The 66,753-nt window shown below is 42.1% G+C and overlaps 1 protein-coding gene across 1 annotated transcript; it reads left to right on the top strand.

Moving 5' to 3' along the window:
- Positions 1–10,652: 10,652 nt before the first annotated feature.
- On the top strand, positions 10,653–48,955 carry mtmr9 (myotubularin related protein 9). Its single transcript, XM_064925758.1, has 11 exons — positions 10,653–10,724; positions 12,199–12,383; positions 12,951–13,059; positions 13,687–13,812; positions 16,150–16,323; positions 16,976–17,193; positions 25,635–25,796; positions 25,892–26,033; positions 27,644–27,864; positions 39,771–39,922; positions 47,826–48,955. The coding sequence occupies exons 1-11, from the start codon at positions 10,653–10,655 to the stop codon at positions 47,987–47,989; spliced, it is 1,725 nt and encodes a 574-aa protein (XP_064781830.1). The 3' UTR covers positions 47,990–48,955.
- The last annotated feature ends 17,798 nt before the right edge of the window (positions 48,956–66,753 follow it).

Below are 66,753 nucleotides of genomic sequence, written 5' to 3'. Positions count from 1 at the left end.
CCGCTCAGTAAGGAAGAAGCCACTGCTCCAAAACCGCCATAAAAAAGCCAGACTACGGCTTGCAACTGCACATGGGGACAAAGATTGTACTTTTTGTAGAAATGTCCTCTGGTCAGATGAAACAAAAATAGAGCTGTTTAGCCATAATGACAATCGTTATGTTTGGAGGAAAAAGGGGGAGGCTTGCAAGCCAAAGAACACAATCCCAACTGTGAAGCACAGGGGTGGCAGCATCATGTTGTGGGGGTGCTTTACTGTAAGAGGGACTGGTGAACTTCATAAAATAGATGGCATCACGAGGATGGAAAATGATATAGATATCTTGAAGCAACATCTCAAGACATCAGTCAGGAAGTTAAAGCTTGGTCACAAATGGGTCTTCAAATGGACAATGACCCCAAGCATACTTCCAAAGTTGTGGCAAAATGGCTTAAGGACAACAAAGTCAAGGTGTTGGAGTGGCCATCACAAAGCCCTGACCTCAATCCTATAGAAATTTTTGGCAGAACTGAAAAAGCGTGGGCGAGCAAGGAGCCCTACAATCTGAGACTCAGTTACACCAGCTCTGTCAGGAGGAATGGGCCAAAATTCACCCAACTTATTGTGGGAAGTTTGTGGAGGGCGAACTGAAACATTTGACCCAAGTTAAACAATTTAAAGGCAATGCTACCAAATACTAATTGAGTGTATGTAAACTTCTGACTCACTGGGAATGTGATGAAAGAATGTGATGAAATAAATAAAAGCTGAAATAAATCATTCTCTCTACTATTATTCTGACATTTGACATTCTTTAAAATAAAGTGGTGATCCTAACTGACCTTAGACAGAGAATTTTTACTAGGATTAAATATCAGGAATTGTGAAAAACTGAGTTGAAATGTATTTGGCTAAGGTGTATGTAAACCTCTGATTACCACTGTATCTATCTATTGTAGGTCCTAAGATACAACAAGGAGTTATGTTGAACTAACAGATAGCATCAAGGGATACCTTACAATAATGAACACCTTGTGAAACAGCCGTGAAAACCAACCTGGTAATATTTAAGATTGTAATACATAAACAGTGATAGTCTTTTGGTACAGTTTTTTTGCACTTGCATGTCAATCATAGACATAAATACTGGATCCTGGTGTGTGGAATATAGAGAGAGGTGGTTGCTGTGTGGGTGGGAAGTTCTGCTTGTTCTCAACAGGCAGTCAGTCTCAGAAGGGGGACTTGAAGAGGGAGACGGCAAAGTCCAGGCACTGAGTGCTTGCAGTGCTAGTGTTTTTAGTTCATCTATGTGCCCAGTGTGATAGAGCAAGACCACTTTTCTCAGCAGATAATGACAACATAACAATAACAGTAGCTGTAGATGATGTAATGAAAAGTCGGGGGATGGTTTGTAATGGAGGACATTAGGAGGATCCAGGTCTGGGTGTTGTGCAGAACCACTAGGTCCTGGAGAACAGGTAATGGAGGACATTAGGAGGATCCAGGTCTGGGTGGTACAGTAGGTCCTGGAGCAGGTAAAACATCAGGTGGGTCTGGGTGTTGTGCAGAACCACTAGGTCCTGGAGAACAGGTAATGGAGGACATTAGGAGGATCCAGGTCTGGGTGTTGTGCAGAACCACTAGGTCCTGGAGAACAGGTAATGGAGGACATCAGGTGGGTCTGGGTGTTGGGCAGAACCACTAGGTCCTGGAGAACAGGTAATGGAGGACATTAGGAGGATCCAGGTCTGGGTGTTGTACAGAACCACTAGGTCCTGGAGAACAGGTAATGGAGGACATCAGGTGGGTCTGGGTGTTGTGCAGAACCACTAGGTCCTGGAGAACAGGTAATGGAGGACATTAGGAGGATCCAGGTCTGTGTGTTGGGCAGAACCACTAGGTCCTGGAGAACAGGTAATGGAGGACATTTCCAGGAGGATCCTGGAGAACAGGTAATGGAGGACATCAGGTGGGTGTGTTGTGCAGAACCACTAGGTCCTGGAGAACAGGTAATGGAGGACATTAGGAGGATCCAGGTCTGGGTGTTGTACAGAACCACTAGGTCCTGGAGAACAGGTAATGGAGGACATTAGGAGGATCCAGGTCTGGGTGTTGTACAGAACCACTAGGTCCTGGAGAACAGAAGCAGAGTTAAAGGGAACAGGGTAAGAGACAGAGACATAAACAAGCAAACACACAAGTTACACTGTACTGGGAGAAAATGTGATGGATTAGTCCAATGTTATCAATGGGAGATATGTACTTTTCAATAGTTTTGGAAGGTATAGCCTACCTCAAGCTGGTCCCCCTCATTCTGATCCAAACTCACTGGTTCTGGTGGACGGGATACCTCCTGGGACTGTCAATGGTACTAAAGGTCATTTGGAGAGGTACATTTTTATAAACTCAGCATAATAACCATTTCTTGTTTTGTCTTGTTTTGACACTGGCGAATCCGTTTGATTCGGACACAGGCGAATCCGTTTGATTCGGACACAGGCGAATCCGTTTGATTCGGACACTGGCGAATCCGTTTGATTCAGACACAGGCGAATCCGTTTGATTTGGCGAATCCGTTTTTAATTTGGACACAGGCGAATCCGTTTGATTCGGACACTGGCGAATCCGTTTGATTCGGACACTGGCGAATCCGTTTGATTCGGACACTGGCGAATCCGTTTGATTCGGACACTGGCGAATCCGTTTGATTCGGACACTGGCGAATCCGTTTGATTCGGACGGACACTGGCGAATCCGTTTTTGATTTGGACACTGGCGAATCCGTTTGATTCGGACAAATGTAGTTCTCTATTATGATTTTTAAAATAATATATTTCTTCAAATTTAACAAGGCAAGTCAGAACACATTTTTATTTACAATGACAGCCTACCCTGGCCAAACCCAGACGACACTGGCCCAATTGGGCTTCAACGAAGTGTAGGGCGTCAGAGCTTTCAGTGGTCAACCGTTCAACTGGAGAAGGTTGTTGGCTTCCACCGAGGTAACCCTAGGAAGAGAAAGAGAAAAATATCAGTGTTAGGGAAAACTAAAAACTAGCTTCAGGTTATTTCTTGTGGTTATTATCTGAGAGTTTTTATTTTCATCTTAATGGATGGTGACCCCAGCTGGGAGCGAAAGAGCAGTACGTTTTCCCAGGTCTCACCTTCCTTTTGTCAATCTTCCAAACCAAGTAATTAGCCCGGATGTCGTAGTACATGGTCCCCTTTCATGATTCTGCTCCAGTAGACTTTGATCTTTGATCTACTACAACACTATTGGACATACAACAACACTAATAGTTAAACAACAACAACAACACTAATAGACAACAACAACACTAATAGACAACAACAACACTAATAGACAAACAACAACACTAATAGACAACAACACTAATAGACAACAACATCACTAATAGACAAACTACAACACGAATAGACAACAACACTAATAGACAAACAACAACAACAACACTAATAGACAACAACACTAATAGACAACAACACTAATAGACAAACAACAACAACACTAATAGTTAAACAACAACAACAACACTAATAGACAACAACAACACTAATAGACAACAACAACACTAATAGACAAACAACAACACTAATAGACAACAACATCACTAATAGACAAACTACAACACGAATAGACAACAACACTAATAGACAAACAACAACAACAACACTAATAGACAAACAACAACACTAATAGACAACAACACTAATAGACAACAACACTAATAGACAAACTACAACACGAATAGACAAACAACAACACTAATAGACAACAACACTAATAGACAAACAACAACAACAACACTAATAGACAAACAACAACAACAACACTAATAGACAACAACACTAATAGACAAACAACAACAACAACACTAATAGACAACAACAACACTAATAGACAAACTACAACACGAATAGACAAACAACAACACTAATAGACAACAACAACACTAATAGACAACAACAACACTAATAGACAAACAACAACACTAATAGACAACAACACTAATAGACAAACAACAACAACAACAACACTAATAGACAACAACAACACTAATAAACAAACTACAACACTAATAGACAAACAACAACACTAATAGACAACAACAACACTAATAGACAACAACAACACTAACAGACAACAACAACACTAACAGACAAACTACAACACTAATAGACAACAACAACAACACTAATAAACAAACAACAATAACAACACTAATAGACAACAACAACACTAATAGACAAACTACAACACTAATAGACAACAACATCACTAATAAACAAACAACAATAACAACACTACTAGACACACTACAACATTCTTAGACAAACTACAACACTAATAGACAACAACAACACTAATAGACAAACAACACCAAGTCAACCACATATTTGAAAGACTACAGTATGTGTAATAGTTGTATATATAATTGCATTGTTTACCTCAGTGAACAGCTGCTGCTCCCATCCGTACTCAGAGGAGGCCTGGATGCTGCTGTTGTGTGCAAAGTGAATTACCTTCAGGTTGCTCTCCCACCATTCCTTATACCATCAAGAGACTTGACCATGGCAGTGTTAAGGTTCTGGTTGATTCGTTCATCCAAACCTGGAGGAGGGGTAGGAAAGGGATATCAATTGACAATGGTTGATATTGAAACATGTCTGATTTTGTACCATAGAAAAACCATAACAACGACTTGTCAATAAAAAAATAAAAACCTTGGTCACATCCTATAATATCCTTATCTTGTTCCGAAGTTCACGACCTCGGTCACTCAAAACGACCTCAGCAGAACCGTAGGTATTGAAGATGTCCAATATTGCCTTGGAGGTGGCCTTGCCAGTCTTGTCCTTGATGGGTATCATACAAAATAAAAAAAATACATTTTTGGTTCCAATGGGTAATAGGTAATGGGTTACACAAGGGGATTTAGAGTCCAGCACAATCTCTTCCTTTACTGACTTCAATGGGTATTGCCTCCATCCACTTGGTAAAGCGATCGGTCGTCATCAGACACCAGCTGTTGCCATTCCTGGATTATAGTGAAGAGTCCGATGAGTTCCACCACTAACATTTGAAGTGAGATTAGAAGATTACTTTATTGTTTCCCGTGTCTGTGTCATACAGTATGCATATTTTAATATTTGTAAGGATACTGACACCAACACACACACACACACACACACACACACACACACACACACACACACACACACACACACACACACACACACACACACACACACACACACACACACACACACACACACACACACACACACACACATACACATTCAATAATGTTTAACTCTGCTGTGGTCAAATAAAGCATCTTATCAGGGCAAAATGTGAATTTGTGGCAATTTACCGATCATGAGCCATGGTGAAACAACCGATGGGCTTCAACTCCACCACCAGTCTTCACCCTCTCAAACGTCTGGCAGACGAGACAGGTACTGACCTATAAGCACAAAGTGACACATTGAAACATTGTGTGCTCTCTGATATGACATTCATTGATATCATAATAATGTCAGATATAATAGAATGTTATTGATAAACAAAAAGGTAATTTCACTTGCCCAGCTGTCCTCATCCTTGACAATTCCACGCCAGAAGAAGTGTAGGTTGATTTTGGCAATCATGCTCTTCACTCCCGAAATGGCCAGCATGCATCTCGGTCAGCATGGCCTCCTCCTCCTCCTCAGTGAAAATCACCCTGCTGTGTGGCTGGCCATGCTTCCCCCGTAGGTAGATATGATTGATTAACAAGTTGGAGGACAAGAGTTGTTGAAATACTCTTGTCTAAGTGCATTGACACTGCTGTCTCTCTCTGTTTCTCTCTCTTCCCACCTCTCTCTCTTTCTGTTTCTCTCTCTTCCCACCTCTCTCACTTTCATCCTTTCTTTCTTTGTTTCTCTCTCTTCCCACCTCTCTCTCTTTCGTCCCTTTCTCTCTCTGTTTCTCTCTCTTCCCACCTCTCTCTCTGTTTCTCTCTCTTCCCACCTCTCTCTCTGTTTCTCTCTCTTTCCACCTCTCTCTCTTTCATCCTTTCTCTCTCTTCCCACCTCTCTCTCTTTCATCATTTCTTCCTCTGTTTCTCTCTCTTCCCACCTCTCTCTTTCATCCTTTCTTCCTCTGTTTCTCTCTCTACCCACCTCTCTCTCTCTGTTTCTTTCTCTTTCCACCTCTCTCTCTTTCATCCTTTCTCTCTCTTCCCACCTCTCTCTCTTTCATTCTTTCTCTCTCTTCCCACCCCTCTCTCTCTATTTCTCTCTCTTCCCACCTCTCTCTCTCTTTCATCCTTTCTCTCTCTTCCCACCTCTCTCTCTTTCATCCTTTCTTTCTCTGTTTCTCTCTTTTCCCACCTCTCTCTTTTATTTCTCTGTTTCTCTCTCTCTCTTTCATCCTTTCTTTCTCTGTCTGTCTAGCGAAGACACCTAGTAAAGGTAAAGTGGAACTACCATTACTGCTCCACAAATGTAATCCCATTTGTAGCCATTGTTCTCTCTCTTACGTTTTATCTTAAAAAGATATGATCACGGTTGTTTTTTACTGTTAACCTTGGTTTATTGGCCATGGGTTACTGCCAAACAGTAGCCTGTATTGAGTTTGGCTGATAACCCCCCCCCCCCCCCGACCGGCAGAGGAAGCCCAGCGACCGGCAGAGGAAGTCCAGTGACCGGCAGTGGGATAACGTTGAAGCAAGATGGTTTTTGGCTGATATTGTGCTCTTTTTTTCTCATTGACTAAATATTTGATCTCCTTACAGTTTTCATTTTCAAAAGCTATTAACTGTAGCAAACAGAGCGGACTACAAACTAACCACTTTCTAGATAGCTTAGCTAAGACATTGCCTGCACCAAGCTTCCACTTTCCAGCTAATTATTTCACATTTAACTGACCAGGTAATCCAATTCAATTTGTAATGTGTCTCCATGCAGCATTTCTTTGCACAGGGTTCCCAGAAGCAATTGTCGCTTTGGTCAAAAATGGGAGGGAACCCAGAGACAGCGAAAACGAGTGTTTCATCCACGCCGCAAAACTTTCTGCAGCCTTGCCGAAGCACATGGGCGTCAAGTACAGGGAAAGGTTTGACGAAAACAAAATATGGCAAAACGCATGCACATCTGGTGTATATATGGCATTGGGATGCTTTCATCAGTGAGATAAGTAGTTTCAGACACTTATTGAGGCTTGAAGGACAGCTGGTGTTTGGTTGCTGGAATAATTTTTAGTGTGAAGGTAGCCTACTTTTTGAAGGTGGTTTGACAATCAGATGAAAAACATAATTGTATTCATGGCACACAAATGCAACGGGGCGGCAGGGTAGCCTAGTGGTTAGAACATTGGACGAGTAACTGGAAGGTTACAAGTTCAAACCCCCGAGCTGACAAGGTACAAATCTGTTGTTCTGCCCCTGAACAGGCAGTTAACCCACTGTTCCTAGGCCATCATTGAAAATAAGAATTTGTTCTTAACTAACTTGCCTGGTAAAATAAACATTAAAAGGTAATAGTGTTTTCACAATTAAATTACACCTTTACTGTAAAACCCATTAAAACCAGTGGGGGGAGGGCGTGGGCCTCTGCCTGGGGCCTCCATATCACTATGTCCTGTCGCTAGCTTAAATAGACACATCTTGAATGGGATTTTTTTATTGTGCGAATTACATTTTTTAACGCAACATGTAAAGTGTTTGTCCCATGTTTCATGAGCTGAAATAAAAAGATCCCTGAAATGTTCCACATGCACCATAAAGCGTATTTCTCACAATTTTTGTGCACAATTGTGTTTATATCCCTGTTAGTGAGCATTTCTCCTTTGCCAAGATAATCCATCCCCCTGACTGGTGTGCCATATCAAGAAGCTGAATAAACAGCATGATCATTACACAGGTGCACTTTGTGCTGGGGACAATAAAAAGCCACTCTAAAATGTGCCGTTTTGTCACACAACACAATGCCACAGATGTCTCAAGTTTTGAGGGAACGTGCAATTGGCACGCTGACTGCAGGAATGTCCAATTAAACGTTAATTTCCCATAAGTCGCCTCCAACGTAATTTGAGAGAATTTGGCAGCACACCCAACCAGCCTCTCCACCGCAGATCACATGAAGCCAGCAAAGAACCTCAACATCCGTCTTCTTCACCTCCGGGATCGTCTGAGACCAGCCACCCAGACAGCTGATGAAACTGAGGAGTATTTCTGCCTGTAATAAAGCCCTTTTGTGGGGAAAAACTCATTCTGATTGGCTGGGCCTGGCTCCCAAGTGGGTGGGTCTATGCCCTCCCAGTCCCACCCATGGCTGTACCCCTTGCCAATCATGTGAAATCCATAGATTAGATACTAATTAATTAATTTCAATTGTCTGATTTCCTTATGAACTGTAACTCATTAAAATCGTTGAAATTGTTGCATGTTGTGTTTATATTTTAGTTTGGTGCTGCATCCATGGAAAAGTCTCACTGGCACCACCTGCTGGTTTCTCAAACTTCAGTTTTAGTAAAAAATAAAGTTAAAACCCTTGAATGAGTATGTGTGTCCAAACATTTGACTGGTACTATGTGTATCTAATCGGTCTCCACCGCTGACTATAATTCAAATAGTTAGATTAGATACACATAGTACCAGTCAAATGTCATTCAAGTGTTTTTTCTTTATTTTTTACTATTTTATACAATATAGAATAATAGTGAAGACATCAAAATTATCAAATAACACATATGGAATCATGTAGTAACCAAAAAAGTGTTAAAAAAAAATCAAGATGTATTTTATATTTCAGATTCTTCAAAAGTAGCCACCCTTTGCCTTGATGACAGTTTGCACATTCTTGGCATTCTCTCAACCAGCTTCATGAGATGAGAGTCACCTGGAATGCGTTTCAATTAAAAGGTGTACCTTGTTAAAAGTTCATTTGTGGAATTTCTTTCCTTCTTTATGTGTTTGAGCCAATCAGTTGTGTTGTGACAAGGTAGGGGTGGTATACAGAAGATAGCCCTCTTTGGTAAAATACCAAGTCAATATTACAGCTCAACTACTCAAAGAGAAAAGACAGTCCATCATCCCTTTAAGACATGAAGGTCAGTCAATCCGGAAAATAAAGTTTCTTTAAGGGCAGTCGCAAAAACCAACAAGTGCGATGAGGAAACTGTCTTTCATGAGGACCACCACAGGATATCATGTCCCAGAGTTACCTCTCCTGCAGATCATACTGTAATGACCCTGGGTTTATAAGCGCGGATATCGACTCTGCCACTCGAGCATGCTTTTGCGCGCTAGACTTCGGGCTAGCAGGTGGAGGGTTCGAGACCTGCTCCCTGCCTGTTTCATTACATTGGTGTCAGCGGTGATCGGACCTTGCATCCACGACAGTGCGTGTGCTTGGCCGGTGAGCACGTTCCTGTAAGACGTAGAGTAGCAAGCTAGCGCAAGGACGCACTCTTTGAAAGTAGGGAGTAGTGTTAACGATCCTACGTTTATAAGCGCGGATATCGACTCTGCCACTTGAGCATGCTTTTGGGGTGGAGTCAATAGTGCACTGGACTTCGGGCTAGAAGGTTGAGGGTTTGAGGCCTGCTCGCTGCCTGTTTCATTACAATATGTTAATCAGAGTTAACTGCATCTCAGATTGCAGCCCAAATAAATGCTTCAGAGTTCAAGTAACAGACACATCTCAACATCAACTGTTCAGAGGACACTGTGTCAGGCCTTCATTGTTGAATTTCTCCAAAAAAACACTACTAAAGGACACCAATTAGAAGAAGAGACATGCTTGGGCCAGGAAACACAAGCATTGGACATTAGACCGGTAGAAATCTGTCCTTTGGTCTGATGAGTCTAAATTTGAGATTTTTGGTTCCAACCACCGTGTCTTTGTGAGACGCAGAGTAGGTGAACGGATGATCTCCGCATGTGTGGTTTCCACCGTGAAGCATGGAGGAGGTGTGGGGATTATTTGCTGGTGACACTGTCTGTGATATATTTAGAATTCAAGGAACACTTAACTGGTATGGCTTCCCCAGCATTCTGCAGCGATACGCCATCCCATCTGGTTGCACTTAGTGGTAATATAATTTATTTTTCAACAGGACAATGACCCAAAACACACCTCCAGGCTGTGCAAGGGCTATTTGACCAATTAGAAGAGTGATGGATTGCTGCATCAGATGACCTGGAAACGACAATCCCTCGACCTCAACCTAATTGAGATGGTTAGGGATGAGTTGGACCACAGAGTAAAGGAAAAGCAGTCAAAAAAGTGCTCAGCATATGTGGGAACTCCTTTAAGACTGTAGAAAAAGCATTCCTCATGAAGCTGGTTGAGAGAATGCCAAGAATGTGCAAAGCTGTCTGTCATCAAGGCAAAGGGTGGCTACTTTTGAAGAACCTCAAATCTCAAATATAGTTTTGGTTACTACATGATTCCATATGTTATTTGATCGTTTTGATGTCTTCACAATTATTCTACAATGTAGAAAATAGTAAAAAATAGCAGAAAACCCTTGAATGAGTAGGTGTGTCCGAACTGTTGACTGGTACTGTATATGTAGCATCTATAGTGTCGTTGTGAATTAGAAATAGTTTTCCATTGATTGGCATCGGAACCGTAATGTCAGATGTCCTCTTGTTCCAGTCGGCATGTTTTTGTGTTCCCACTTCATTCTCACTCAACCAGTAACATTTTTGGTCAAACATCAGCAGAGGTGCCAGGTAGGATACTAGTGTTTACACTAGTTACATTTAAAATCTAAATGGTTGTTGTTGGACGTGTTGATTAACCAATGTATCGGACAAATATATCATTATCAGCTTTGCTACACTTTCAGGCTGCAGTGTCTACGCAGTTAGCTAGTTAACCTTAGATAGGAAGTTAGCTCGTTAGCTAAATCTGTCATTTGTTGATAAAACTCAACTATGGTCTCCAACCGCTCGCTACTTTATTCCGTTACCTGTATAAAGCCGTCTGTCAGGAACCAAAGATACATGTTTTGTATGAACTTAAAATGATCTAATATCAGCCTACTAGCTTGCGTACGTCGTTAGTTAGCTAGCTAGATGCCTAGCCGGTAGCTAATGTTAGTGGAGCTAGCTAAGAGACGTGGCTTTCTAAACAACTGGCTACTCGGGAAATCAATTCAATTATTGGCACATGTTAAATATATAGAAGTGAAATAAACAAAAATATACAGTAAACATTACACTGCATAGAAGTTCCAAAATAAAAAGAGGATTAAACATGTAATTAAAACAATATATCCAACGGGGACAAATCGATTTGAACTGTCAACCAACTCGGGAACTCGGGTCTCTTTCTTGAACTCCGACCCGAAGATCACCGATGTCTTGATTTGACCTCGTATTTTTCCGAGTTCGCATTTGTTTTGAACGCGGCATGAGGGCTGTCACTCCTACCTCGGAGTTGGTGAGTTATCTTATGTTGCTTTCAATACAACTAATGCCGCGTTCAATACAACTGCGAACTCGGAAATCGCCGATTTCTGAACGTTCAATCTACATGGGAACTCGGGGCGGAAACGAGCTCCGACTGTTGAAAAATCGACTTGAATACTCATCCAACTCGGGTCTCTTTATAAAACTCTGACCTGAAGGTCACTGCCATCATGATTTGTTTTGAACTCGGGGGATAAAATAAAACAGGTAATATCATGACATCGGTGATGATTTGACAGATACGTGAATATTTTTCTCAGTCGGAGCTGTCCCCCCCCCCCAGAGTTCCCAGTTGTCTTGATCAAACTGCAGTCGGGGAGTTCGCAGTTGTTTTGAACGCTGTATTTTTTTTGAGCTCAGACTTCCCGACCTGAAGATCACTGATTTCATAATTTCACCGCTATATATGTATGTATGTATGTATGTATGTATGTATGTATGTATGTATGTATGTATATATATTTTCTTCGAGTTCCCAGTTGTCTTGAAAGCACAATTTGATTACCAGGAGCATGTTAACTAGCTCGGTGGCCAAAGCTAGTATTGCAAGCATCTGATGTCTATCAAACATGAAATTATAATTTCTTGTTGTGAAAAGGAAACTGCACCTCTTGGTTTAAAAAATACAGACTGCTCTACTCCGGGGAAGTGCAACTATCTCTGGTTAATGAACAAATACAAAAAGGCTAGCTAACTCACACTATCGCCTTATGGTACGCTGTCTCTGTTTTAGGAAATGGAGTTTGCTGAGCTGATTAAGACCCCCAGAGTGGATGGGGTGGTGTTGAGGAGACCTTTCCTGCCCACAGTGGAGGGAACACTCTGTCTGACAGGACATCACCTCATACTGAGCTCCAGACAGGACAACACAGAGGAACTCTGGCTGCTGCATGCTAACATTGACGCCATAGAGAAGAGGTGGGTGGTTGGTAGCTCTGTTCCAGGCTCAGCGTCAGGCTGCTGCATGCTAACATCGACCCCATAGAGAAGAGGTGGGTGGTCGGTAGCTCTGTTCCAGGCTCAGCGTCAGGCTGCTGCATGCTAACATCGACCCCATAGAGAAGAGGTGGGTGGTCTGTAGCTCAGGCTCAGCGTCAGGCTGCTGCATGCTAACATCGACCCCATAGAGAAGAGGTGGGTGGTTGGTAGCTCAGGCTCAGCGTCAGGCTGCTGCATGCTAACATCGACCCCATAGAGAAGAGGTGGGTGGTCGGTAGCTCTGTTCCAGGCTCAGCGTCAGGCTGCTGCATGCTAACATCGACCCCATAGAGAAGAGGTGGGTGTGTGTGTACAGGACAACACAATGGGGTTGTAGGGGGATATTTGGGGTTAGGGACTTGCTAGTAGGTATCAAGACCTGAGTGTCAGGGTTGAGGATGGGTTGAGGGGTTAGTATCAGGTTGAAGGTAAGGAGGGGTTAGGATCAGGGGTGAAGGGTTATGATCAAGCTTAGGGCCAGTGTTAACCTTCTCCCCCTGTCTGCAGGTTTGTGGGGTCTCTGGGCACCATCATAGTCAAGTGTAAAGACCTCAGGGTGATTCAGCTGGATATCCCTGGCATGGAGGAGTGCCTCAACATCGCCAGCTCTATCGAGGTGAGGAGGGACTATAGTCTCCATGTTTTATATTGGAACATCAATGGAATGAATAGGAACAATGCAGGTTGACCAGTAAACTAGCCTCTGGTATCAATCCCACCGTGGAGATTAACAATGGTATCAATGTATCAATTCCAACCTGGAGATAGACCTCTAGAGGAGTTTCTCTGTGGTTCTAATCTCATTCATAGACACTTCCGCCTAAATGCCTGGTCTGGCAACAAGTCAAACTCGGCATTCGTCAGCCGACAAAGACAGTCGGAAGAACCCCCCCCCCCGCCTCCAAATAAATTGTCTTAATCTACCCACCAATCCTCTCCGACAACACCTTCCTAACTCTCCCCTTTACACTAGCAAAGCACAGATCCACACATCAGTCATGTGATTCGCTAAAATTCAATTATGACAAATACTTTAGTCAGTAGGTCCCTCAGAATTCTATGGTCACTCCCACTAAGGTCGACTCTGAGTGGTTGCTATCCCAGGCTTGTATGTGCTGTGCACAATAACCCGGGGAAGAGGTTACGAGCTGTGGTTCTCAGGCTGTGGTCACATTCTCTATGAAGTGTGTAGTCGTTCACTACAGAGTGCACACTCAACGTCATATCTGCTCTCTTCCTCTAGGTTCTGTCCACTCTGGACTCTGTCTCGTTGATGTACCCGCTCTTCTACCGGCCCATGTTTCAGGTCATCGAGGACGGATGGAAGTCTTTCCTTCCAGAGGATGCTTTCAAAGACCTGGAGTCCATGGTATGTAGGGCTGCTCTGCTCACCCTGGAACCTGCTGAGATAATACGTTGAGTCTACAAAACATTAAGAACACCTTCCTGATATTGAGTTGCACTCTCTTTTTGCCCTCAGAACAGCCTCAGTTCGTCAGGTCGTTGACTCTACGAGGGGTCGAAAGCGTTCCACAGGGATGCTGGCCCATGTTGACTCTACGAGGGGTCGAAAGCGTTCCACAGGGATGCTGGCCCATGTAGACTCTACGAGGGGTCGAAAGCGTTCCACAGGGATGCTGGCCCATGTAGACTCTACGAGGGGTCGAAAGCGTTCCACAGGGATGCTGGCCCATGTAGACTCTACGAGGGGTCGAAAGCGTTCCACAGGGATGCTGGCCCATGTAGACTCTACGAGGGGTCGAAAGCGTTCCACAGGGATGCTGGCCCATGTAGACTCTACGAGGGGTCGAAAGCGTTCCACAGGGATGCTGGCCCATGTAGACTCTACGAGGGGTCGAAAAGCGTTCCACAGGGATGCTGGCCCATGTTGACTCACGATGCTGGCCCATGTTGACTCTACGAGGGGCGAAAGCGTTCCACAGGGATGCTGGCCCATGTAGACTCTACGAGGGGTCGAAAGCGTTCCACAGGGATGCTGGCCCACGTTGATTCACACGGATGTCAAGTTTGCTGTATGTCCTTTGGGTGGTGGACCATTCTTGATACACACAGGAAACTGTTGTGTGAAAAACCCAGCAGTGTTAGTTTTTGACACAACCCGGTACACCTGGTTATTACCACCATACCCCATTCAAAGGCACTTAAATATTATGTCTTGCCCATTTACCCTCTGAATGGCAGAGGTATGCAATCCATGTCTCAAGACTTAAAATCCTTCATTAACCCGCGTTAACCCTGTATGTCTGTTTCTAATTACAGCTGGGTGTTGTATGGCTGTTTCTAATTTCAGCTGGGTGTTGTATGTCTGTTTCTAATTTCAGCTGGGTGTTGTATGTCTGTTTCTAATTACAGCTGGGTGTTGTATGGCTGTTTCTAATTTCAGCTGGGTGTTGTATGTCTGTTTCTAATTACAGCTGGGTGTTGTATGTCTGTTTCTAATTACAGCTGGGTGTTGTATGTCTGTTTCTAATTTACCGCTGTATGGCTGTTTCTAATTTACCGCTGTATGGCTGTTTCTAATTACAGCTGTATGGCTGTTTCTAATTTACCGCTGTATGGCTGTTTCTAATTACAGCTGTATGGCTGTTTCTAATTACAGCTGTATGGCTGTTTCTAATTACAGCTGTATGGCTGTTTCTAATTACCGCTGGGTGTTGTATGGCTGTTTCTAATTACAGCTGGGTGTTGTATGGCTGTTTCTAATTACCGCTGTATGGCTGTTTCTAATTACCGCTGTATGGCTGTTTCTAATTTACCGCTGTATGGCTGTTTCTAATTTACCGCTGTATGGCTGTTTCTAATTACTGCTGGGTGTTGTATGGCTGTTTCTAATTTACCGCTGTATGGCTGTTTCTAATTACTGCTGGGTGTTGTATGGCTGTTTCTTTTAGATCTGGATGTTTCAAGGTTTATTTGTCAAATAAGGAAAACGGTTCTTTCATTATGTTAATTTTCAATAATGTTCTGTCAAATCAAATCAAATGTTTTTCTAAAGCCCTTTTTACATCAGCAGATGTCACAGTGACATAAAAACCCATCCACCCATCTTTCCTTAATCCACCCATGATCAAATCTCCACCCATCCTCACTACCCCTCCTCCCTCTATTCCATCCATCATCCCTCCTCTCCATCCATCATCCCCCTCCATCCATCCATCATCCCCTCTCCATCCATCATCCCTCCATCCATCCATCATCCCTCCTCTCCATCCATCCATCCTTCCCTCCTCTCCACCCATCCATCCCTCCTCTCCACCCATCCCTCCTCTCCACCCATCCCTCGCTCCTCTCCATCCATCCCTCGCTCCTCTCCATCCATCATCCCTCCATCCATCCCTCGCTCCTCTCCATCCATCCCTCCTCTCCATCCATCCCTCCTCTCCATCCATCCCTCCCTCCTCTCCATCCCTCCCTCCTCTCCATCCATCCCTCCCTCTCTCCTTCCATCCCTCCTCTCCCGCCATCCCTCCTCTCCATCCATCCCTCCTCTCCATCCATCCCTCCTCTCCATCCATCCCTCCTCTCCATCCATCCATCCCTCCTCTCCATCCATCCTTCGCTCCTCTCCATCCATCCTTCGCTCCTCTCCATCCATCCCTCGCTCCTCTCCATCCATCCCTCGCTCCTCTCCTCTCCATCCATCCCTCCCCTCCCTCCTCTCCCTCCCTCCATCCATCTCTCCTAGACTGAAGAGTGGCGTCTGAGTGATGTGAATAAGGACTACAGTGTGTGTTCCTCCTACCCTCCTCTGGTGGCCGTACCTAAAGATGTGGATGACGACACCCTAAGGAAAGCTGCCGCCTTCCGCCACGGGGGACGCTTCCCCGTACTCAGCTACTATCACAAGAAGAACGGCATGGTGAGAGGAGTGCACGGCACCATGGGAAATTGAGTTTATAGTCAATGTAGTTCACCGTAGAGAAGTGTTCTCGTCTACCATGTTCATAATTTATGTGGCAGAATGACTTGAGGTCTTTTAGGCTTTTCAAGGTATTATAAACCCCAACTGAATTGGTCTATTTGAGTCTGATCTTAAAGGGAAACTCCACCCAAAAACTGTCTTTTGGTATTTGCATCATTAGTCCATTGTTGCAAAAAAAAAAAAAAATAAAAAATTGCATGTCATCAATCAATATTAGTTGGAATCGGCTAAACTTTGAACATTGAGATATTAAATAAATGATAGAGACGAAGCCTTGAATAGGAAGAGTGAAAGAGACTGGTATACACTTTCATAATACAGAAATACAGCCGGTGTGATTGTTTTTGGCCGGCAATGTCCTTCAAGCCTTTCAGAGGTCGTAAAAGTCTAATCTTTCTGTATGTTCAGTAGCACGTATAACATAAATACATTTACATTTTAGTCACTTAGCAGGCATTTTTATTCAGTGACTTGAGTGAAAAATATAACAACCTAATTAACCAATCAAGATGCTCAATTTCTGTCTTTCTCTGTGGTGTCTGCTTCTTGACCCCTGACCTCTAGTCCCTGATTCGCTCTCTGTCACCAGGTGATGATGCGTTCAGGCCAGCCGCTGACCGGCACCAACGGGCGTCGCTGTAAGGAAGACGAGAAGTTGATCAACGCCACGTTGCGGGCAGGGAAACGGGGCTACATCATCGACACGCGTACCGTCAGCGTGGCGCAGCAGGCCAAGGCACGGGGAGGAGGGTTCGAATCAGAGGCCAACTACCCACAGTGGAGGAGGATTCACAAGGCTATAGAGAGGTGATGGAAGGGTGATAGTGATCAAATCACATCACATTTTTCATATACACATGGTTAGTAGATGTTAATGGTCACATGGTTAGCAGATGTTAATGGTCACATGGTTAGCAGATGTTAACTTCTTGAAACTCCCCATCCCGGATCCGGGTTTGTGACTAAAGCCTCAGGCTCATTAGCAAAATAAGCAACGTTAACGATTTCTGAAAATCGCAAATAAAATGAAAATAATACACATGGTCTGCTCTCAAGCTTAGCCTTTTCTTAACAACACTGTCATCTCAGATTTTCAAAATATGCTTTTGAACCATAGAAATTGACTAATTTGTGTAAGAGTATGCAAAGCTAGCATAGCATTTTGAGTGCAGCATTTAACACGCAACATTTTCACAAAAACCAGATAACCAAATAAATAAAATCATTTACCTTTGAAGAGCTTCTGATGTTTTCAATGAGGAGACTCTCAGTTACATACCAAATGCGCAGTTTTTCCTGAAAGCGTCTGTGTGTAGGAGAAATCGTTCCGTTTACTACATTGCGTCTGGCTACCGAAACGAACCGAAAATTCAGTCACCTACAACGTAAAACGTTTTCCGGATTAACTACATAATATCGACCGAAACATGGCAAACGTTGTTTGGAATCAATCCTCAAGGTGTTTTTTCACATATCTCTTCATTGATATGCAGTTCGTGGAAGCTTGCTTTCCTCTCTGTATCCCATGGAAAAATACTGGCAGGTGACTTTTGCGCACCAAGCTGGCGCAGGACACCGGGCGGACACCTGGTAAATGTGGTCTCTTATGGTCAATCTTCCAATGATCTGCCTACAAATACGTCACAATGCTGCAGACACCTTGGGAAACGACAGAAAGGGCAGGCTCATTTAACGCATTCACAGCCATATAAGGAGACAATGGAAAACAGAGCCTGAGAAAAATCCTGCTCATTTCCTGGATGCCATCTCATCTTGGTTTTGCCTGAAGCTCACGTTCTAGGGCACGACAGAGAATATCTTTAACAGTTCTGGACACGTCAGAGTGTTTTCTTTAGAGAATGCTATCAATTATATGCATAGTCGAGCATCTTTTTGTGACAAAATATCTTGTTTAAAATAGGAGCTTTTCATCCAAAAATGAAATAGCAGTCCCCATAGATGTAAGAGGTTAATGGTCACATGGTTAGCAGATGTTAATGGTCACATGGTTAGCAGATGTTAATGGTCACATGGTTAGCAGATGTTAATGGTCACATGGTTAGCAGATGTTAATGGTCACATGGTTAGCAGATGTTAATGGTCACATGGTTAGCAGATGTTAATGGTCACATGGTTAGCAGATGTTAATGGTCACATGGTTAGCAGATGTTAATGGTCACATACACATGGTTAGCAGATGTTATTGTGAGTGTAGCTAAATGCTTGTGCTTCTAGTTCCGACCGTGCAGTAATATCTAACAAGTAATCTAACAATTTCCACAACAACGACCCAATACACACAAATCTAAGTAAATGGATGGAATAAGAATATGTACATATAAATATATGGATGAGCGATGGCCGAGCGGCATAGGTAAGATACAATAGATGGTATAAAATACTGTATTATACATATGAGATGAGTAATACAAGTTATATAAACGTTATTAAAGTGACTAGTAGAAAGGCTGCTGCCTACATGTGTTAGTGGTGGCTGTTTAACAGTCTGATGGCCTTGAGATAGACTGTTAAACAGCTTCTGAGGGCCTTGAGATAGAGAAGCTGTTTAACAGTCTGAGGGCCTTGAGATAGAAGCTGTTTAACAGTCTGAGGGCCTTGAGATAGAGAAGCTGTTTAACAGTCTGAGGGCCTTGAGATAGAGAAGCTGTTTAACAGTCTGAGGGCCTTGAGATAGAGAAGCTGTTTAACAGTCTGAGGGCCTTGAGATAGAGAAGCTGTTTAACAGTCTGAGGGCCTTGAGATAGAGAAGCTGTTTAACAGTCTGAGGGCCTTGAGATAGAAGCTGTTTAACAGTCTGAGGGCCTTGAGATAGAGAAGCTGTTTAACAGTCTGAGGGCCTTGAGATAGAAGCTGTTTAACAGTCTGAGGGCCTTGAGATAGAGAAGCTGTTTAACAGTCTGAGGGCCTTGAGATAGAGAAGCTGTTTAACAGTCTGAGGGCCTTGAGATAGAGAAGCTGTTTAACAGTCTGAGGGCCTTGAGATAGAAGCTGTTTAACAGTCTGAGGGCCTTGAGATAGAGAAGCTGTTTAACAGTCTGAGGGCCTTGAGATAGAGAAGCTGTTTAACAGTCTGAGGGCCTTGAGATAGAGAAGCTGTTTAACAGTCTGAGGGCCTTGAGATAGAAGCTGTTTAACAGTCTGATGGCCTTGAGATAGAGAAGCTGTTTAACAGTCTGATGGCCTTGAGATAGAAGCTGTTTAACAGTCTGAGGGCTTTGAGATAGAGAAGCTGTTTAACAGTCTGAGGGCCTTGAGATAGAGAAGCTGTTTAACAGTCTGAGGGCCTTGAGATAGAAGCTGTTTAACAGTCTGATGGCCTTGAGATAGAGAAGCTGTTTAACAGTCTGAGGGCCTTGAGATAGAGAAGCTGTTTAACAGTCTGATGGCCTTGAGATAGAGAAGCTGTTTAACAGTCTGAGGGCCTTGAGATAGAGAAGCTGTTTAACAGTCTGAGGGCCTTGAGATAGAGAAGCTGTTTAACAGTCTGAGGGCCTTGAGATAGAGAAGCTGTTTAACAGTCTGATGGCCTTGAGATAGAGAAGCTGTTTAACAGTCTGAGGGCCTTGAGATAGAAGCTGTTTAACAGTCTGATGGCCTTGAGATGGAGAAGCTGTTTAACAGTCTGAGGGCCTTGAGGTAGAGAAGCTGTTTAACAGTCTGATGGCCTTGAGATAGAGAAGCTGTTTAACAGTCTGAGGGCCTTGAGGTAGAAGCTGTTTAACAGTCTGATGGCCTTGAGATAGAGAAGCTGTTTAACAGTCTGAGGGCCTTGAGATAGAGAAGCTGTTTAACAGTCTGAGGGCCTTGAGATAGAGAAGCTGTTTAACAGTCTGAGGGCCTTGAGATAGAGAAGCTGTTTAACAGTCTGATGGCCTTGAGATAGAGAAGCTGTTTAACAGTCTGATGGCCTTGAGATAGAAGCTGTTTAACAGTCTGATGGCCTTGAGATAGAAGCTGTTTAACAGTCTGAGGGCCTTGAGATAGAGAAGCTGTTTAACAGTCTGATGGCCTTGAGATAGAAGCTGTTTAACAGTCTGAGGGCCTTGAGATAGAGAAGCTGTTTAACAGTCTGAGGGCCTTGAGATAGAGAAGCTGTTTAACAGCTTCTCTATCTCAAGGCCATCACACTGTGAAACAGCCATCACTAACTCAGAGAGACTGAAAAACTGCTTCTGGTTGACTTTCATAGCCGTTGTGGAACGGGAGGGTTGTAACTTCTCTCTGGGCAGGTGTCTAGGAGCCTTGCACTGGGCGCACACTGAGCAGGAGGAAACATAAAACTCATCTACCAAGGATTGGAAGACTGATGGATCATTCATCAACCCATACGGCACGATGAGGTACTCAAAACGCCCTGATGTGGTACTAAATGCCATCTTCCACTCGTCTCCCTCTCGGGATACGCACCAGGTTGTACGCACTCCTGAGATCCAGTTTTGTGAAGAAGCGCGCGTGCATTGACTCAATCACCGTGGCGATAAGAGGTAACTGTACCTGACCGTGACTTCATTGAGACCTCGATAATCAATGCACAGGCGCAGACCTTGAGGAGACGGGTGAAGAAACTCGAGGAGACGGGTGAAGAAACTCGAGGAGACGGGTGAAGAAACTCGAGGAGACGGGTGAAGAGTCTGAGGAGACGGGTGAAGAAACTCGAGGAGACGGGTGAAGAAACTCGAGGAGACGGGTGAAGTCTCGAGGAGACGGGTGAAGAAACTCGAGGAGACGGGTGAAGAAACTGTGTTGTGCTGACCGCACCACCCCGATGGAGAGGGGTGAGGTTTGATGGCGAGTTGATGGGGAGGGCGAGGTGAATGAGATGGTCAGGGAGAGGTGATGGTCAGGGAGAGGTGATGGTCAGGGAGAGGTGATGGGGAGGTATACAATAAGTGATCTTGTCGAGAATGATAGAGGCCTCTTCTGGCCAAAAGCCTGTATTAGCAAGGGCAGCACCATTGAGGACTTTCACCATTGAAGAACTCAACTTAGTGGGACTTCCTGTGGGTTACGGAAGGTTCACATGATTCCATCCAGGTCATCAGGAGGATCAGCCAATGAATTATACCTGTGAACAAACATTCTATAACTGCAGGTGGCAGTAAAGCACCAACCTTGTCTTTATACCTCAAACATCTGACTGCTTCAAAACGGAAATGACCTCACTGGCACTGCCCGCACTCCCAGACGGCCTAATGGAAACGATATAGACGAGTTAGTTGACAACTTCACATAAAACGATGTGCACGCCTCAATGGGGCAGAAGGCCGCGTGGTTTATGGTTCTGAACGGGCAGATCGCTTGCAACAATGACACAAAGATGCCATGTGGGGAATTGTGGGTGGCTCGTTTCATCGTGTTATTGATACCCTGTCTTGTTTTGACTCAAGTCAAGTCATTTGATAATAGGCAATAAAAATTTGCTAGCTCGCTAACCAATAACTAACAATGTATTTGAGAGACAAACTCGGATACCTCCTGCGCCTCAACCTGTTGTTTCAGCCTGCTGTTTCCCCAGTTTTACTTGAGTTCTTATTTATTTATGTGTTAGTGTCAACACATGCTACCAGCTAGCTAGCTAAGTTGCAATGGAGCTCGCTTTGCCTGGAATAGCTAACTAACATTTCCAACGCTGTAGAAGCTATGTTTATTGCGCTCTTGTCCGGGACAATATTGACAATGCAGACTTCCAATGTGGCAATTGTTTTAGCGGAGGATTACAGGAATGAGGTGACTATCCTTGCAAGCAAATGTCAATTTTGCTCGAACTTATGGGGGAAATTAATATTGGAACTTTCTAGTTCTCAACTCCAATGGATGCCGCTCGGGGCTGATGGATGATGCTTCCCTGCCTTGTCATCTGTCCATATCTGACTGGCCTGTGCTACCTGGAACGAGCCTGCCAAGGAAGTCTTCTCCATCTGCTTCTCCTCCTCCATCTTGTCGTGAAGTAGGTGATCAGCGAGGTTCGTTCGGACCAGATTGATATAAGGAATAGCTTCGCTCCCATTGGTGCCTGATCTACCGGCGCCTTCATCGATGGAATTGCCTGTGTCTGCGATGGCGGACTCCCAACACACTGACGCCAGCAGCAGCTTTGCCGCCGAGTTCGACTCCTTCCCCTCTCTTTGGATCTGACCGGGCACTGCCTGAAGGTCTAGACCTATCGCGGGGGCGCACTCTATCCTGCTTCTCGTGGGCCCGTGGAAAGGTTCAACGAATTGTGTGAGTGGTAGGAATGGGCAGACTTCTCTGTTCCCTTCTCCGGCTGCTGTATTAGACAGTTGAATGGTGAGAAATGTCTCAGTCCCTGGAGCAAAAACGTTGTGCTATCCAGGAGCACGAGTACAGGACATCAATAATCTGCTCCCAAACATTATAAACCTGCATCAGGAAATTGAGTCTATCGTATTTCAGGTGGGATTCAAAGACATTATGAAGGGCAGCTCAGAACATCTGAAGATGGATTTTAAACAACTGATTGGGTCTCTGCTTGACACCAACAAACGCCCCATAATATCTGGCCCTCTGCCCTCCCCAAATCGTGGCATTGAACAGTTCTACAGACTTGTATCCCTCCATAACTGGCTACCAGACTATTACAGCTCATTTACTGACAATGTTGATACCTTCTGGAAACAAAGTTTTATAAGGAGAATGGGATCCACCCAAATCACTTGGTTTCCTGGATCCTTTCACAGCATTATAAGGAGAATGTGATCCACCCAAATCACTTGGTTCCCTGGATCCTTTCACAGCATTATAAGGAGAATGGGATCCACCCAAATCACTTGGTTCCCTGGATCCTTTCACAGCATTATAAGGAGAATGGGATCCACCCAAATCATTTGGTTCCCTGGATCATTTCACAGCATTATAAGGCTGCGTTGAGACAATGACTTATCAATGACCCAAGCCCAGCTCAGTTAATCCCTACCATTGTGTCTCTGAGTTGTCATAATGCTTCAGTAAATGTACATTATACCAGGGGACGTTGGAAGACACAATGTAAGTAACCTAATTTATGTCCCTCTAACTGCCCTGAATGCCTTTGCTGATCCCACAGCAGTAATCATGTACCTATGAACCAGATGTATACTGTCAGAACTGAGGCGGTGTGCCCTAGTAGACAGTCTACTGTGTGCAGCTCACCCTGCACTAACATAAATAACATGATCATGTCTACTTATTCTAAGCTTTCCAGTAAAGCAATGAAAAGAATCAAGCATCCCCCGAAAAGTGTTAAAAAAACTGCCCACGTTAACCAATAACAAATAACCAAACAATAACAAATAACCTCTCTTGGATATGTTGGATGCTAGCATCCACCTGGCCAAAAGCCAGTGAAAATGCAGAATGCCAAATTCAAAGAAATTTCTGTAAAAATCCATATTTCATGAAATCACACATGTAAGATACCAAATTAAAGCTACACTTGTTGTGAATCCAGCCAACATGTCAGATTTCAAAAAGGCTTTTCGGCGAAAGCAATGCTATTATTTGAGGATAGAACCCCAGTAAACAGAGGGAAAAAGCATATTTCAACCCTGCAGGCGCGACACAAAATGCAGAAATAAAAATATAATTCATGCCTTACCTTTGATGAGCTTCTTCTGTTGGCACTCCAATGTCCTATAAACATCACAAATGGGCCTTTTGTTCGATTAATTCTCTTGCTATATATCCAAAATGTCCATTTATTTGGCGCATTTGATCCAGAAAAAAACACTGGTTCCAAGTCGCTCAACATGACTACAAAATGTCTCATAAGTTACATGTAAGCTTTGTCCAAACATGTCAAACTACTTTCCTAATACAACTTTAGGTATTTTTTTAAACGTAAATAATCAATATAATTGAAGACGGGATGATCTGTGTTCAATACCGGAGGAAAACAAAGTGGAGCGTGCTTTGACTAGACTGGAGCCTTGTTCTGAACAGTTTTACTTCTTCATTTCTCAAAGGACAAACCTCAACCAATTTCTAAAGACTGTTGACATCCAGTGGAAGCGATAGGAACTGCAGGGAAGTCGATTAGAAATCTGGATTCCCAATGAAAATTCATTTGAAAAGTGACCTAAGAAAAAAACAAACAATTAGAACCGTTTGTCCTCTGGGTTTTGCCTGCCAAATAAGTTCTGTTATACTCACAGACATGATTCAAACAGTTTTAGAAACTTCAGAGTGTTTTCTATCCACATCTACTGACAATATGCATATCTTAAATTCTGGGTCTGAGTAGCAGGCCGATTTATTTTGGACACGCATTTCATCCGGACGTGAAAATACTGCCCCCTGCCCCAAAGAAGTTAAGAAACAAGAATACATGAAATCAATAATTTGCAACAGATGACATTCATATTCCGACTCTGAAACTCAGTTAGATACCTTATGATGGCTCAGGTTATCAGTCAACCTACCAGGGATTGATAAGGAATGTAAAAATTGTACGGTTAAGAGGGATGAGGTAAAATAGTATGTCTATATAGTAAGCAAATAAGTCTGACTGCACAACCCATTGGCAAAACATTGAGAAATCATGTGACTAAACGGAAGAAGAAGAAGAAGAAACTACACTAGGAAACAAAGAAGAATGATAGTTAAAAACCTGTGGAGCACCTTAAGTAAAGTTTTGGGCAAAAAGGCAAACTCAGCTCCGTCATCTATTGAATCAGATGGATCAGTCATCACAAAGCCCACTGATATTGCAAACTACCCTAATTATTTTTTTCATTGGCAAGATTAGCAAATGTAGGCATGACATGCCAGCGCCAAACGCTGACACTACACATCCAAGTATATCTGACAACATTATGAAAGACAATCATTGTAATTTTAAATGATGTAAAGTGGAGAGCCTGATAAAGCTGGTAGAGGTCTGTTATAACCTCTCCTCTTCCCCCCCCCACAGGTCCAGTATTCTCCAGTAGAGCCTGATAAAGCTGGTAGAGGTCTGTTATAACCTCTCCTCTTCCCCCCCCCACAGGTCCAGTATTCTCCAGGAGAGCCTGATAAAGCTGGTAGAGGTCTGTTATAACCTCTCCTCTCCCCCCCCACAGGTCCAGTATTCTCCAGGAGAGCCTGATAAAGCTGGTAGAGGTCTGTTATAACCTCTCCCTTCCCCCCACAGGTCCAGTATTCTCCAGGAGAGCCTGATAAAGCTGGTAGAGGTCTGTTATAACCTCTCCTCTTCCCCCTCCACAGGTCCAGTATTCTCCCCCCCCCCACAGGTCCAGTATTCTCCAGGAGAGCCTGATAAAGCTGGTAGAAGCCTGTAATGACCAGAGCCACAGTATGGACCGCTGGCTCAGTAAACTAGAGGCTTCTAATTGGCAGACTCACGTCAAGGAGATCCTCACTACTGCCTGTCTGGCTGCTCAGTGCATCGACAGGTAGATAACCCATATAGCTAACACTCTATCTATCTCTGTCTCTCTTTAAGTTAAACTCAATAAACATTTTACCCTCTCGTGTCTGTCTGTCTCAGGGAGGGTGCGTCAGTACTTGTGCACGGGACAGAGGGGACAGACTCAACCCTACAGGTGACGTCTCTGGCTCAGATCATCCTGGACCCAGCCTGCAGGACCATTCAAGGATTCCAAGCTTTAGTGGAGAGAGAGTGGCTGCAGGTAACCCACACACACCCTGAGTCTAAACTATCCCCCCCCCCCCCCCCAATAGCAGGCCTTCTCTCTCTGAAAATTCAATGATGCTTTATTGGCATGGGAAACATATGTTGACATTGCCAAACCAGTAAAATAAACAAAAACAACAATTTAATTGTTTTGTTGTTGAAAAGAACAGTAAACATTACACTCATAAAGGTTTCAAAACAATAGATGTTTCAAGTGTAAAATGATCAGCTATGTTATAGTGTTATAGCAATGTAGTTGTAGTATGAATAATAGGGGAAGACAAACAAACACAAACAAATCAATTGGGACGGCGTCTTTCATAGAAGGCCCTTCGAGCCTTGTCTCTCAGATCGCTCACAGCCTTGTGGAAGTTACCTGTGGTGTTGACGTTTAGGCCGAGGTATGTGTGCTCTGGGGCAACGGTGTCTCGATAGAATGTGTATGTGTTGTCCTGGCAACTGGACCTTTTTTTTTTTTTTTTTGGAACTCCATTATTTTTGTCTTACTGAGATTTACTGTCTGGGCCCAGGTCTGTCTGGGCACAGGTCTGTCTGGGCACAGGTCTGTCTGGGCACAGGTCTGTCTGGGCACAGGTCTGTCTGGGCACAGGTCTGTCTGGGCACAGGTCTGTCTGGGCACAGGTCTGTCAGGGCCCAGGTCTGTCAGAATCTGTGCAGAAGATCTAGGTGCTGCTGTAAGCCCTCTTTGGTTGGCGACAGAAGCACCAGATTAATCTGCAAACAGTAGACATTTGACTTCAGATTCTAACAGAGTGAGGCCGGGTGCTGCTGACAGTTCTAGTGCCCTTGCCAATTCAGCCTTATTCTTAAATGGGTGAAGAAAAATAATCCTCAATCTACACACAAAACCCCATAAAGACAAAGCGAAAACAGGTTTTTAGAACTTCTGGCAAATTTATATGAAAAAAAATAAATACTTCCAACGCAGGAGTGGCTTCGGGACACGTCTCTGAATGTCCTTGAGTGGCCCGGCCAGAGCCTGGACTTGAACCCGATCGAACATCTCTGGAGAGACCTGAAAATAGCTGTGCAGCGACGCTCCCCCATCCAACCTGACAGAGCTTGAGAGGAACTGCAGAGAAGAATGGGAGAAACTGCCAAAGTACAGGTGTGCCAAGCTAGTAGCGTCAAACCCAAGAAGACTCGAGGCTGTCAAAGGTGCTTCAACAAAGTACTGAGTAAAGGTTCTGAATACTTATTTAAATGTGATATGTCAGTTTAAGTTTTTTATAGATTTCTGAAAACCTGTTTTCGCTTTGTCATTATGGATTATTGTTTGTCAATTGAGGAAAAAAACAAATATATTTTAGAATAAGGCTGTAACGTAAGAAAATGTGAAAAAAGTCAAGGGGTCTGAATACTTTCTGAATTCACTGTATTTATGTTGAAGAGGGTGGGGCTTGTGCTGCATCCCTGTCTCACCCCACGGCCTTGTGGAAACACATCTAATAGCTGAGTTAGAGAATCCAGTGGGTTCTGGTACTCTCTAATAGCTGAGTTAGAGAATCCAGGGGGTTCTGGTACTCTCTCTAATAGCTGATTGTAAGTTTAGTAATGTGTTTATTGGTTATATCCTCCCTCTAGGCGGGCCATCCGTTCCAGCAGCGTTGTTCCCAGTCAGCCTACAGTAACAGTAAGCCTCGTTGTGAAGCCCCGGTGTTCCTGCTCTTCCTAGACTGTGTGTGGCAGATCCTCCGCCAGTTCCCTTGCTCCTTCCAGTTCTCGCAACACTTCCTGGTTCTGCTCTTCGAACACGCCTACGCCTCGCAGTTTGGGACCTTCATGGGCAACAGCGCCTCCGAGAGGTCTGTCAGAGAATTACATCCTGAGAGTCATACGTTATGTTTAGTTATGGATATACAATGCCTTCAGAAAGTATTCATACACCTTGAATTATTCCACATTTTGTTGTGTTACAACCTGAATTCAAAATTTATTAAATATATTTTGTTTCTCACCCACCAACACACAATACCCCATAATGACATCACAATACCCCATAATGACATCACAATACCCCATAATGACATCACAGTACCCTGTAATGACATTACAATACCCCATAATGACATTACAATACCCCATAATGACAAAGCGAAAACATGTTTTTAGAAATGTTAGCAAATGTATTGAAAATTAAATGCAGAAATATCGAATTTACATAAGTATTCACACCCCTGAGTCAATACATGTTAGAATCTCCTTTAGCAGATATTACAGCTGTGAGTCTTTCTGGGTAAGTCTCTAAGAGCTTTGCACACCTGGATTGTACAGTATTTGCACATTTATTCTTTAAAGAATTCTTCAAGCTCTATCAAGTTGGTTGTTGATCATTGCTAGACAGCCATTTTCAAATCTTGCCATAGATTTTCAAGCCAATGTAAGTCAAAACTGTAACTAGGCCTCTCAGGAACGTTCAGTGTAGTCTTGGTAAGCAACTACAGTGTAGATTTTGTCATGGGTTTAAGGTTATTGTCCTGCTGAAAGGTCAATTTGTCTCCTAGTTGGAAAACAGACTGAACCAGACCAGAACCAATTTTTTTTTCAGATTTACTTTAGTGCCTTGTTGCAAACAGGAGTAACTACAATGTTGTTGATCCATCCTCAGCTTTCTCCTATCACAGCCATTAAACTCTGTAACTGTTTTAAAGTCAAATCAAATCAAATTTTATTTGTCACATACACACATGGTTAGCAGATGTTAATGCGAGTGTAGCGAAATGCTAGTTCCGACAATGCAGTAATAACCAACAAGTAATCTAACTAACAATTCCAAAACTAATTTATTATACACAGTGTAAGGGGATAAAGAATATGTACATAAAGATATATTAATGAGTGATGGTACAGAGCATCATAGGCAAGATACAGTAGATGGTATCGAGTACAGTATATACATATAAGATGAGTATGTAAACAAAGTGGCGTAGTTAAAGTGGCTAGTGATACATGTATTACATAAAGATGCAGTAGATGATATAGAGTACAGTATATACGTATACATATGAGATGAATAATGTAGGGTATGTAAACATTATATTAGGTAGCATTGTTTAAAGTGGCTAGTGATATATTTTACATAATTTCCCATCAATTCCCATTATTAAAGTGGCTGGAGTTGAGTCAGTGTGTTGGCAGCAGCCACTCAATGTTAGTGGTTGCTGTTTAACAGTCTGATGGCCTTGAGATAGAAGCTGTTTTTCAGTCTCTCTGTCCCAGCTTTGATGCACCTGTACTGACCTCGCCTTCTGGATGATAGCGGGGTGAACAGGCAGTGGCTCAGGTGGGTGTTGTCCTTGATGATCTTTATGGCCTTCCTGTAACATCGGGTGGTGTAGGTGTCCTGGAGGGCAGGTAGTTAGCCCTCTGGTGATGCGTTGTGCAGACCTCACTACCCTCCGGAGAGCCTTACGGTTGTGGGCAGAGCAGTTTCCGTACCAGGCGGTGATACAGCCCGCCAGGATGCTCTCGATTGTGCATCTGTAGAAGTTTGAGTGCCTTTGGTGACAAACCGAATTTCTTCAGCCTCCTGAGGTTGAAGAGGCGCTGCTGCGCCTTCTTCACGATGCTGTCTGTGTGAGTGGACCAATTCAGTTTGTCTGTGATGTGTATGCCGAGGAACTTAAAACTTACTCCCCTCTCCACTACTGTTCCATCGATGTGAATAGGGGGGTGTTCCCTCTGCTGTTTCCTGAAGTCCACAATCATCTCCTTAGTCACCATTGGCCTCATGGTGAAATCCCTGAGAGGTTTCCTTCCTCTCCGGCAACTGAGTTAAGAAGGAGGCCTGTATCTTTGTAGTGACTGGGTGTATTGATACACCATCCAAAGTGTAATTAATAACTTCACAAAGGGATATTCAATGTCTGCTTCTTATGTTTACCCATCTACCAATAGGTGTCCTTTCTGAGGCAATGGAATATATATATTATATATAATAATATAATATATATATTCTGTTGGAAAACCTCCCTGGTCTTTGTGGTTGAATCTGTGTTGGAAATTCACGGCTCGACTGAGTGACCTTACGATTATCTGTATGTGTAGGGTACAGAAATGAGAGAGTCATTCAAAAATCATGTTAAACACTATTATACATTATACATACTATTATATATATATATATATATATATATATTATATACTATTATTGCACACAGTGAGTCCATGGAACTTATGTGACTTATTAAAGCACATTTTTACTCCTGAATGTGTTTCCGTTTGAGGTTGAATACTTATTGACTCAAGACATTTCAGCTTATAATTTTTTTAATGATTTTTTTTTTATAAAAACATAATTCCACTTTGACATTATAGGGTATTGTGTGTGTAGGCCAGTGACACACAAAAAAAAATCAACATTTGAATCCATTTTATATTCAGGCTGTGACACAACAACATTTGGAATAAGTCAAAGGGTTTGAATAGTTTCTGAAGACCCTGTATATCTACATGTCGTCCAATGATGTTCACTCTATAGTGCTGAACTTTGGACCAGGGCCCGTACAGTACATGGCCAGTGCTGTTGTTTCCCTTGACTTTTTTTGACCTGTGACCTGGTCAGCCCGTCACATGCAGGTCAGCGTTACCTCAGACCTGGTCAGCCAATCGCATGCAGGTCAGCGTTACCTCAGACCTGGTCAGCCAGAGAGAGTGTGTGTTCTACAGGGGAGAATCTCTGTTCACTGCAAGGGACTGGGGATACACAAGTCACTGCTCAAGTTACCCCACTAAGTCAGACACTAATACGGCCTTAAAGAGCCACTAAGTCAGACACTAATACGGCCTTAGAGCCACTAAGTCAGACACTAATACGGCCTTAAAGAGCCACTAAGTCAGACACTAATACGGCCTTAGAGCCACTAAGTCAGACACTAATACGGCCTTAAAGAGCCACTAAGTCAGACACTAATACGGCCTTAAAGAGCCACTAAGTCAGACACTAATACGGCCTTAAAGAGTCACTAAGTCAGACACTAATACGGCCTTAAAGAGCCGCTGAACATGCCGATTTGGCACGTTGCTCATAAACATTTAAATAAAGATTTCAGTGTTGTAGGTGTGTATCCGGTTAATGATGTTTGTCCCCCCATGAAGCCCTTCGTATTTCACATCCTCAAAATCCCAAGAATCAATCTAAGATAATGATTTATTATTTATTTTTTTTCCCAAATATGTAAAATTGCCCAACTAAAATATCGTACTAAGGTGTTTTGGTGCAGCAAATGTACATCGTCAAATCAAAAACAAATGTATTCTATTTACACTTTGTAGTCAATTGTGACGCTAGAATAACTTTACTGACTCATATCAATGCCACATAGGCCGTTTTCAAAGGTTTGTTGCTTTTTAAAGGCAGTCCCTCTAAGGTGGTTCTGCATCCTAAATGGAACACTATTCCCTTTATAGTGCACATGTCCTGGTCTAAAGTAGTGCACTATGTAGGGAATAGGGTTCCATAGGGCTCTGGTCTAAAGTAGTGCACTGTGTAGAGAATAGGGTTCCATAGGGCTCTGGTCTAAAGTAGTGCACTGTGTAGAGAATAGGGTTCCATAGGGCTCTGGTCTAAAGTAGTGCACTGTGTAGGGAATAGGGTGCCATAGGGCTCTGGTCTAAAGTAGTGCACTGTGTAGAGAATAGGGTTCCATAGGGCTCTGGTCTAAAGTAGTGCACTATATAGGGAATAGGGTGCCATAGGGCTCTGGTCTAAAGTAGTGCACTGTGTAGAGAATAGGGTTCCATAGGGCTCTGGTCTAAAGTAGTGCACTATATAGGGAATAGGGTGCCATAGGGCTCTGGTCTAAAGTAGTGCACTATATAGGGTTCCATAGGGCTCTGGTCTAAAGTAGTGCACTATATAGGGAATAGGGCTGCCATTTGGGATGTAGACTTGTAGAGAATAGGGCTGCTCCAGCAAACAAGGCCACTTACCACTCTTAGTTGCTTGGTTCTTATGTGGGAACAGGGAAAGCCTGGATGGGTTACATTTGGGACAGATAGCTCCTAGCTGGTCTCATATTAAATCTTAACTAAAAAGTAATGAATAATGTGGAAAGGGTGCCATAGGGCTCTGGTCTAAAGTAGTGCACAACTAGGGTTCCATAGGGCTCTGGTAACACTAAAGTTGTGAACTATCGTGGTCAAAACATATTGATACAAAGTAGCTAGATGGGGAATAGTGTGTCCATAGGGCTCTACCTTCTTAAGTAGTGCACTATCAATAGGGTTCCATAGGGCTCTGGTCTAATCTTAAGCCCTAACACTATCAATAGGGGTCCATAGGCCTGGTTTCTAACTTCTTAACAACTATATAGAGAATAGGGTGCCATAGGGCTCTGGTCTAAACAGTGCACTATCAACAATAGGTCCATAGGCCCTAGTTTCTACCTTCTTAACAAGTGCACTATCAATAGGGTTCCATAGGGCTTGGTCTAAAGTAGTGCACTATATAGGGTTCCATAGGGTCCTCTGGTCTAAAGTTTTGCACTATATGGAATAGGGTTCATTTGGTCTGGTCTACAACAAAGTGAACATTGCAATTGGGAATAGGTGCCATAGGGCTCTGGCTAAAGTAGTGCACTATATAGGGTTCCATAGGGCTCTGGTCTAAAGTAGTGCACTATATAGGGTTCCATAGGGCTCTGGTCTAAAGTAGTGCACCATATAAGGAATAGGGTTCCATAGGGCTCTGGTCTAAAGTAGTGCACTATATAAGGAATAGGGTGCCATTTGGGATGTAGACTTGTCACTCAGGGCTGCTCCAGCAAACAAGGCCCACTTACCACTCTTAGTTACTTGGTTCTTATGTGTGTGTACTTTTGAAAGCCTGGATGGGTTACATTTGGGACAGATAGCTCCTAGCTGGTCTCATATTAAATCTCAACTAAAACGCGTAATGAATAATGTGGAAATTGAGCAAGTTGAGATGACGAAACTGCTTGGAGTAACACTAGATTGTGAACTGTCGTGGTCAAAACATATTGATACAACAGTAGCTAAGATGGGGAGAAGTCTGTCCATAATAAAGCGCTGCTCTACCTTCTTAACAACACTATCAACGTGGCAGGTCCTACATGCCCTAGTTTCTACCTTCTTAACAACACTATCAACAAGGCAGGTCCTACAGGCCCTAGTTTCTACCTTCTTAACAACACTATCAACAAGGCAGGTCCTACAGGCCCTAGTTTCTACCTTCTTAACAACACTATCAACAAGGCAGGTCCTACAGGCCCTAGATTCTACCTTCTTAACAACACTATCAACAAGGCAGGTCCTACAGGTCCTAGTTTCTACCTTCTTAACAACACTATCAACAAGGCAGGTCCTACAGGCCCTAGTTTCTACCTTCTTAACAACACTATCAAAAAGGCAGGTCCTACAGGACCTAGTTTCTACCTTCTTAACAACACTATCAACAAGGCAGGTCCTACAGGCCCTAGTTTCTACCTTCTTAACAACACTATCAAAAAGGCACGTCCTACAGGCCCTAGTTTCTACCTTCTTAACAGCACTATCAACAAGGCAGGTCCTACAGGCCCTAGATTCTACCTTCTTAACAACACTATCAAAAAGGCAGGTCCTACAGGTCCTAGTTTCTACCTTCTTAACAACACTATCAACAAGGCAGGTCCTACAGGCCCTAGTTTCTACCTTCTTAACAACACTATCAAAAAGGCAGGTCCTACAGGACCTAGTTTCTACCTTCTTAACAACACTATCAACAAGGCAGGTCCTACAGGCCCTAGTTTCTACCTTCTTAACAACACTATCAAAAAGGCAGGTCCTACAGGCCCTAGTTTCTACCTTCTTAACAACACTATCAACAAGGCAGGTCCTACAGGCCCTAGTTTCTACCTTCTTAACAACACTATCAAAAAGGCAGGTCCTACAGGCCCTAGTTTCTACCTTCTTAACAACACTATCAACAAGGCAGGTCCTACAGGCCCTAGTTTCTACCTTCTTAACAACACTATCAACAAGGCAGGTCCTACAGGCCCTAGTTTCTACCTTAACAGCACTATCAACAAGGCAGGTCCTACAGGCCCTAGTTTCTACCTTCTTAACAACACCATCAACAAGGCAGGTCCTACAGGCCCTAGTTTCTACCTTCTTAACAACACTATCAACAAGGCAGGTCCTACAGGTCCTAGTTTCTACCTTCTTAACAACACTATCAACAAGGCAGGTCCTACAGGCCCTAGTTTTTTCTGATCTGGATACTGGTCAGTCATTTGGTCAGGTGCCACAACAAAGGAACATTGCAATTGGCTCAGAACAGGGCAGCACGGCTGGCCCTCAGAACAGGGCAGCTTGGCTGGCCCTCAGAACAGGGCAGCATGGCTGGCCCTCAGAACAGGGCAGCTTGGCTGGCCCTCAGAACAGGGCAGCAATGCTGGCCCTCAGAACAGGGCAGCAAGGCTGGCCCTTGGATGTACACAGAGAGCTAATATTAATAATATGTCAATCTCCCCTGGCTGAAAGTGGAGGAGAGATGGACTTCATCACTGCTGTTCGTTTCTTATTGTTCAGAGTAAATAACTCATGGACACTAGAGAAGCTTTAACCAAGTTAAATTCTGCCCAAAGGTTCTGTAAAGCTGTAATTCAGACACCCCAACATTTCTCCCATCACAGATATATATATATATATATATATATACTGCTCAAAAAAATAAAGGGATTACTAAAATAACACATCCTAGATCTTAATGAATGAAATATCCTTATTAAATATTTTTTTCTTTACATAGTTGAATGTGCTGACAACAAAATCACACAAAAATTATCAATCGAAATCACATTTATCAACCCATGGAGGTCTGGATTTGGAGTCACACTCAAAATTAAAGTGGAAAACCACACTACAGGCTGATCCAACTTTGATGTAATGTCCTTAAAACAAGTCAAAATGAGGTTCAGTGTGTGTGTGGCCTCCATGTGCCTGTATGACCTCCCTACAATGCTCCTGATGAGGTGGCAGATGGTGTCCTGAGGGATCTCCTCCCAGACCTGGACTAAAGCATCCGCCAACTCCTGGGCTGTCTGTGGTGCAACGTGGCGTTGGTGGATGGAGCGAGACATGATGTCCCAGATGTGCTCAATTGGATTCAGGTCTGGGGAACGGGTGGGCCAGTCCATAGCATCAATGCCTTTATCTTCCAGGAACTGCTGATACACTCCAGCCACATGAGGTCTAGCATTGTCTAGAGGAGGAGCCCAGGGCCAACCGCACCAGCATTTGGTCTCACAAGGGGTCTGAGGATCTCATCTCGGTACCGAATGGCAGTCAGGCTACCTCTGGCGAGCACATGGAGGGCTGTGCGGCCCCCCAAAGAAATGCCACCCCACACCATGACTGACCCACCGCCAAACCGGTCATGCTGGAGGATGTTGCAGGCAGCAGAACGTTCTCCACGGCGTCTCCAGACTCTGTCACATGTGCTCAGTGTGAACCTGCTTTCATCTGTGAAGAGCACAGGGCGCCAATGGCGAATTTGGCAATCTTGGTGTTCTCTGGCAAATGCCAAACGTCCTGCACGGTGTTGGGCTGTAAGCACAACCCCCACCGGTGGATGTCGGGCCCTCATGCCACCCTCATGGAGTCTGTTTCTGACCGTTTGAGCAGACACATGCACATTTGTGGCCTGCTGGAGGTCATTTTGCAGGGCTTTGGCAGTGCTCCTCCTGCTCCTCCTTGCACAAAGGCGGAGGTAGCGGTCCTGCTGCTGGGTTGTTGCCCTCCTACGGCCTCCTCCACGTCTCCTGATGTACTGACCTGTCTCCTGGTAGTGTCTCCATGCTCTGGACACTACGCTGACAGACACAGCAAACCTTCTTGCCACAGCTCGCATTGATGTGCCATCCTGGATGAGCTGCACTACCTGAGCCACTTGTGTGGGTTGTAGACTCCGTCTCATGCTACCACTAGAGTGAAAGCACCGCCAGCATTCAAAAGTGACCAAAACATCAGCCAGGAAGCATAGGAACTGAGAAGTGGGCTGTGGTCACCACCTGCAGAACCACTCCTTTATTGGGGGTGTCTTGCTAATTGCCTATGATTTCCACCTGTTGTCTATTCCATTTGCACAACAGCATGTGAAATGTATTGTCAATCAAGTGGACAGTTTGATTTCACAGAAGTGTGATTGACTTGGAGTTACATTGTGTTGTTTAAGTGTTCCCTTTATTTCTTTGAGCAGTGTATATAGAAGACACTCCTCTCCAATCCGTTCATCTTATGGTTCTACAGGAAAAGAGTAACAGGATACTAAACCCTTATTACTCCCTTCAGGGGATCTGACCTGACCTGACCTCCTGACCTCAACCCCTCCTTCACCTAATCCACAGATGTCCATCTGTCTCCCCTATGTCAACACGGTGCTCCCGTCCACCCAGCACATTCTTTCTACAGATCTCTCTCCTCAATATACCCTGCGTCTGATCTATCATGTCAGATGTAACAGAGTCAGATTCGCAACCTCACTTCCCAGCTTGAAAAGTCTCCACCCGTACTATTGAAACGCCTAGCTTTTTGGTAACCAAGTTGGCTAAGACGTTGCTAAGTAGGTGGTCACGTGTGTTTTGCGAGGCAGAGGTCCCGGGTTCTAGCCTCGGTGGGAGCTGGTGCAGGAAGTGGTTCAGCTAATCAAGCACAGGGCTTTAGGGAAACATATGTTAACATTGCCAAAGCAAGTGAAATAGATCAACAATAGTAAAATAAACACACACAAAATGTACAGTAAACATTACACTCACAAAAGTTCCATAAGAATCGAAAAGACATTTCAAATGGCATATGTCTGTATACAGTGTTGTAATGATGTGCAAATAGTCAAAGGACAAAAAGGATGTTAACTGAACATAAATATGGGTTGTATTTACAATGGTGTTTTTTCTTCACTGGTTGACCTTTTCTTGTGGCAACAGGTCACAAATCTTGCTGCTGTGATAGCACACTGTGGAATTTCACCCAGTAGATATGGGAGTTTTATCAAAATTTGATTTGTTTTCTAAATCTTTGTGGGTCTCTGTAATCTGAGAGAAAAATGTCTCTCTATAGTGGTCATACATTTGGCAGGAGGTTAGGAAGTGCAGCTCAGTTTCCACCTCATTTTGTGGGCAATGTGCACATAGCCTGTCTTCTCTTGAGAGCCATGTCTGCTTACGGTGGCCTTTCTCAATAGCAAGGCTATACTCACTGAGTCTACATAGTCAAAGTTTTCCTGAAGTTTGGGTCAGTCACAGTGGTCAGGTATTCTGCCACTGTGTACTCTCTGTTTACGGCCAAATAACATTCCAGTTTGCTCTGTTTTTTTGTTAATTCTTTCCAATGTGTCAAGTAATTATCTTTTTGTTTTCTCATGATTTGGTTGGGTCTTATTGTGCTGCTGTCCTGGGGGTCTGTTTGTGTCTGTGAACAGAGCCCCAGGACCAGCTTGCTCGGGACTCTTCAGGTTCATCTTTCTGTAGGTGATGGCTTTGTTATGTTGCTTTGTTGAATTTAACGGCTCCTTTCTGTGTTTTGATAATTAGCATGTATCTGGATGCATTATTTGGTGTTTTGCGTTGTACACAGAGGATATTTGTGCAGAATTCTGTATGCAGAGTTTCAATTTGGTGTTTGTCCCATTTTGTGAATTCTTGGCTGGTGAGCGGACCCCAGACCTCACAACCAAAAAGGGCAATGGGTTCTATAAATGATTCAAGTATTTTTAGCCAGATCCTAATTGGTATGTCAACTTTTATGTTCCTTTTGATGGCATAGAAGGCCCTTCTTGCCTTGTCTCTCAGATCGTTCACAGCTTTGTGGAAGTTACCTGTGGTGTTGATGTTTAGGCCAAGATATGTATAGTTGTTTGTGCTCTGGGGAAACTGTGTCTAGGTGGAATTTGTATTTGTTGTCCTGGTAACTGGACTTTTTTTTTTTGAACACCATTATTTTGGTCTTACTGAGATTTACTGTCAGGGCCCAGGTCTGACAGAATCTGTGTAGAAGATCTAGGTGCTGCTTGCTGTCGGCCCTCCTTGTTGGGGACAGAAGCACCAGATCATCAGCAAACATTAGTAGGGTCAGGCCAGGTGCTACAGACTGTTCTAGTGCCCTCGCCAATTCGTTGATATATATGTTGAAGAGGGTGGGGCTTAAGCTGCATCCCTGTCTCACGCCCCGGCCCTGTGGAAAGAAATGGATGTTTGTGTACATGGATTTTATAATGGTGTATGTTTTTCCCCCAACACCACTTTCCACCAATTTGTATAACAGACCCTCATGCCATATCAAAAGCTTTTTTGAAAATCAACAAGACATTGCCTTTGTTTTGTTTTGTCAATTAGAGTGTGCAGGATGAATATGTGGTCTGTCGGACGGTAATTTGGTATGAAGCCAATTTGACATTTGTTTAGTACATTTTTTTTTTCCACTCAGGAAATGTACGAGTCTGCAGTTAATGATAGTGCAGAGGATTTTCCCAAGGTTGCTGTTAACGCATATCCCATGGTAGTTTTTTGGGTCAAATTCATTTAGTCTTTTGTGGATTGGAGTGATCAGTCCTTGGTTCCAAATATTCAGGAAAATACCAGACCTAAGGATGATGTTAGAGTTTAAGTATTGCCAATTGGAATTTGTATTTTATATATTTTACAATTTTGCATACCATCAACACCACAGTCCTTTTTGGGTTGGAGGGTTTGTATTTTGTCCTGCAGTTTATTCAATGTAATTGGAGAATCCAGTGCGTTCTGATAGTCTTTTAATAGTTGATCATGTATATATTTTTGCTGTTCTTTGTTAAAGAGCCAAAAAGATTGGAGAAGTGGTTTATCCATACATCTCCGTTTTGGATAGATAACTCTTCGTGTTGTTGTTTGTTTAGAATTTTCCATGATTAGTCTGTGGATTCTTCAATTATAATGAGCTGTTTTCTGGCGTGCTGCTCCTTCTTTTTTGAGTAGATCTCTGTTCAAGTAGTGAGTTTGTTGTGATCTGATAGGGCTGTCCGTGTGCTGACTGTGAACGCTCTGGGAGACTCTGGGTTGAGGTCAGTGATAAAGTAGTCTACAGTACTATTGCCAAGAGATGAGCTATGGGTGTACCTACCATAGGAGTCCCCTCAGAGCCTACCATTGACTATGTACAGACCCAGGATGTAACAGAGCTATAGGTGTACCTACCATAGGATTCCCCTCAGAGCCTACCATTAACTATGTACAGACCCAGGATGTAACAGAGCTATAACTATGTCCCCTCAGAGCCTACCATTAACTATGTACAGACTCAGGATGTAACAGAGAGCTATAGAGTGTACCATTGACTACCAGGATGTAACAGAGAGTCCCCTCAGAGCCTACCATTGACTATGTACAGACTCAGCGTCTGACAGAGCTGCAGGAATTATGACCCATTTTTGTTGGTTACATTGTCGTAGTTGTGCCTGGGGGGGGCATATGTGGGAGAGGGGATGCTGTCACCTCCAGGCAGGTGTTTGTCCCCCTGTGTGCTGAGGGTGTCAGGTTCTTGTCCGGTTCTGGCATTTAGGTCACCACAGACTAGTACATGTCCCTGGGCCTGGAAATGATTGATTTCCCCCTCCAGGATGGAGAAGCTGTCTTCATTAAAGTATGGGGATTCTAGTGATGGGATATAGGTAGCACACAGGAGGACATTTTTCTCTGTTGAGATAATTTTCTTTTGAATCTCTCCTATTCCCCCCCAGGTCTAAGTTGAACCTGTCTCAGAAGACAGTCTCTCTGTGGTCGTGGGTGAACCGGCCCCAGGAGGTGGAGAGGCTGTCTAACCCGCTCTACGAGGCCAACTGTCTAGTTATATGGCCCTCCGTAGCCCCTCAGAGCCTGCTACTATGGGAAGGTAAGAACCTGGCTCCATTCCTAACCCCTGACCCCAAATGTTCTGCCTACTCTCAGGTCGGTGTTCTGTTTTGGATGGTTCACGAGTAGAATGGGTTTAGGGGAGCTCGACACTGACTTACTCGGATGCACGATGAGCAACATCTAATATTCCAAACTACATTTTTGTGTGAGAGCTGTTCATTTTTACACTTTTTTTTTTTTTACAATTTCACAAAAAAATAGGACTTTCAAAACAAAAAGTGTTTGTCTATTCCAGCTTCCCTCCCTTTTCTTAGTTTCTTGTTCACCTTTCAGTATGACCTCTTCCACTTCCTCTGTCTTCTGCTCTTCCTTTTCTTTCTCTTAGTATCTGTATTTATTATGGATCCCCATTAGGTCCTGTTGCCAAGGCAGCAGCTACTCTTCCTGGGGTTTTATTATGGATCCCCATTAGGTCCTGATCCCCATTGTTCCTGTCAAGGCAGCAGCTACTCTTCCTGGGGTTTATTATGGATCCCCATTAGGTCCTGTTGCCAAGGCAGCAGCTTCTCTTCCTGGGGTTTATTATGGATCCCCATTAGTTCCTGCCAAGGCAGCAGCTACTCTTCCTGGGGTTTATTATGGATCCCCATTAGTTCCTGCCAAGGCAGCAGCTACTCTTCCTGGGGTTTATTATGGATCCCCATTAGTTCCTGCCAAGGCAGCAGCTACTCTTCCTGGGGTTTATTATGAATCCCCATTAGTTCATGTCAAGGCAGCAGCTACTCTTCCTGTGGTTTATTATGGATCCCCATTAGTTCCTGCCAAGGCAGCAGCTACTCTTCCTGGGGTTTATTATGGATCCCCATTAGTTCCTGCCAAGGCAGTAGCTACTCTTCCTGGGGTTTATTATGGATCCCCATTAGTTCCTGTCAAGGCAGCAGCTACTCTTCCTGGGGTTTTATTATGGATCCCCATTAGGTCCTGTTGCCTAGGCAGCAGCTACTCTTCCTGGGGTTTATTATGGATCCCCATTAGTTCCTGCCAAGGCAGCAGCTACTCTTCCTGGGGTTTATTATGGATCCCCATTAGTTCCTGTCAAGGCAGCAGCTTCTCTTCCTGGGGTTTATTATGGATCCCCATTAGGTCCTGTTGCCAAGGCAGCAGCTACTCTTCCTGGGGTTTATTATGGATCCCCATTAGGTCCTGTTGCCAAGGCAGCAGCTACTCTTCCTGGGGTTTATTATGGATCCCCATTAGTTCCTGTCAAGGCAGCAGCTTCTCTTCCTGGGGTTTATTATGGATCCCCATTAGGTCCTGTTGCCAAGGCAGCAGCTACTCTTCCTGGGGTTTATTATGGATCCCCATTAGGTCCTGTTGCCAAGGCAGCAGCTTCTCTTCCTGGGGTTTATTATGGATCCCCATTAGTTCCTGCCAAGGCAGCAGCTACTCTTCCTGGGGTTTATTATGGATCCCCATTAGTTCCTGCCAAGGCAGCAGCTACTCTAACTGGGGTTTATTATGGATCCCCATTAGTTCCTGCCAAGGCAGCAGCTACTCTTCCTGGGGTTTATTATGAATCCCCATTAGTTCATGTCAAGGCAGCAGCTACTCTTCCTGTGGTTTATTATGGATCCCCATTAGCTACTCTTCCTGGGGTTTATTATGGATCCCCATTAGTTTCTTCCTCTTCCTGGGGTTTGCCAAGGCAGCAGCTACTCTTCCTGGGGTTTATTATGGATCCCCATTAGTTCCTGCTACTCTTCCTGTTTTATTATGGATCCCCATTAGGTCCTGCAGCAGCTACTCTTCCTGGGGTTTATTATGGATCCCCATTAGTTCCTGTCAAGGCAGCAGCTTCTCTTCCTGGGGTTTATTATGGATCCCCATTAGGTCCTGTTGCCAAGGCAGCAGCTACTCTTCCTGGGGTTTATTATGGATCCCCATTAGGTCCTGTTGCCAAGGCAGCAGCTCTCTTCCTGGGGTTTATTATGGGTCCCCATTAGTTCCTGCCAAGGCAGCAGCTACTCTTCCTGGGGTTTATTATGGATCCCCATTAGTTCCTGCCAAGGCAGCAGCTACTCTTCCTGGGGTTTATTATGGATCCCCATTAGTTCCTGCCAAGGCAGCAGCTACTGTTCCTGGGGTTTATTATGGATCCCCATTAGTTCCTGCCAAGGCAGCAGCTACTCTTCCTGGGGTTTATTATGGATCCCCATTAGTTCCTGTCAAGGCAGCAGCTACTCTTCCTGAATATTCCATTTGTGCAGCACTCCCCTACTGTATTACCTCACGCTGAGCAGCACTCCCCCTACTGTATTACCTCACGCTGAGCAGCACTCCCCCTACTGTATTACCTCACGCTGAGCAACACTCCCCCTACTGTATTACCTCACGCTGAGCAGCACTCCCCTACTGTATTACCTCACGCTGAGCAACACTCCCCCTACTGTATTACCTCACGCTGAGCAGCACTCCCCTACTGTATTACCTCACGCTGAGCAGCACTCCTCTACTGTATTACCTCACGCTGAGCAGCACTCCCCCTACTGTATTACCTCACGCTGAGCAGCACTCCCCCTACTGTATTACCTCACACTGCACCTCCCCCTACTGTATTACCTCACGCTGAGCAGCACTCCCCCTACTGTATTACCTCACGCTGAGCAGCACTCCCCCTACTGTATTACCTCACACTGAGCAGCACTCCCCCTACTGTATTACCTCACGCTGAGCAGCACTCCTCTACTGTATTACCTCACGCGCATGCTCCCCCTACTGTATTACCTCACGCTGAGCACCTCCCCTACTGTATTACCTCACGCTGAGCAGCACTCCCCCTACTGTATTACCTCACGCTGAGCAGCACCTCACGCAGCTCACTCTACTGTATTACCTCACGCTGCACTATACTGTATTTCCCCTACTGTATTACCTCACGCTGAGCAGCACTCCCCCTACTGTATTACCTCACGCTGAGCAGCACTCCCCCTACTGTATTACCTCACGCTGAGCAGCACTCCCCCTACTGTATTACCTCACGCTGAGCAGCACTCCCCCTACTGTATTACCTCACGCTCACTCCCCCTACTGTATTACCTCATCACTCCCCTACTGTATTACCTCACGCTGAGCAGCACTCCCCCTACTGTATTACCTCACGCTGAGCAGCACTCCCCTACTGTATTACCTCACGCTGAGCAGCACTCCCCCTACTGTATTACCTCACGCTGCACCTCCCCCTACTGTATTACCTCACGCTGAGCAGCACTCCCCTGTATTACTGTATTACCTCACGCTGAGCAGCACTCCCCTACTACTGTATTACCTCACGCTGTATTACCTCACGCTGAGCACTCCCCCTACTGTATTACCTCACGCTGAGCACCTCCCCCTACTGTATTACTCCCCCTCACGCTGAGCAGCACTCCCCTACTGTATTACCTCACGCTGAGCAACACTCCCCCTACTGTATTACCTCACGCTGAGCAGCACTCCCCTACTGTATTACCTCACGCTGAGCAGCACTCCTCTACTGTATTACCTCACGCTGAGCAGCACTCCCCCTACTGTATTACCTCTCGCTGAGCAGCACTCCCCCTACTGTATTACCTCACACTGCACCTCCCCCTACTGTATTACCTCACGCTGAGCAGCACCCCCCCCTACTGTATTACCTCACGCTGAGCAGCACTCCCCCCTACTGTATTACCTCACGCTGAGCAGCACTCCCCCTACTGTATTACCTCACGCTGAGCAGCACTCCCCCTACTGTATTACCTCACGCTGAGCAGCACTCCCCCATGCTATACACTCCCCTACTGTATTACCTCACGCTGAGCATCACTCCCCCTACTGTATTACCTCACGCTGAGCAGCACTCCTCTACTGTATTACCGCATGCTATACTTCCCCTACTGTATTACGTCACGCTGAGCAGCACTCCCCTACTGTATTACCTCACGCTGAGCAGCACTCCCCCTACTGTATTACCTCACGCTGAGCAGCACTCCCCTACTGTATTACCTCACGCTGAGCAACACTCCCCCTACTGTATTACCTCACGCTCACTCCCCCTACTGTATTACCTACACCTCGCTCCCCCTACTGTATTACCTAACGCTGAGCAGCACTCCCCCTACTGTATTACCTCACGCTGAGCAGCACTCCCCCTACTGTATTACCTCACAATGAGCAGCACTCCCCTACTGTATTACCTCACGCTGAGCAGCACTCCCCCTACTGTATTACCTCACGCTGCACCTCCCCCTACTGTATTACCTCACTGTATTACCTCACGCTGAGCAGCACTCCCCTACTGTATTACCTCACGCTGAGCAGCTGTATTACCTCACGCTGAGCAGCACTCCCCCCTGCGTTACCTCACGCTGAGCAGCACTCCCCCTACTGTATTACCTCACGCTGAGCAGCACTCCCCTACTGTATTCCCCCTCTGTATTACGCTGAGCAGCACTCCCCCTACTGTATTACCTCATGAGCACTCCCCTACTGTATTACCTCATCACACCCCCTACTGTATTACCTCACGCTGAGCAGCACTCCCCCTACTGTATTACCTCACGCTGAGCAGCACTCCCCCTACTGTATTACCTCACAGCACTCCCCCTACTGTATTACCTCAGCAGCACTCCCCTACTGTATTACCTCACGCTGAGCAGCACTCCCCCTACTGTATTACCTCACGCTGCACCTCCCCCTACTGTATTACCTCACGCTGAGCAGCACTCCCCCTACTGTATTACCTCACGCTGAGCAGCACTCCCCCTACTGTATTACCTCACAATGAGCAGCACTCCCCTACTGTATTACCTCACGCTGAGCAGCACTCCCCTAGCACCCCCTACTGTATTACCTCACGCTGAGCAGCACTCCCACTCCCCCTACTGTATTACCTCACGCTGAGCAGCACTCCCCCTACTGTATTACCTCACGCTGAGCAGCACTCCCCCTACTGTATTACCTCACGCTGAGCAGCACTCCCCCTACTGTATTACCTCACGCTGAGCAGCACTCCCCCTTACTGTATTACCTCACGCTGCAGCAGCACTCTCCCTACTGTATTACCTCACGCTGAGCAGCACTCCCCCTACTGTATTACCTCACGCTGAGCAGCACTCCCCCTACTGTATTACCTCACACTGCACCTCCCCCTACTGTATTACCTCACGCTGAGCAGCACTCCCCCTACTGTATTACCTCACGCTGAGCAGCACTCCCCCTACTGTATTACCTCACGCTGAGCAGCACTCCCCTACTGTATTACCTCACGCTGCACCTCCCCCTACTGTATTACCTCACGCTGAGCAGCACTCCCCCTACTGTATTACCTCACGCTGAGCATCACTCCCCCTACTGTATTACCTCACGCTGAGCAGCACTCCTCTACTGTATTACCGCATGCTATACTCCCCCTACTGTATTACCTCACGCTGAGCAGCACTCCCCCTACTGTATTACCTCAGCACTCCCGCTGAGCAGCACTCCCCTACTGTATTACCTCACACTGAGCACTCCCCCTACACTCACTCTACTGTATTACTCACATGCTAGCACTCCCCTACTGTACTGTATTACCTCACGCTGAGCAGCACTCCCCCTACTATATTACCTCACACTCCCCCTACTGTATTACCTCACACTGAGATGCACTCCCTCTACTGTATTGTGTCTGTGTGTAGTGCACATATTATAGTGTGTGCCTGTGTGTAGTGCACATGTTATCGTGTGTGTCTGTGTGTAGTGTATATGTTATCGTCATTGTGTCGTGTGCTGCTTCTTGTTTCAACACCACTGAACCAGGAGGGGGCAGTATGCTGCTTCTGGTTTTAACACCACTGAACCAGTCTGTGGGGGCAGTATGCTGCTTAGTGTTTCAACACCACTGAACCAGGAGGGGGCAGTATGCTGCTTCTGGTTTTAACACCACTGAACCAGGAGGGGGCAGTATGCTGCTTGGTGTTTTAACACCACTGAACCAAGAGGGGGCAGTATGCTGCTTGCTGTTTTAACACCACTGAACCAGGAGGGGGCAGTATGCTGCTTGGTGTTTTAACACCACTGAACCAGGAGGGGGCAGTATGCTGCTTGGTGTTTTAACACCACTGAACCAGGAGGGGGCAGTATGCTGCTTGGTGTTTTAACACCACTGAACCAGGAGGGGGCAGTATGCTACTTCTTGTTTTAACACGACTGAACCAGGAGGAGGCAGTATGCTGCTTGGTGTTTTAAAACCACTGAACCAGGAGGCAACCCAAAAATACACCTAACTTGCCTAATAGGCAAGTGCCTTTCAGACTTTAATGTCAATTCCTGGACAGCCTTACGAACTCATGACTGGCTTACGAAGCTCACATGATCACATGACTGTCTTCCAATGCTTCGTGTGGGTTACCAGACGTCACTGAATTCCACCCTGGCATTCTCTCCCTCGCCGGGAATGGATTGCTATCTGTGGCACGTGGACTGGCTCTCTCTGCCCCCTCCAGAGTGCCCTGCGTGGTCTGCTTATTATAGGGCGTCCTTACTGACTTTAGGGTCACTTGAGTAGCAGTGACGCCTCCACAGAAGGTCAAAGGCCGGACGGGAGGCTTGCATGCTAATTACCATTACATGAACATCGATGGACAAGCCAGCCGCGAGCAGACGCGAACCTTATGCCCGATGTCCAGCAGATGCCTTTTGTTTTGCCCAGATGTCTAGCCCGCGTTTTAACGTACTTGACGCCCAAGTTCTTCGCTTTTTCAAATAGCTAAAAGCGAGCTTCCTGGACTGCTCAATCAATGACTTCCTCCGGAGTTTGACTCATCTGGTGGCCATGAGGCATTAGTCCCTAGTTATTCTGATGCCGTTTTAGATTCATACAAGATGGGTCAGATGCCACTGAAGTTCCCTGACCTCTAACCCTAAAGGTTGAATCATAATTTTTCCCGGTTCATACCACTTTCACTCCCGTTGACTCCGATGCATGACTAAGGATGTGTTCATAAATTCACTCTGGCAGTTCAGAGAGAATAAAATATCACATTCGCTGTACAGACTCTACAGTGAAATGCTTTCCCAACAATGCAGAGTAAAACATGTTTAGTTTTATAGGAACACAAGGAATAAAATATGAAGCTATATACAGGAAGTACCAGATCAATGTGGAGCTATATACAGGGAGTACCAGATCAATGTGGAGCTATATACAGGGAGTACCAGATCAATGTGGAGCTATATACAGGGAGTACCAGATCAATGTGGAGCTATATACAGGGAGTACCAGATCAATGTGGAGCTATATACAGGAAGTACCAGATCAATGTGGAGCTATATACAGGGAGTACCAGATCAATGTGGAGCTATATACAGGGAGTACCAGATCAATGTGGAGCTATATACAGGGAGTACCAGATCAATGTGGAGCTATATACAGGGAGTACCAGATCAATGTGGAGCTATATACAGGAAGTACCAGATCAATGTGGAGCTATATACAGGGAGTACCAGATCAATGTGGAGCTATATACAGGGAGTACCAGATCAATGTGGAGTTATATACAGGAAGTACCAGTACCAGATCAATGTGGAGCTATATACAGGGAGTACCAGATCAATGTGGAGCTATATACAGGAAGTACCAGATCAATGTGGAGCTATATACAGGGAGTACCAGATCAATGTGGAGCTATATACAGGGAGTACCAGATCAATGTGGAGCTATATACAGGGAGTACCAGATCAATGTGGAGCTATATACAGGGAGTACCAGATCAATGTGGAGCTATATACAGGGAGTACCAGATCAATGTGGAGCTATATACAGGGAGTACCAGATCAATGTGGAGCTATATACAGGAAGTACCAGATCAATGTGGAGCTATATACAGGAAGTACCAGATCAATGTCTCTCTCTCCCTCTCTCTTTCTGTCTCCTCCCCAAGGTGTGTTCCTGCGTTGGAAGCGCAGCTCCAGGTGTCTGGATGAGGCGTACGACGAGATGGTTCATATTATACAGTACAACAAAGAGCTGCAGAATAAAGTCAACAACCTCAGGAGACAGCTGGCCCAACTGGAGACTGAGGAGCCTCTGCTGCAAACACCATAGAGGATAGGAGAGGGAGGGAGGGAGGGAGGAGAGGTGGTGGAGAAGAGGAGTGGGAGAAGGAGACGTGAAGGAGGAAAGGGAGCAGGGAGAGAGAGCAGGAGAGGAGGAAGACTAAAGGAGAGGTAACAACACTGTAGGTTACTACTCAAGCAACCTGAGGCTGTATGTATTAAACATCTTGGACAGGATTTACCTGATCCTAGATCAGCACTCCTACTCTATCTAATGTTATTCATCATTATTATATAAAAGGCCTTATTGATGCTCCTACTCTGAACTGCTTGACGCATACGGTCCCAGAAGAAGAGTACGATATGAACGGGGACGGAGGGACGGGGTAGAGAGATTTTTGAGTATGTTAAAAATGCTTGCTCGTCTTTAAGTAATGCAGTAGATTCCTTGCTTTACACCAATCTGCTGGTGTTAGGTCAGTGACTGCTGGAAAGGTGAGAGAGTTCTCTAGAGCAGCACTAAAGCCAGAGACATGTATAGATATGTTCCTCATGCTACCCCTGGTCACCAGCCAGTAGCTGCCTGACTTTAGTAACCCCCCACCAGCTCACGTTCTACACAAATAGATCCACACACCCAGGCACCTCGTCCAGATTATGAAAGGGGCTCTTATTGCTGGATATGAGGAGACTTTGAAACACTACTCTGAGTAACCATGGCAACACGTGCCAGTAGCTGCACTGTGTACACACACTGGCTACTTTAGAACACACAGAACCACATACACACTGGCTACTTTAGAACACACAGAACCACATACACACTGGCTACTTTAGAACACACAGAACCACATACACACTGGCTACTATAGAACATACAGAACCACATACACACTGGCTACTATAGAACACACAGAACCACATACACACGGACTACTTTAGAACACACAGAACCACATACACACGGACTACTTTAGAACACACAGAACCACATACACACTGGCTACTATAGAACACAGAACAAACACTGGCTACTATAGAACACACAGAACCACATACACACGGACTACTTTAGAACACACAGAACCACATACACACGGACTACTTTAGAACACACAGAACCACATACACACTGACTACTATAGAACACACAAAACCACATACACACTGACTACTTTAGAACACACAGAACCACATACACACTGACTACTATAGAACACACAGAACCACATACACACTGACTACTTTAGAACACACAGAACCACATACACACTGACTACTTTAGAACACACAGACCCACACAGACCTACATATATACTGGCTACTTTAGAACACACAGAACCACATATACACTGGCTACTTTAGAACACACAGAACCACATACACACTGACTACTATAGAACACACATACCCACACAGAACCACATACACACTGACTACTATAGAACACACAGACCCACATACATACTGACTACTTTAGAACACACAGAACCACATACACACGGGCTACTTTAGGGCACACAGACCCAAAAAATCAGAACGATTGAAAAGCAAATGTTGAAAAAATAAAACAAGATCATCGCTGTCGAAATAAAAAACGTTGAGAAATAAATTGAAAAGAAAATACTGTTTAACCATTGTCTTGGCAGACGTTACTACTGCCATTGCTGTTCTGCTCTAAAATAGCTTCTTCGGAGAGGTATTTCATGTGTAATATTGTCATTATACTAGCTAACTGCAGTAGATGGAAATTTGATTATGTTGTATGTTTAACACTACGATGAACCTGTTTTGTACGTTTCATTGACTTGCTGTCTTCATTGGTCAAAATGTCTTAAGATAACAGTATAGGGTGTTCATCAGGGTTAGAGTCCATTCCGATTCAGGAAGTTAACCAAATTTAGAAAATGTTCCTAGTTAAAATGCGTTGCAGAGAATTGGAACGGAAATTGACCCCAAAACCTCGGTGGGCCGTCTTATCGCCTCAGACCAGAACATCGAAGACACACGGCAAACAGCTGCTGAGGTTGAGCGATCAAGTCATCTTGCGTCGTCTTATGACGTGACGCAAAGCGGCATAAACGTTTGGAAATCTCTTTTTATGACTCTCTTGTCCTGTGTCGTACGTGTTGCTATCGGGTGCGATGGGGTGGCGGTGTTGCCTATAGCAACCTTCCAAGCGCTCTCCACGCCTGCATCCTGAAAGTGCGATGCCTAATGTAGAGGTCAAAGGGCGATGCCTAGTCCCACTAGCCTAATGTAGACGTCAAAGGGCGATACCTAGTCCCCCTAGCCTAATGTAGACGTCAAAGGGCGGGCTAATGTAGAGGTCAAAGGGCGATGCCTAGTCCCCCTAGCCTAATGTAGAGGTCAAAGGGCGATGCCTAGTCCCCCTAGCCTAATGTAGACGTCAAAGGGCGATACCTAGTCCCCCTAGCCTAATGTAGACGTCAAAGGGCGATACCTAGTCCCCCTAGCCTAATGTAGAGGTCAAAGGGCGATACCTAGTCCCCCTAGCCTAATGTAGAGGTCAAAGGGCGATACCTAGTCCCCCTAGCCTAATGTAGAGGTCAAGGGCCTAGTCCCCCTAGCCTAATGTAGAGGTGTAGACCTAGTCCCCCTAGCCTAAAGAGGTCAACGGGCGATACCTAGTCCCCCCTAATGTAGAGGTAGCCTAATGTAGACGTCAAAGGGCGATACCTAGTCCCCCTAGCCTAATGTCTAGTCCCCCTAGCCCCCTAGCCTAATGTAGACGTCAAAGGGCGATACCTAGTCCCCCCCTAGCCTAATAGTCCCCTAGCCTAATGCAGAGGTCAAAGGGCGATACCTAGTCCCCCTAGCCTAATGTAGAGGTCAAAGGGCGATACCTAGTCCCCCTAGCCTAATGTAGAGGTCAAAGTAGTGGATTATTTAGAACACAGGAAGTCCTTAATAATGGGACTGACTGTCTACCTGTAGGGGGGCTGCCTGCTTTCTGCTAAGTCATGTTGCAGGGTTGGCTAGCCAACAACTTTACAAGAGTTGGCCTCTGAAAATTACACTGTCATTTGGGTGAAAAGCTGAGCGATTTAAGACACCGAGACGACTATTTGGATCTGTATATTGAAAGAGTTTCTGAAAAGGGTTTCATGTTCGATGCCCGTTTTATATACCTATACTTATCTTGTAAACCACATCATGATTTGCGTGTATGAATGGCTTTTAGATGTCAAACTAGTTACAGCTTCAGAATGACAGGAAAGAGCTGTACATATAGCCTTATATCGGTGTCCACTGTTATCACGTGGGTTATAATTAGGCTCATGCTATGCTATCTATACTAATACATTGCTGTTATTGCTGACACAAGTTGTTCTATTTTAGCCTTCTGACGTTCTGATTGGCATTCACACCTCTGATCGGTGCAATTCCTTCTGGGGGGGGGGGGATATTCTGTTTAATCTAAGTTAAAACTAAAATATTTTCCTCTCGTCTCCCATTTTGATTTCTTCTGTCTTTATGAAATGAACCTTTTTATTGAGTGATTTAAATTAAATATGTTTTCTAGGGCATTAAAAGAGGATTGTGCTGAAGGCATTGACGTGTGTTTATTGTGCCTGTGTCCCTGTCTCAAGACTTATTTCAGACAGGTTGTGTTTCAGCTTCACACCGGACAGACACTACATGACCTGCTCATCCAACATCTCATTCTAAAATCATGGGCATTAATATGGACTTTGGTCCCCCCGTTGATGCTATAACAGCCTCCACTCTTCTGGGAAGGCTTTCCACTAGATGTTGGAACATTGCTGCTATAACAGCCTCCACTCTTCTGGGAAGGCTTTCCACTAGATGTTGGAACATTGCTGCTATAACAGCCTCCTCTCTTCTGGGAAGGAGATGTTGGAACATTGCTGCTTTCCACTGGGAAGATGTTGGAACATTGCTACTATAACAGCCTCCACTCTTCTGGGAAGACTTTCCACTAGATGTTGGAACATTGCTACTATAACAGCCTCCACTCTTCTGGGAAGGTTTTCCACAAGATGTTGTAATACTGCTACTATAACAGCCTCCAGTCTTCTGGGAAGGCTTTCCACTAGACGTTGGAATACTGCTTGCTTTCATTCAGCCACGAGCGTTGGTGAGGTCGGGCACTGATGTTGGGCGATTAGCCCTGGCTCGCAGTCAGTGTTCCAATTCATGTTTTTATGGGGTTGAGGTCAGGGATCAAATCAAATTGTATTTGTCACAACAGGAATACACATTAGAGTGAAGTATTTTAACAAGGCTAATCTGAAAACAAGACTCCTTATCTCACTTTCTCCCTCCAGCGGTCTAGAGTTTGAATGATTCATTCTCATAGTTTGATTCTAACCTCAGATGAAACAACAGCACTGGCCATTCTATTAGTAGAATGGAAGGAGGATATAGCAGCATTTCTTAGTCCTGGTCCTGGGGAATCTCCCCTTCACCATAGAATCTAGGGAATCTAACGGATGCCCTCAAATCAATACAGCTTATTCAACCATCCGACAAGTTTAGAACAGCTCATCCAACTAGTTTAATACAGCTCATCCAACTAGTTTAATACAGCTTATCCAACTAGTTTAATACAGCTCATCCAACTAGTTTAATACAGCTTATTCAACCTTAGTTTAATGGCGCAGCTTAAGGCACTGCATCAGTGTCATACAGACCCTGGTTTGATTCCTGGCTGTATCACAACTACCGTGATTGGGAGTTCCATAGGGCGGTGCACAGCTTCGCCAACTAGCGCCGTCTGGGGTTGGCCGCCATTGTAAATAAGAATTTGTTCTTTATCTGAACTAGTTAAATAAAGGTTAATAAAAAAATGTATAATTCAACCATCCAACTAGTTTAATACAGCTCATCCAACTAGTTTAATACAGCTCATCCAACTAGTTTAATACAGCTCATCCAACTAGTTTAATACAGCTTATTAAACCATCCAATCCATCCAACTAGTTTAATACAGCTTATTAAACCATCCAACTAGTTTAATACACAACTAGTTTAATACAGCTCATCCAACTCAGCTTATCCAACTAGTTTAATACAGCTCATCCAACTAGTTTAATACAGCTTATTCAACCAGTGGCGCAGCGGTCTACAGATCTCGAGGTGTCACTACAGACCCTGGTTTGTACAATTCCTGGCTGTATCACAAACGACCGTGATTGGGAGTTCCATAGGGCGGTGCACAATTCGCCCAGCGCCGTCTGGGGTTGGCCGCCATTGTAAATAAGAATTTGTTCTTTATCTGACTCGCCAGTTAAATAAAGGTTAATAAAAAAATGTATAATACAGCTCATCCAACTAGTTTAATACAGCTCATCCAACTAGTTTAATACAGCTCATCCAACTAGTTTAATACAGCTCATCCAACTAGTTTAATACAGCTCATCCAACTAGTTTAATACAGCTCATCCAACTAGTTTAATACAGCTCATCCAACTAGTTTAATACAGCTCATCCAACTAGTTTAATACAGCCATCCAACTAGTTTAATACAGCTCATCCAACTAGTTTAATACAGCTCATCCAACTAGTTTAATACAGCTCAACCATCCAACTAGTTTAATACAGTTTATTAAACCATCCAACTAGTTTAATACAGCTCATCCAACTAGTTTAATACAGCTAAACCATCCAACTAGTTTAATACAGCTTATCCAACTAGTTTAATACAGCTCATCCAACTAGTTTAATACAGCTCATCCAACTAGTTTAATACAGCTTATTCAACCATGCAACTAGTTAAATACAGTTTATTAAACCATCCAACTAGTTTAACACAGCTTATCTAACTAGTTTAATACAGCTTATTAAACCATCCAACACGTTTAATACAGCTTATCCAACTAGTTTAATAGAGCTCATCCAAATGGTTTAATACAGCTTATTAAACCATCCAACCAGTGGTTAATACAGCTTATTCAATTCTCCAACTAGTTTAATACAGCTTATCCAACTAGTTTAATACAACTTATCCAACAAGTTTAATACAGCTTATTCAACCCTCCATCTAGTTTAATACAGCTTGTTCAACCATCCAACTAGTTTAATACAGCTTATAAAACCCTCCAGCTAGTTTAATACAGCTTATTCAACCCTCCAACTAGATTAATACAGGTTATCCTACTAGTTTAATACAGCTCATCCAACTAGTTTAATACAGCTTATTAAACCATCCAACTAGTTTAATACAGCTCATCCAACTAGTTTAATACAGCTTATTAAACCATCCAACTAGTTTAATACAGCTCATCCAACTAGTTTAGTACAGCTTATCCAACTAGTTTAATACAGCTCATCCAACTAGTTTAATACAGCTTATTAAACCATCCAACTAGTTTAACACAGCTCATCCAACTAGTTTAATACAGCTTATCCGACTAGTTTAATACAGCTATTCCAACTAGTTTAATACAGCTCATCCAACTAGTTTAATACAGCTCAAACAACTATTTTAATACAGCTTATCCAACTAGTTTAATACAGCTTATTAAACCATCCAACTAGTTTAATACAGCTCATCCAACTAGTTTTTAATGCAGCTTATCCAACTAGTTTAATACAGCTTATCCAACTAGTTTAATACATCTCACCCAACTAGTTTAATACATCCCACCCAACTAGTTTAATACATCTCACCCAACTAGTTTAATACATCTCACCCAACTAGTTTAATACATCTCACCCAACTAGTTTAATACAGCTTATCCAACTAGTTTAATACAGCTCATCCAACTAGTTTAATACAGCTCATCCAACTAGTTTAATACAGCTCATCCAACTAGTTTAATACAGATCAAACTAGTTTAATACAGCTTATCCAACTAGTTTAATACAGCTTATCCAACTAGTTTAATACAGCTTATCCAACTAGTTTAATACAGCTATTCCAACTAGTTTAATACAGCTATTCCAACTAGTTTAATACAGCTATTCCAACTAGTTTAATACAGCTCATCCAACTAGTTTAATACAGCTCATCCAACTAGTTGAATACAGCTTATTAAACCATCCAACTAGTTTAATACAGCTTATTCAATCCAACTTGTTTAATACAGCTTATCGAACTAGTTTAATACAGCCATCAACTTGTTTAATACAGCTTATCCAACTAGTTTAATACAACTTATTCAGCCCTCCAACTAGATTAATATAGGTTATCCTACTAGTTTAATACAGCTCATCCAACTAGTTTAATACAGCTTATTCAACCCTCCATCTAGTTTAATACAGCTTATTCAACCCTCCAACTAGATTAATACAGGTTATCCTACTAGTTTAATACAGCTCATCCAACTAGTTTAATACAGCTTATTCAACCATCCAACTAGTTTAATACATCTTATCCAACTAGTTTAATACAGCTTATCCAACTAGTTTAATACAGCTTATCCAACTAGTTTAATACAGCTTATCCAACTAGTTTAATACAGCTTATCCAACTAGTTTAATACAGCTCATCCAACTAGTTTAATACAGCTCATCCAACTAGTTTAATACAGCTTATCCAACTAGTTTAATACATCTTATCCAACTAGTTCAATACAGCTTATTAAACCATCCAACCAGTGGTTAATACAGCTTATTCAACCATCCAACTAGTTTAATACAGCTCATCCAACTAATTTAATACAGCTTATTCAACCATCCAACTAGTTTAATACAGCTTATTCAACCATCCAACTAGTTTAATACAGCTTATCCAACTAGTTTAATACAGCTTATTCAACCATCCAACTAGTTAATACAGCTTATCCAACTAGTTTAATACAGCTTATTCAACCATCCAACTAGTTTAATACAACTTATTCAACCATCCAACTAGTTTAATACAGCTTATCCAACTAGTTTAATACAGCTTATTCAACCATCCAACTAGTTTAATACAGCTTATTCAACCATCCAGCTAGTTTAATACAGCTTATCCAACTAGTTTAATACAGCTTATCCAACTAGTTTAATACAACTTATTCAACCATCCAACTAGTTTAATACAGCTTATCCAACGAGTTTAATACAGCTTATTCAACCCTCCAACTTGTTTAATACAGCTTATTCAACCCTCCAACTAGATTAATACAGGTTATCCTACTAGTTTAATACAGCTTATCCAACTAGTTTAATATAGCTTATTCAACCATCCAACTAGTTTAATACAGCTTATCCAACTAGTTTAATACAGCTTATCCAACTAGTTTAATACAGCTTATCCAACTAGTTTAATACAGCTATTCCAACTAGTTTAATACAGCTCATCCAACTAGTTTAATACAGCTTATCCAACTAGTTTAATACATCTTATCCAACTAGTTCAATACAGCTTATTAAACCATCCAACCAGTGGTTAATACAGCTTATTCAACCATCCAACTAGTTTAATACAGCTCATACAACTAGTTTAATACAGCTCATACAACTAGTTTAATACAGCTCATCCAACTAGTTTAATACAGCTTATTCAACCATCCAACTAGTTTAATACAGCTTATTCAACCATCCAACTAGTTTAATACAGCTTATCCAACTAGTTTAATAAAGCTTATTCAACCATCCAACTAGTTTAATACAGCTTATCCAACTAGTTTAATACAGCTTATTCAACCATCCATCTAGTTTAATACAGCTTATTCAACCCTCCAGCTAGTTTAATACAGCTTATCCAACTAGTTGAATACAACTTATCTAACTAGTTTAATACAGCTTATTCAACCTTCCAACAAGTTTAATACAGCTTATTCAACCATCCAACTAGTTTAATACAGCTTATTCAACCATCCAACTAGTTTAATACAGCTTATTCAACCATCCAACTAGTTTAATACAACTTATTCAACCATCCAACTAGTTTAATACAGCTTATCCAACTAGTTTAATACAGCTTATTCAACCATCCAACTAGTTTAATACAGCTTATTCAACCATCCAGCTAGTTTAATACAGCTTATCCAACTAGTTTAATACAGCTCATCCAACTAGTTTAATACAACTTATTCAACCATCCAACTAGTTTAATACAGCTTATTCCAACGAGTTTAATACAGCTTATTCAACCATCCAACTAGTTTAATAAAGCTTATTCAACCCTCCAACTAGTTTAATACAGGTTATCCTACTAGTTTAATACAGCTTATCCAACTAGTTTAATACAGCTTATTCAACCATCCAATAGTTTATAGTTTAATACAGCTTATTCAACCATCCAACTAGTTTAATACAGCTTATTATCCAACTAGTTTAATACAGCTTATCCAACTAGTTTAATACAGCTTATTCCAATCCAACTAGTTTAATACAGCTTATTCAACTAGTTTAATACAGCTTATCCAACTAGTTTAATACATCTTATCCAACTAGTTTAATACAGCTTATTAAACCATCCAACTAGTTTAATACAGCTTATTCAACCATCCAACTAGTTTAATACAGCTCATACAACTAGTTTAATACAGCTCATCCAACTAGTTTAATACAGCTTATTCAACCATCCAACTAGTTTAATACAGCTTATTCAACCATCCAACTAGTTTAATACAGCTTATTCAACCATCCAACTAGTTTAATACAGCTTATTCAACTATTTAATAACTAGTTTATTCAACCATCCAACTAGTTTAATACAGCTTATCCAACTAGTTTAATACAGCTTTTTCAACCATCCAACTAGTTTAATACAGCTTATTATCCAACTAGTTTAATACAGCTTATCCAACTAGTTTAATACAACTTATCTAACTAGTTTAATACAGCTTATTCAACCTTCCAACAAGTTTAATACAGCTTATTCAACCATCCAACTAGTTTAATACAGCTTATTCAACCATCCAACTAGTTTAATACAGCTTATCCAACTAGTTTAATACATCTTATCCAACTAGTGTAATACATCTTATCCATCTAGTTTAATACATCTTATACAACTAGTTTAATACAGCTCATCCAACTAGTTTAATACAGCTTATTCAACCATCCAACTAGTTTAATACAGCTTATTCAACCATCCAACTAGTTTAATACAGCTTATTCAACCATCCAACTAGTTTAATACAGCTTATCCAACTAGTTTAATACAGCTTATTCAACCATCCAACTAGTTTAATACAACTTATTCAACCCTCCAGCTAGTTTAATACAGCTTATCCAACTAGTTTAATACAACTTATCTAACTAGTTTAATACAGCTTATCCAACAAGTTTAATACAGCTTATTAAACCATCCAACTAGTTTAATACAGCTCATCCAACTAGTTTAATACAGCTCATCCAACTAGTTTAATACAGCTTATCCAACTAGTTTAATACAGCTCATCCAACTAGTTTAATACAGCTTATTCAACCTTATTACTCCCGAGTGGCGCAGCGGTCTAAGGCACTGCATCTCGAGGTGTCACTACAGACCCTGGTTTGATTCCTGGCTGTATCACAAACGACCGTGATTGGGAGTTCCATACAGCGGTAGTTTAATCGCCCAGCGCCGTCTGGGGTTGGCCGCCATTGTAAATAAGAATTTGTTCTTTATCTGTCGCCAGTTAAATAAAGGTTAATAAAAAAATGTATAATACAGCTCATCCAACTAGTTTAATACAGCTCATCCAACTAGTTTAATACAGCTCATCCAACTAGTTTAATACAGCTCATCCAACTAGTTTAATACAGCTCATCCAACTAGTTTAATACAGCTCATCCAACTAGTTTAATACAGCTTATTAAACCATCCAACTAGTTTAATACAGCTCATCCAACTAGTTTAATAGCTCATCCAACTAGTTTAATACAGCTTATTAAACCATCCAACTAGTTTAATACAGCTCATCCAACTAGTTTAATACAGCTCATCCAACTAGTTTAATACAGCTTATCCAACTAGTTTAATACAGCTCATCCAACTAGTTTAATACAGCTCATCCAACTAGTTTAATACAGCTTATTCAACCATGCAACTAGTTAAATACAGTTTATTAAACCATCCAACTAGTTTAACACAGCTTATCTAACTAGTTTAATACAGCTTATTATTAAACCATCCAACACGTTTAATACAGCTTATCCAACTAGTTTAATAGAGCTCATCCAAATGGTTTAATACAGCTTATTAAACCATCCAACCAGTGGTTAATACAGCTTATTCAATTCTCCAACTAGTTTAATACAGCTTATCCAACTAGTTTAATACAACTTATCCAACAAGTTTAATACAGCTTATTCAACCCTCCATCTAGTTTAATACAGCTTGTTCAACCATCCAACTAGTTTAATACAGCTTATAAAACCCTCCAGCTAGTTTAATACAGCTTATTCAACCCTCCAACTAGATTAATACAGGTTATCCTACTAGTTTAATACAGCTCATCCAACTAGTTTAATACAGCTTATTAAACCATCCAACTAGTTTAATACAGCTCATCCAACTAGTTTAATACAGCTTATTAAACCATCCAACTAGTTTAATACAGCTCATCCAACTAGTTTAGTACAGCTTATCCAACTAGTTTAATACAGCTCATCCAACTAGTTTAATACAGCTTATTAAACCATCCAACTAGTTTAACACAGCTCATCCAACTAGTTTAATACAGCTTATCCGACTAGTTTAATACAGCTATTCCAACTAGTTTAATACAGCTCATCCAACTAGTTTAATACAGCTCAAACAACTATTTTAATACAGCTTATCCAACTAGTTTAATACAGCTTATTAAACCATCCAACTAGTTTAATACAGCTCATCCAACTAGTTTTTAATGCAGCTTATCCAACTAGTTTAATACAGCTTATCCAACTAGTTTAATACATCTCACCCAACTAGTTTAATACATCCCACCCAACTAGTTTAATACATCTCACCCAACTAGTTTAATACATCTCACCCAACTAGTTTAATACATCTCACCCAACTAGTTTAATACAGCTTATCCAACTAGTTTAATACAGCTCATCCAACTAGTTTAATACAGCTCATCCAACTAGTTTAATACAGCTCATCCAACTAGTTTAATACAGATCAAACTAGTTTAATACAGCTTATCCAACTAGTTTAATACAGCTTATCCAACTAGTTTAATACAGCTTATCCAACTAGTTTAATACAGCTATTCCAACTAGTTTAATACAGCTATTCCAACTAGTTTAATACAGCTATTCCAACTAGTTTAATACAGCTCATCCAACTAGTTTAATACAGCTTATCCAACTAGTTGAATACAGCTTATTAAACCATCCAACTAGTTTAATACAGCTTATTCAACCCTCCAACTTGTTTAATACAGCTTATCGAACTAGTTTAATACAGCTTATCGAACTTGTTTAATACAGCTTATCCAACTAGTTTAATACAACTTATTCAGCCCTCCAACTAGATTAATATAGGTTATCCTACTAGTTTAATACAGCTTAGTCAACCCTCCATCTAGTTTAATACAGCTTATTCAACCCTCCAACTAGATTAATACAGGTTATCCTACTAGTTTAATACAGCTCATCCAACTAGTTTAATACAGCTTATTCAACCATCCAACTAGTTTAATACATCTTATCCAACTAGTTTAATACAGCTTATCCAACTAGTTTAATACAGCTTATCCAACTAGTTTAATACAGCTTATCCAACTAGTTTAATACAGCTTATCCAACTAGTTTAATACAGCTCATCCAACTAGTTTAATACAGCTCATCCAACTAGTTTTTTATCCAACTAGTTTAATACAGCTTATCCAACTAGTTTAATACATCTTATCCAACTAGTTCAATACAGCTTATTAAACCATCCAACCAGTGGTTAATACAGCTTATTCAACCATCCAACTAGTTTAATACAGCTCATCCAACTAATTTAATACAGCTTATTCAACCATCCAACTAGTTTAATACAGCTTATTCAACCATCCAACTAGTTTAATACAGCTTATCCAACTAGTTTAATACAGCTTATTCAACCATCCAACTAGTTAATACAGCTTATCCAACTAGTTTAATACAGCTTATTCAACCATCCAACTAGTTTAATACAACTTATTCAACCATCCAACTAGTTTAATACAGCTTATCCAACTAGTTTAATACAGCTTATTCAACCATCCAGCTAGTTTAATACAGCTTATCCAACTAGTTTAATACAGCTTTTCCAACTAGTTTAATACAACTTATTCAACCATCCAACTAGTTTAATACAGCTTATCCAACGAGTTTAATACAGCTTATTCAACCCTCCAACATGTTTAATACAGCTTATTCAACCCTCCAACTAGATTAATACAGGTTATCCTACTAGTTTAATACAGCTTATCCAACTAGTTTAATATAGCTTATTCAACCATCCAACTAGTTTAATACAGCTTATCCAACTAGTTTAATACAGCTTATCCAACTAGTTTAATACAGCTTATCCAACTAGTTTAATACAGCTATTCCAACTAGTTTAATACAGCTCATCCAACTAGTTTAATACAGCTTATCCAACTAGTTTAATACATCTTATCCAACTAGTTCAATACAGCTTATTAAACCATCCAACCAGTGGTTAATACAGCTTATTCAACCATCCAACTAGTTTAATACAGCTCATACAACTAGTTTAATACAGCTCATACAACTAGTTTAATACAACTAGTTTAATACAGCTTATTCAACCATCCAACTAGTTTAATACAGCTTATCAACCAACCATCCAACTAGTTTAATACAGCTTATTCAACCATCCAACTAGTTTAATACAGCTTATCCAACTAGTTTAATACAGCTTATTCAACCATCCATCTAGTTTAATACAGCTTATTCAACCCTCCAGCTAGTTTAATACAGCTTATCCAACTAGTTTAATACAACTTATCTAACTAGTTTAATACAGCTTATTCAACCTTCCAACAAGTTTAATACAGCTTATTCAACCATCCAACTAGTTTAATACAGCTTATTCAACCATCCAACTAGTTTAATACAGCTTATTCAACCATCCAACTAGTTTAATACAACTTATTCAACCATCCAACTAGTTTAATACAGCTTATCCAACTAGTTTAATACAGCTTATTCAACCATCCAACTAGTTTAATACAGCTTATTCAACCATCCAGCTAGTTTAATACAGCTTATCCAACTAGTTTAATACAGCTTATCCAACTAGTTTAATACAACTTATTCAACCATCCAACTAGTTTAATACAGCTTATTCAACCCTCCAACTTGTTTAATACAGCTTATTCAACCCTCCAACTAGATTAATACAGGTTATCCTACTAGTTTAATACAGCTTATCCAACTAGTTTAATATAGCTTATTCAACCATCCAACTAGTTTAATACAGCTTATCCAACTAGTTTAATACAGCTTATCCAACTAGTTTAATACAGCTTATCCAACTAGTTTAATACAGCTATTCCAACTAGTTTAATACAGCTCATCCAACTAGTTTAATACAGCTTATCCAACTAGTTTAATACATCTTATCCAACTAGTTCAATACAGCTTATTAAACCATCCAACCAGTGGTTAATACAGCTTATTCAACCATCCAACTAGTTTAATACAGCTCATACAACTAGTTTAATACAGCTCATACAACTAGTTTAATACAGCTCATACAACTAGTTTAATACAGCTCATACAACTAGTTTAATACAGCTCATCCAACTAGTTTAATACAGCTTATTCAACCATCCAACTAGTTTAATACAGCTTATTCAACCATCCAACTAGTTTAATACAGCTTATCCAACTAGTTTAATAAAGCTTATTCAACCCTCCAGCTAGTTTAATACAGCTTATCCAACTAGTTTAATACAACTTATCTAACTAGTTTAATACAGCTTATTCAACCTTCCAACAAGTTTAATACAGCTTATTCAACCATCCAACTAGTTTAATACAGCTTATTCAACCATCCAACTAGTTTAATACAGCTTATCCAACTAGTTTAATACATCTTATCCAACTAGTGTAATACATCTTATCCATCTAGTTTAATACATCTTATACAACTAGTTTAATACAGCTCATCCAACTAGTTTAATACAGCTTATTCAACCATCCAACTAGTTTAATACAGCTTATCCAACTAGTTTAATACAGCTTATCCAACTAGTTTAATACAGCTTATTCAACCATCCAACTAGTTTAATACAGCTTATTCAACCATCCAACTAGTTTAATACAGCTTATCCAACTAGTTTAATAAAGCTTATTCAACCATCCAACTAGTTTAATACAGCTTATCCAACTAGTTTAATACAGCTTATTCAACCATCCATCTAGTTTAATACAGCTTATTCAACCCTCCAGCTAGTTTAATACAGCTTATCCAACTAGTTTAATACAACTTATCTAACTAGTTTAATACAGCTTATTCAACCTTCCAACAAGTTTAATACAGCTTATTCAACCATCCAACTAGTTTAATACAGCTTATTCAACCATCCAACTAGTTTAATACAGCTTATTCAACCATCCAACTAGTTTAATACAACTTATTCAACCATCCAACTAGTTTAATACAGCTTATCCAACTAGTTTAATACAGCTTATTCAACCATCCAACTAGTTTAATACAGCTTATTCAACCATCCAGCTAGTTTAATACAGCTTATCCAACTAGTTTAATACAGCTTATCCAACTAGTTTAATACAACTTATTCAACCATCCAACTAGTTTAATACAGCTTATTCAACCCTCCAACTTGTTTAATACAGCTTATTCAACCCTCCAACTAGATTAATACAGGTTATCCTACTAGTTTAATACAGCTTATCCAACTAGTTTAATATAGCTTATTCAACCATCCAACTAGTTTAATACAGCTTATCCAACTAGTTTAATACAGCTTATCCAACTAGTTTAATACAGCTTATCCAACTAGTTTAATACAGCTATTCCAACTAGTTTAATACAGCTCATCCAACTAGTTTAATACAGCTTATCCAACTAGTTTAATACATCTTATCCAACTAGTTCAATACAGCTTATTAAACCATCCAACCAGTGGTTAATACAGCTTATTCAACCATCCAACTAGTTTAATACAGCTCATACAACTAGTTTAATACAGCTCATACAACTAGTTTAATACAGCTCATACAACTAGTTTAATACAGCTCATACAACTAGTTTAATACAGCTCATCCAACTAGTTTAATACAGCTTATTCAACCATCCAACTAGTTTAATACAGCTTATTCAACCATCCAACTAGTTTAATACAGCTTATCCAACTAGTTTAATAAAGCTTATTCAACCCTCCAGCTAGTTTAATACAGCTTATCCAACTAGTTTAATACAACTTATCTAACTAGTTTAATACAGCTTATTCAACCTTCCAACAAGTTTAATACAGCTTATTCAACCATCCAACTAGTTTAATACAGCTTATTCAACCATCCAACTAGTTTAATACAGCTTATCCAACTAGTTTAATACATCTTATCCAACTAGTGTAATACATCTTATCCATCTAGTTTAATACATCTTATACAACTAGTTTAATACAGCTCATCCAACTAGTTTAATACAGCTTATTCAACCATCCAACTAGTTTAATACAGCTTATTCAACCATCCAACTAGTTTAATACAGCTTATTCAACCATCCAACTAGTTTAATACAGCTTATCCAACTAGTTTAATACAGCTTATTCAACCATCCAACTAGTTTAATACAACTTATTCAACCCTCCAGCTAGTTTAATACAGCTTATCCAACTAGTTTAATACAGCTTATTCAACCATCCAACTAGTTTAATACAGCTTATTCAACCATCCAACTAGTTTAATACAGCTTATCCAACTAGTTTAATACAGCTTATTCAACCATCCAACTAGTTAATACAGCTTATCCAACTAGTTTAATACAGCTTATTCAACCATCCAACTAGTTTAATACAACTTATTCAACCATCCAACTAGTTTAATACAGCTTATCCAACTAGTTTAATACAGCTTATTCAACCATCCAACTAGTTTAATACAGCTTATTCAACCATCCAACTAGTTTAATACAGCTTATCCAACTAGTTTAATACAGCTTATCCAACTAGTTTAATACAACTTATTCAACCATCCAACTAGTTTAATACAGCTTATCCAACGAGTTTAATACAGCTTATTCAACCCTCCAACTTGTTTAATACAGCTTATTCAACCCTCCAACTAGATTAATACAGGTTATCCTACTAGTTTAATACAGCTTATCCAACTAGTTTAATATAGCTTATTCAACCATCCAACTAGTTTAATACAGCTTATCCAACTAGTTTAATACAGCTTATCCAACTAGTTTAATACAGCTTATCCAACTAGTTTAATACAGCTATTCCAACTAGTTTAATACAGCTCATCCAACTAGTTTAATACAGCTTATCCAACTAGTTTAATACATCTTATCCAACTAGTTCAATACAGCTTATTAAACCATCCAACTAGTGGTTAATACAGCTTATTCAACCATCCAACTAGTTTAATACAGCTCATACAACTAGTTTAATACAGCTCATACAACTAGTTTAATACAGCTCATCCAACTAGTTTAATACAGCTTATTCAACCATCCAACTAGTTTAATACAGCTTATTCAACCATCCAACTAGTTTAATACAGCTTATCCAACTAGTTTAATAAAGCTTATTCAACCATCCAACTAGTTTAATACAGCTCATCCAACTAGTTTAATACAGCTTTTCAACCATCCAACTAGTTTAATACAGCTTATTCAACCCTCCAGCTAGTTTAATACAGCTTATTCAACCATCCAACTAGTTTAATACAACTTATCTAACTAGTTTAATACAGCTTATTCAACAGCTTCCAACTAGTTTAATACAGCTTATTAAACCATCCAACTAGTTTAATACAGCTTATTCAACCATCCAACTAGTTTAATACAGCTTATCATCCAACTAGTTTAATACATCTTATCCAACTAGTTAATACATCTTATCCATCTAGTTTAATACATCTTATACAACTAGTTTAATACAGCTCATCCAACTAGTTTAATACAGCTTATTCAACCATCCAACTAGTTTAATACAGCTTATTCAACCATCCAACTAGTTTAATACAGCTTATTCAACCATCCAACTAGTTTAATACAGCTTATCCAACTAGTTTAATACAGCTTATTCAACCATCCAACTAGTTTAATACAACTTATTCAACATCCAACTAGTTTAATACAGCTTATAAAACCCTCCAGCTAGTTTAATACAGCTTATTCAACCCTCCAACTAGATTAATACAGGTTATCCTACTAGTTTAATACAGCTCATCCAACTAGTTTAATACAGCTTATTAAACCATCCAACTAGTTTAATACAGCTCATCCAACTAGTTTAATACAGCTTATTAAACCATCCAACTAGTTTAATACAGCTCATCCAACTAGTTTAGTACAGCTTATCCAACTAGTTTAATACAGCTCATCCAACTAGTTTAATACAGCTTATTAAACCATCCAACTAGTTTAACACAGCTCATCCAACTAGTTTAATACAGCTTATCCGACTAGTTTAATACAGCTATTCCAACTAGTTTAATACAGCTCATCCAACTAGTTTAATACAGCTCAAACAACTATTTTAATACAGCTTATCCAACTAGTTTAATACAGCTTATTAAACCATCCAACTAGTTTAATACAGCTCATCCAACTAGTTTTTAATGCAGCTTATCCAACTAGTTTAATACAGCTTATCCAACTAGTTTAATACATCTCACCCAACTAGTTTAATACATCCCACCCAACTAGTTTAATACATCTCACCCAACTAGTTTAATACATCTCATCCAACTAGTTTAATACATCTCACCCAACTA

Source organism: Oncorhynchus masou, chromosome 19 (assembly GCF_036934945.1).
Source record: "Oncorhynchus masou masou isolate Uvic2021 chromosome 19, UVic_Omas_1.1, whole genome shotgun sequence".
NCBI classification, from domain to species: Eukaryota; Metazoa; Chordata; class Actinopteri; order Salmoniformes; family Salmonidae; genus Oncorhynchus; species Oncorhynchus masou.
This window is presented reverse-complemented; position numbering and strand designations above follow the sequence as displayed.

Excerpts from the sequence above, each read along its gene's own strand:
- mtmr9 (XM_064925758.1), top strand. The coding sequence starts at position 10,653 with ATGTTTTTGTGTTCCCACTTCATTCTCACTCAACCAGTAACATTTTTG. Across the intron at positions 13,813-16,149 it reads TCAAAGACCTGGAGTCCATG|ACTGAAGAGTGGCGTCTGAG; the intron begins GTATGTAGGGCT and ends CATCTCTCCTAG. Across the intron at positions 25,797-25,891 it reads GCTGCTCAGTGCATCGACAG|GGAGGGTGCGTCAGTACTTG; the intron begins GTAGATAACCCA and ends TGTCTGTCTCAG.